Source organism: Pleurodeles waltl, unplaced genomic scaffold, assembly GCF_031143425.1.
Source record: "Pleurodeles waltl isolate 20211129_DDA unplaced genomic scaffold, aPleWal1.hap1.20221129 scaffold_39, whole genome shotgun sequence".
NCBI classification, from domain to species: domain Eukaryota; kingdom Metazoa; phylum Chordata; class Amphibia; order Caudata; family Salamandridae; genus Pleurodeles; species Pleurodeles waltl.
The window spans coordinates 8124546-8196405 of NW_027150097.1; the positions used below are offsets into that span (position 1 = coordinate 8124546).

Consider the following 71860-nt stretch of genomic DNA (forward strand, 5'->3'; position numbering starts at 1 on the left):
GAATTTTTTTTCCAAGCACCCGTATCAAAAACAATGTCAACAGTTTCTGTAAATTATCGATAAGATCTATTGTCCGTTGCTTGCACTAATTGCCTGAAGTTGGCTAAATCGCAGTAAATCGGTAAAGCGGGAAATCACAGCATCTTCAACAAATCGTGATAGAGGGGCCAAATTAAAGGTTTCGACCCTACATATCAAAAGCACAGCTGTCAATAGTTCAGCAGGTTCACAGTGCAGAAGGTTCAGTGGCACCAGGGTCCCCTGCATCCCAATCACAGCTGGTTTTTAACTTCTGTATTCAGGGCATGGGAGGGGTGTGTTGCATCGTGCACACAGTGCCTGTTTCGCAGATAAGTTTTAATAAATACACAGAGAATAATATAGAGTCATTGGCCACGAGGAACACCTTCCCTGACCTTTTATTCTCTCCGGTTCCACGTCACTGCGCCTACCATCCAACTCCAAAACTCGGGGGAGACTAACACTCCCTACCTCCCTTGGTGTGCATCATAGGCGTGCCCATGACGAACTCAACATTTCTCCTTAACCAATACAAAACAAACATAGCTGCTCAAAAAAAAGATACTATACTAATCCAGTATACAAGAATGGTACACAACAAGAAATGCCACATTCAGTCAATCCACCCCAAATCCTTGCAGCCGCGTTGAGCATGGCGGTCGAGGACTCAAACTGTACCGTTCAAGTCCTTGTCTCAGAGGCACTGAGTTGATTGGTATGGAGCCAGGCACCTCCTGATCTGAATCTTGAACTGGCTCCAAATTCTGCATGTCCACACCCCCTGTAGTAGATGATTGAGAATTAGTAGCAGTCATCACCGGCCATGTGCACTGGCTCAAAATTCAGCATGTCCACACCCCATGTAGTAGATGATTGAGAATTAGTAGCAGTCACCACCGGATCCACTGTCAGGATGATCCATCCTCTCTCCTTCATCAGCTTCAGTTCCCACTGTTTCCCTGAGCAGGAAGGTCTGGAATTGAAAATACAGAGGACATTAAACAACATTCACTCAGTACATGGCACTCATTTTCGTTTATACGCTCAAAATTGAGCCATGAGCTAGGTGTGAAGAGTGTCAGGATGGCTGAGTGGTCTAAGGCGCTGCGTTCCGGTTGCAGTCTTCCTTGGAGGCGTGGGTTTGAATCCCACTTCTGATAAGTGTCTTTTGCGAGGTGGATACAGTTTTGGAATTTTTTTTCCAAGCACCCGTATCAAAAACAATGTCAACAGTTTCTGTAAATTATCGATAAGATCTATTGTCCGTTGCTTGCACTAATTGCCTGAAGTTGGCTAAATCGCAGTAAACGGTAAAGCAGGAAATCACAGCATCTTCAACAAATCGTGATAGAGGGGCCAAATTAAAGGTTTCGACCCTACATATCAAAAGCACAGCTGTCAATAGTTCAGCAGGTTCACAGTGCAGAAGGTTCAGTGGCACCAGGGTCCCCTGCATCCCAATCACAGCTGGTTTTTAACTTCTGTATTCAGGGCATGGGAGGGGTGTGTTGCATCGTGCACACAGTGCCTGTTTCGCAGATAAGTTTTAATAAATACACAGAGAATAATATAGAGTCATTGGCCACGAGGAACACCTTCCCTGACCTTTTATTCTCTCCGGTTCCACGTCACCGCGCCTACCATCCAACTCCAAAACTCGGGGGAGACTAACACTCCCTACCTCCCTTGGTGTGCATCATAGGCGTGCCCATAACGAACACAACATTTCTCCTTAACCAATACAAAACAAACATAGCTGCTAAAAAAAAAGATACTATACTAATCCAGTATACAAGAATGGTACACAACAAGAAATGCCACATTCAGTCAATCCACCCCGAATCCTTGCAGCCGCGTTGAGCATGGCGGTCGAGGACTCAAACTGTACCGTTCAAGTCATTGTCTCAGAGGCACTGAGTTGATTGGTATGGAGCCAGGCACCTCCTGATCTGAATCTTGAACTGGCTCCAAATTCTGCATGTCCACACCCCCTGTAGTAGATGATTGAGAATTAGTAGCAGTCACCACCGGATCCACTGTCAGGATGATCCATCCTCTCTCCTTCATCAGCTTCAGATCCCACTGTTTCCCTGAGCAGGAAGGTCTGGAATTGAAAATACAGAGGACATTAAACAACATTCACTCAGTACATGGCACTCATTTTGGTTTATAAGCTGGAAATTGAGCCATCAGTGCAGTGTTAAGAGTGTCAGGATGGCTGAGTGGTCTAAGGCACTGCATTCAGATTGCAGTCTCCTTTGGAGGCATGGGTTCAAATCCCACTTCTGACAAGTGCCTTTTGCGAGGTGGATACATTTTTGGACTTTTTTTTCCAAGCACCCGTATCAAAAACAATGTCAACAGTTTCTGTAAATTATCAATAAGATCTATTGTCCGTTGCTTGCACTAATTTTCTGAAGTTGGTTAAATCGCAGTAAATCGGTAAAGCAGGAAATCACATCATCTTCAACAAATCGTGATAGAGGGGCAGAGATAAAGGTTTCGACCCTACATATCAAGAGCGCAGCTGTCAATAGTTCAGCAGGTTCATAGTGCAGAAGGTTCAGTGGCACCAGGGTCCCCTGCGTCCCAATCACAGCTGGTTTTTAACTTCTGTATTCAGGGCATGGGAGGGGTGTGTTGCATCGTGCACACACGGTGCCTGTTTCGCAGATAAGTTTTAATAAATACACAGAGAATAATATAGAGTCATTGGCCACGAGGAACACCTTCCCTGACCTTTTATTCTCTCCGGTTCCACGTCACCGCGCCTTCCATCCAACTCCAAAACTCTGGGGAGACTATCACTCCCTACATCCCTTGGTGTGCATCATAGGCGTGCCCATGACGAACACAACATTTCTCCTTAACCAATACAAAACAAACATAGCTGCTCAAAAAAAAGATACTATACTAATCCAGTATACAAGAATAGTACACAACAAGAACTGCCATATTCAGTCAATCCACCCCGAATCCTTGCAGCCGCGTTGAGCATGGCGGTCGAGGACTCAAACTGTACCGTTCAAGTCCTTGTCTCAGAGGCACTGAGTTGATTGGTATGGAGCCAGGCACCTCCTGATCTGAATCTTGAACTGGCTCCAAATTCTGCATGTCCACACCCCCTGTAGTAGATGATTGAGAATTAGTAGCAGTCACCACCGGCCATGTGCACTGGCTCAAAATTCAGCATGTCCACACCCCATGTAGTAGATGATTGAGAATTAGTAGCAGTCACCACCGGATCCACTGTCAGGATGATCCATCCTCTCTCCTTCATCAGCTTCAGATCCCACTGTTTCCCTGAGCAGGAAGGTCTGGAATTGAAAATACAGAGGACATTAAACAACATTCACTCAGTACATGGCACTCATTTTGGTTTATAAGCTGGAAATTGAGCCATCAGTGCAGTGTCAAGAGTGTCCGGATGGCTGAGTGGTCTAAGGCACTGCATTCAGATCGCAGTCTCCTTTGGAGGCATGGGTTCAAATCCCACTTCTGACAAGTGCCTTTTGCGAGGTGGATACATTTTTGGACTTTTTTTTTCCAAGCACCCGTATCAAAAACAATGTCAACAGTTTCTGTAAATTATCAATAAGATCTATTGTCCGTTGCTTGCACTAATTTCCTGAAGTTGGTTAAATCGCAGTAAATCGGTAAAGCAGGAAATCACATCATCTTCAACAAATCGTGATAGAGGGGCAGAGATAAAGGTTTCGACCCTACATATCAAGAGCGCAGCTGTCAATAGTTCAGCAGGTTCACAGTGCAGAAGGTTCAGTGGCACCAGGGTCCCCTGCGTCCCAATCACAGCTGGTTTTTAACTTCTGTATTCAGGGCATGGGAGGGGTGTATTGCATCGTGCACACACGTTGCCTGTTTCGCAGATAAGTTTTAATAAATACACAGAGAATAATTTAGAGTCATTGGCCACGAGGAACACCTTCCCTGACCTTTTATTCTCTCCGGTTCCACGTCACCGCGCCTACCATCCAACTCCAAAACTCGGGGGAGACTAACACTCCCTACCTCCCTTGGTGTGCATCATAGGCGTGCCCATGACGAACACAACATTTCTCCTTAACCAATACAAAACAAACATAGCTGCTCAAAAAAAAGATACTATACTAATCCAGTATACAAGAATAGTACACAACAAGAAATGCCACATTCAGTCAATCCACCCCGAATCCTTGCAGCCGCGTTGAGCATGGCGGTCGAGGACTCAAACTGTACCGTTCAAGTCCTTGTCTCAGAGGCACTGAGTTGATTGGTATGGAGCCAGGCACCTCCTGATCTGAATCTTGAACTGACTCCAAATTCTGCATGTCCACACCCCCTGTAGTAGATGATTGAGAATTAGTAGCAGTCACCACTGGCCATGTGCACTGGCTCAAACTTCTGCATGTCCACACCCCATGTAGTCGATGATTGAGAATTAGTAGCAGTCACCACCGGATTCACTGTCAGGATGATCCATCCTCTCTCCTTCATCAGCTTCAGATCCCACTGTTTCCCTGTGCAGGAAGGTCTGGAATTGAAAATACAGAGGACATTAAACAACATTCACTCAGTACATGGCACTCATTTTGGTTTATACGCTCGAAATTGATCCTTGAGCAAGGTGTGAAGAGTGTCAGGATGGCCGAGTGGTCTAAGGCGCTGCGTTCAGGTCGCAGCTTCCCTTGGAGGTGTGGGTTCAAATCCCACTTCTGACAAGTGTATTTTGCGAGGTGGATACATTTTTGGACTTTTTTTTCCCAAGCACCGTATCAAAAACAATGTCAACAGTTTCTGTAAATTATCGATAAGATCTATTTTCCGTTGCTTGCACTAATTGCCTGAAGTTGGCTAAATCGCAGTAAATCGGTAAAGCAGGAAATCACAGCATCTTCAACAATTCGTGATAGAGGGGCCGAGATAAAAGTTTCGACCCTACATATCAAAAGCGCAGCTGTCAATAGTTCAGCAGGTTCACAGTGCAGAAGGTTCAGTGGCACCACGGTCCCCTGCGTCCCAATCACAGCTGGTTTTTAACTTCTGTATTCAGGGGATGGGAGGGCTGTGGGTGTTGCGTCGTGCACACACAGTGCCTGTTTTGTAGATAAGTTTTAATAAATACACAAAGAATAATATGGAGTCTTTGGCCACGAGGAACACCTTCCCCTACCTTTTATTCTCTCCGATTCCACATCACCGCACCTACCATCCAACTCCAAAACTCGGGGAGACTAACACTCCCTACCTCCCTTGGTGTGCATCATGGGCGTGCCCATGACGAACACAACATTTCTCCTTAACCAATACAAAACAAACATAGCTGCTCAAAAAAAAGATACTATACTAATCCAGTATACAAGAATAGTACACAACAATAAATACCACATTCAGTCAATCCACCCCGAATCCTTGCAGCCACGTTGAGCATGGCGGTCGAGGACTCAAACTGTACCGTTCAAGTCCTTGTCTCAGAGGCACTGAGTTGATTGGTATAGAGCCAGGCACCTCCTGATCTGAATCTTGAACTGGCTCCAAATTCTGCATGTCAACACCCCCTGTAGTAGATGATTGAGAATTAGTAGCAGTCACCACCGGCCATATGCACTGGCTCAAAATTCTGCATGTCCACACCACATGTAGTAGATGATTGAGAATTAGTAGCAGTCACCACAGGGTCCACTGTCAGGATGATCCATCCTCTCTCCTTCATCAGCTTCAGATCCCACTGTTTCCCTGAGCAGGAAGGTCTGGAATTGAAAATACAGAGAACATTAAACAACATTCACTCAGTACATGGCACTCATTTTGGTTTATACGCTCGAAATTGAGCCATGAGCAAGGTGTGAAGAGTGTTAGGATGGCCGAGTGGTCTAAGGCGCTGCGTTCAGGTCACTGTCTCCCTTGGAGGTGTGGGTTCAAATCCCACTTCTGACAAGTGTATTTTGCGAGGTGGATACATTTTTGGACTTTTTTTTTCCAAGCACCCTTATCAAAAACAATGTCAACAGTTTCTGTAAATTATCGATAAGATCTATTGTCCGTTGCTTGCACTAATTGCCTGAAGTTGGCTAAATCGCATTAAATCGGTAAAGCAGGAAATCACAGCATCTTCAACAAATCGTGATAGAGGGGCCGAGATAAAGGTTTCCACCCTACATATCAAAAGCACAGCTGTCAATAGTTCAGCAGGTTCACAGTGCAGAAGGTTCAGTGGCTCCAGGGTCCCCTGCGTCCCAATCACAGCTGGTTTTTAACTTCTGTGTTCAGGGGTTGGGATGGGTGGGGGTGTTGCGTTGTGCACACACAGTGCCTGTTTTGCAGAGCAGTTTTAATAAATACACAAAGAATAATATGGAGTCTTTGGCCACGAGGAACACCTTCCCCTACCTTTTATTCTCTCTGATTCCACATCACCGCACCTACCATCCAACTCCAAAATTCGGGGGAGACTAACACTCCCTACCTCCCTTGGTGTGCATCATGGGCGTGCCCATGACGAACACAACATTTCTCCTTAACCAATACAAAACAAACATAGCTGCTCAAAAAAAAGATACTATACTAATCCAGTATACAAGAATAGTACACAACAATAAATACCACATTCAGTCAATCCACCCCGAATCCTTGCAGCCGCGTTGAGCATGGCGGTCGAGGACTCAAACTGTACCGTTCAAGTCCTTGAGTCAGAGGCACTGAGTTGATTGGTATGGAGCCAGGCACCTCCTGATCTGAATCTTGAACTGGCTCCAAATTCTGCATGTCCACACCCCCTGTAGTAGATGATTGAGAATTAGTAGCAGTCACCACCGGCCATGTGCACTAGCTCAAAATTCAGCATGTCCACACCCCATGTAGTAGATGATTGAGAATTGGTAGCAGTCACCACCGGATCCACTGTCAGGATGATCCATCCTCTCTCCTTCATCAGCTTCAGATCCCACTGTTTCCCTGAGCAGGAAGGTCTGGAATTGAAAATACAGGGGACATTAAACAACATTCACTCAGTACATGGCACTCATTTTGGTTTATACGCTCGAAATTGAGCCATGAGCGAGGTGTGCGGAGTGTCAGGATGGCCGAGTGGTCTAAGGCGCTGCGTTCAGGTCGCAGTCTCCCTTGGAGGCGTGGGTTCGAATCCCACTTCTGACAAGTGTCTTTCGCGAGGTGGATACATTTTTGGACTTTTTTTTTTCCAAGCACCCGTATTAAAAACAATGTCAACAGTTTCTGTAAATTATCGATAAGATCTATTGTCCGTTGCTTGCACTAATTTCCTGAAGTTGGCTAAATCGCAGTAAATCGGTAAAGCGGGAAATCACAGCATCTTCAACAAATCGTGATAGAGGTGCAGAGATAAAGGTTTTGACCCTACATATCAAGAGCGCAGCTGTCAATAGTTCAGCAGGTTCACAGTGCAGAAGGTTCAGTGGCACCAGGGTCCCCTGCGTCCCAATCACAGCTGGTTTTTAACTTCTGTATTCAGGGCATGGGAGGGGTGTGTTGCATCGTGCACACACGGTGCCTGTTTCGCAGATAAGTTTTAATAAATACACAGAGAATAATATAGAGTCATTGGCCACGAGGAACACCTTCCCTGACCTTTTATTCTCTCCGGTTCCACGTCACCGCGCCTACCATCCAACTCCAAAACTCGGGGGAGACTAACACTCCCTACCTCTCTTGGTGTGCATCATAGGCGTGCCCATGACGAACACAACATTTCTCCTTAACCAATAGAAAACAAACATAGCTGCTCAAAAAAAAGATACTATACTAATCCAGTATACAAGAATAGTACACAACAAGAAATGCCACATTCAGTCAATCCACCCCGAATCCTTGCAGCCGCGTTGAGCATGGCGGTCGAGGACTCAAACTGTACAGTTCAAGTCCTTGTCTCAGAGGCACTGAGTTGATTGGTATGGAGCCAGGCACCTCCTGATCTGAATCTTGAACTGGCTCCAAATTCTGCATGTCCACACCCCTTGTAGTAGATGATTGAGAATTAGTAGCAGTTACCACCGGCCATGTGTACTGGCTCAAACTTCTGCATGTCCACACCCCATGTAGTAGATGATAGAGAATTAGTAGCAGTCACCACCGGATTCACTGTCAGGATGATCCATCCTCTCTCCTTCATCAGCTTCAAATCCCACTGTTTCCCTGAGCAGGAAGGTCTGGAATTGAAAATACAGAGGACATTAAACAACATTCACTCAGTACATGGCACTCATTTTGGTTTATACGCTCGAAAGTGAGCCATGAGCAAAGTGTGAAGAGTGTTAGGATGGCTGAGTGGTCTAAGGCGCTGCGTTCAGGTCGCAGTCTTCCTTGGAGGTGTGGGTTCAAATCCCACTTCTGACAAGTGTATTTTGTGAGGTGGATACATTTTTGGACTATTTTTTCCCAAGCACCGTATCTAAACAATGTCAACAGTTTCTGTAAATTATGGATAAGATCTATTTTCCGTTGCTTGCACTAATTGCCTGAAGTTGGCTAAATCGCAGTAAATCGGTAAAGCAGGAAATCACAGCATCTTCAACAAATCGTGATAGAGGGGCCGAGATAAAGGTTTCGACCCTACATATCAAAAGCGCAGCTGTCAATAGTTCAGCAGGTTCACAGTGCAGAAGGTTCAGTGGCACCAGGCTCCCCTGCGTCCCAATCACAGCTGATTTTTAACTTCGGTATTCAGGGCTTTGGAGGGGTGTGTTGCATCGTGCACACACGGTGCCTGTTTCGCAGATAAGTTTTAATAAATACACAGAGAATAATATAGAGTCATTGGCCACAAGGAACACCTTCCCTGACCTTTTATTCTCTCCGGTTCCACGTCACCGCGCCTACCATCCAACTCCAAAACTCGGGGGAGACTAACACTCCCTACCTCCCTTGGTGTGCATCAGAGGCGTGCCCATGACGAACACAACATTTCTCCTTAACCAATACAAAACAAACATAGCTGCTAAAAAAAAAGATACTATACTAATCCATTATACAAGAATAGTACACAACAAGAAATGCCACATTCAGTCAATCCACTCCGAATCCTTGCAGCCGCGTTGATCATGGCGGTCGAGGACTCAAACTGTACCGTTCAAGTCCTTGTCTCAGAGGCACTGAGTTGATTGGTATGGAGCCAGGCACCTCCTGATCTGAATCTTGAACTGGCTCCAAATTCTGCATGTCCACACCCCTTGTAGTAGATGATTGAGAATTAGTAGCAGTCACTACCCGCCATGTGCACTGCCTCAAACTTCTGCATGTCCACACCCCATGTAGTAGATGATTGAGAATTAGTAGCAGTCACAACCGGATTCACTGTCAGGATGATCCATCGTCTCTCCTTCATCAGCTTCAGATCCCACTGTTTACTTGAGCAGGAAGGTCTGGAATTGAAAATACAGAGGACATTAAACAACATTCACTCAGTACATGGCACTCATTTTGGTTTATACGCTCGAAATTGAGCCATGAGCAAAGTGTGAAGAGTGTCAGGATGGCCGAGTGGTCTAAGGCACTGCGTTCAGGTCGCAGTCTCCCTTGAATGTGTGGGTTCAAATCCCACCTCTGACAAGTGTATTTTGCGAGGTGGATACATTTTTGGACTTTTTTTTCCCAAGCACCGTATCAAAAACAATGTCAACAGTTTCTGTAAATTATCGATAAGATCTATTTTCCGTTGCTTGCACTAATTGCCTGAAGTTGGCTAAATCGCAGTAAATCGGTAAAGCAGGAAATCACAGCATCTTCAACAAATCGTGATAGAGGGGCCGAGATAAAGGTTTCGACCCTACATATCAAAAGCGCAGCTGTCAATAGTTCAGCAGGTTCACAGTGCAGAAGGTTCAGTGGCACCAGGCTCCCCTGCGTCCCAATCACAGCTGATTTTTAACTTCGGTATTCAGGGCATTGGAGGGGTGTGTTGCATCGTGCACACACGGTGCCTGTTTCGCAGATAAGTTTTAATAAATACACAGAGAATAATATAGAGTCATTGGCCACAAGGAACACCTTCCCTGACCTTTTATTCTCTCCGGTTCCACGTCACCGCGCCTACCATCCAACTCCAAAACTCGGGGGAGACTAACACTCCCTACCTCCCTTGGTGTGCATCAGAGGCGTGCCCATGACGAACACAACATTTCTCCTTAACCAATACAAAACAAACATAGCTGCTAAAAAAAAAGATACTATACTAATCCATTATACAAGAATAGTACACAACAAGAAATGCCACATTCAGTCAATCCACTCCGAATCCTTGCAGCCGCGTTGATCATGGCGGTCGAGGACTCAAACTGTACCGTTCAAGTCCTTGTCTCAGAGGCACTGAGTTGATTGGTATGGAGCCAGGCACCTCCTGATCTGAATCTTGAACTGGCTCCAAATTCTGCATGTCCACACCCCTTGTAGTAGATGATTGAGAATTAGTAGCAGTCACTACCCGCCATGTGCACTGCCTCAAACTTCTGCATGTCCACACCCCATGTAGTAGATGATTGAGAATTAGTAGCAGTCACCACCGGATTCACTGTCAGGATGATCCATCGTCTCTCCTTCATCAGCTTCAGATCCCACTGTTTCCCTGAGCAGGAAGGTCTGGAATTGAAAATACAGAGGACATTAAACAACATTCACTCAGTACATGGCACTCATTTTGGTTTATACGCTCGAAATTGAGCCATGAGCGAAGTGTGAAGAGTGTCAGGATGGCCGAGTGGTCTAAGGCACTGCGTTCAGGTCGCAGTCTCCCTTGAAGGTGTGGGTTCAAATCCCACCTCTGACAAGTGTATTTTGCGAGGTGGATACATTTTTGGACTTTTTTTTCCCAAGCACCGTATCAAAAACAATGTCAACAGTTTCTGTAAATTATCGATAAGATCTATTTTCCGTTGCTTGCACTAATTGCCTGAAGTTGGCTAAATCGCAGTAAATCGGTAAAGCAGGAAATCACAGCATCTTCAACAAATCGTGATAGAGGGGCCGAGATAAAGGTTTCGACCCTACATATCAAAAGCGCAGCTGTCAATAGTTCAGCAGGTTCACAGTGCAGAAGGTTCAGTGGCACCAGGGTCCCCTGCGTCCCAATCACAGCTGGTTTTTAACTTCTGTATTCAGGGGATGGGAGGGGTGGGGGTGTTGCGTCGTGCACACACGGTGCCTGTTTTGCAGAGAAGTTTTAATAAATACACAAAGAATAATATGGAGTCTTTGGCCACGAGGGACACCTTCCCCTACCTTTTATTCTCTCCGATTTCACATCACCGCACCTACCATCCAACTCCAATACTCGGGGGAGACTAACACTCCCTACCTCCCTTGGTGTGCATCATGGGCGTGTCCATGACGAACACAACATTTCTCCTTAACCAATACAAAACAAACATAGCTGCTCAAAAAAAAGATACTATACTAATCCAGTATACAAGAATAGTACACAACAATAAATACCACATTCAGTCAATCCACCCCGAATCCTTGCAGCCGTGTTGAGCATGACGGTCGAGGACTCAAACTGTACCGTTCAAGTCCTTGTCTCAGAGGCACTGAGTTGATTGGTATGGAGCCAGGCACCTCCTGATCTTAATCTTGAACTGGCTCCAAATTCTGCATGTCCACACCCCCTGTAGTAGATGATTGAGAATTAGTAGCAGTCACCACCGGCCATATGCACTGGCTCAAAATTCTGCAAGTCCACACCCCATGTAGTAGATGATTGAGAATTAGTAGCAGTCACCACAGGGTCCACTTTCAGTATGATCCATCCTCTCTCCTTCATCAGCTTCAGATCCCACTGTTTCCCTGAGCAGGAAGGTCTGGAATTGAAAATACAGAGGACATTAAATAACATTCACTCAGTACATGGCACTCATTTTGGTTTATAAGCTGGAAATTGAGCCATCACTTTGGCGTCAAGAGTGTCAGGATGGCCGGGTGGTCTAAGGTGCTGCGTTCAGGCTGCAGTCTCCCTTGGAGACGTGGGTTCAAACCCCACTTCTGACAAGTGTCCTTTGCGAGGTGGATACATTTTTGGACTTTTTTTTACCAAGCACCCTTATCAAAAACAATGTGAACAGTTTCTGTAAATTATCGATAAGATAAATTGTCCGTTGCTTGCACTAATTGCCTGAAGTTGGCTAAATCGCAGTAAATCGGTAAAGCAGGAAATCACAGCATCTTCAACAAATCGTGATAGAGGGGCCAAGATAAAGGTTTCGACCCTACATATCAAGAGCGCAGCTGTCAATAGTTTAGCAGGTTCACAGTGCAGAAGGTTCAGTGGCACCAGGGTCCCCTGCATCCCAATCACAGCTGGTTTTTAAATTCTGTATTCAGGGCATGGGAGGAGTGTGTTGCATCGTGCACACACGGTGCCTGTTTCGCAGATAAGTTTTAATAAATACACAGAGAATAACATAGAGTCATTGGCCACGAGGAACACCTTCCCTGACCTTTTATTCTCTCCGGTTCCACGTCACCGCGCCTACCATCCAACTCCAAAACTCGGAGGAGACTAACACTCCCTACCTCCCTTGGTGTGCATCATAGGCGTGCCCATGACGAACACAACATTTCTCCTTAACCAATACAAAACAAACATAGCTGCTCAAAAAAAAGATACTATACTAATCCAGTATACAAGAATAGTACACAACAAGAAATGCCACATTCAGTCAATCCACCCCGAATCCTTGCAGCCGCGTTGAGCATGGCGGTCGAGGACTCAAACTGTACCGTTCAAGTCCTTGTCACAGAGGCACTGAGTTGATTGGTATGGAGCCAGGCACCTCCTGATCTGAATCTTGAACTGGTTCCAAGTTCTGCATGTCCACACCCCTTGTAGTAGATGATTGAGAATTAGTAGCAGTCACCACCGGCCATGTGCACTGGCTCAAACTTCTGCATGTCCACACCCCATGTAGTCGATGATTGAGAATTAGTAGCATTCACCACCGGATTCACTGTCAGGATGATCCATCCTCTCTCCTTCATCAGCTTCAGATCCCACTGTTTCCCTGAGCAGGAAGGTCTGGAATTGAAAATACAGAGGACATTAAACAACATTCACTCAGTACATGGCACTCATTTTGGTTTATACGCTCAAAATTGAGCCAGGAGCGAGGTGTGAAGAGTGTCAGGATGGCTGAGTGGTCTAAGGCGCTGCGTTCAGGTTGCAGTCTTACTTGGAGGCGTGGGTTCAAATCCCACTTCTGACGAGTGTAATTTGCGAGGTGGATACATTTTTGGACTTTTTTTCCCAAGCACCGTATCAAAAACAATGTCAACAGTTTCTGTAAATTATCGATAAGATCTATTTTCCGTTGCTTGCACTAATTGCCTGAAGTTGGCTAAATCGCAGTAAATCGGTAAAACAGGAAATCACAGCATTTTCAACAAATCGTGATAGAGGGGCCGAGATAAAGGTTTCGACCCTACATATCAAAAGCACAGCTGTCAATAGTTCAGCAGGTTCACAGTGCAGAAGGTTCAGTGGCACCAGGGTCCCCTGCGTCCCAATCACAGCTGGTTTTTAACTTCTGTATTCAGGGCATGGGAGGGGTGTGTTGCATCGTGCACACACAGTGCCTGTTTCGCAGATAAGTTTTAATAAATACACAGAGAATAATATAGAGTCATTGGCCACGAGGAACACCTTCCCTGACCTTTTATTCTCTCCGGTTCCACGTCACCGCGCCTACCATCCAACTCCAAAACTCGGGGGAGACTAACACTCCCTACCTCCCTTGGTGTGCATCATAGGTGTGACCATGACGAACACAACATTTCTCCTTAACCAATACAAAACAAACATAGCTGCTCAAAAAAAAGATACTATACTAATCCAGTATACAATAATAGTACACAACAAGAAATGCCACATTCAGTCAATCCACCCTGAATCCTTGCAGCCGCTTTGAGCATGGCGGTCGAGGACTCAAACTGTACCGTTCAAGTCCTTGTCTCAGAGTCACTGAGTTGATTGGTATGGAGTCAGGCACCTCCTGATCTGAATCTTGAACTAGCTCCAAATTCTGCATGTCCACACCCCCTGTAGTAGATGATTGAGAATTAATAGCAGTCACCACCGGCCATGTGCACTGGCTCAAAATTCAGCATGTCCACACCCCATGTAGTAGATGATTGAGAATTAGTAGCAGTCACCACCGGATCCACTGTCAGGATGATCCATCCTCTCTCCTTCATCAGCTTCAGATCCTACTGTGTCCCTGAGCAGGAAGGTCTGGAATTGAAAATACAGAGGACATTAAACAACATTTACTCAGTACATGGCACTCATTTTGGTATATAAGCTGGAAATTGAGCCATCAGTGCAGTGTCAAGAGTGTCAGGATGGCCGAGTGGTCTAAGGCGCTGAGTTCAGGTCGCAGTCTTCTTTGGAGGCGTTGGTTTGAATCCCACTTCTGATAAGTGTCTTTTGCGAGGTGGATACAGTTTTGGAATTTTTTTTCCAAGCACCCGTATCAAAAACAATGTCAACAGTTTCTGTAAATTATCGATAAGATCTATTGTCCGTTGCTTGCACTAATTGCCTGAAGTTGGCTAAATCGCAGTAAATCGGTAAAGCGGGAAATCACAGCATCTTCAACAAATCGTGATAGAGGGGCCAAATTAAAGGTTTCGACCCTACATATCAAAAGCACAGCTGTCAATAGTTCAGCAGGTTCACAGTGCAGAAGGTTCAGTGGCACCAGGGTCCCCTGCATCCCAATCACAGCTGGTTTTTAACTTCTGTATTCAGGGCGTGGGAGGGGTGTGTTGCATCGTGCACACAGTGCCTGTTTCGCAGATAAGTTTTAATAAATACACAGAGAATAATATAGAGTCATTGGCCACGAGGAACACCTTCCCTGACCTTTTATTCTCTCCGGTTCCACGTCACTGCGCCTACCATCCAACTCCAAAACTCGGGGGAGACTAACACTCCCTACCTCCCTTGGTGTGCATCATAGGCGTGCCCATGACGAACTCAACATTTCTCCTTAACCAATACAAAACAAACATAGCTGCTCAAAAAAAAGATACTATACTAATCCAGTATACAAGAATGGTACACAACAAGAAATGCCACATTCAGTCAATCCACCCCAAATCCTTGCAGCCGCGTTGAGCATGGCGGTCGAGGACTCAAACTGTACCGTTCAAGTCATTGTCTCAGAGGCACTGAGTTGATTGGTATGGAGCCAGGCACCTCCTGATCTGAATCTTGAACTGGCTCCAAATTCTGCATGTCCACACCCCCTGTAGTAGATGATTGAGAATTAGTAGCAGTCATCACCGGCCATGTGCACTGGCTCAAAATTCAGCATGTCCACACCCCATGTAGTAGATGATTGAGAATTAGTAGCAGTCACCACCGGATCCACTGTCAGGATGATCCATCCTCTCTCCTTCATCAGCTTCAGTTCCCACTGTTTCCCTGAGCAGGAAGGTCTGGAATTGAAAATACAAAGGATATTAAACAACATTCACTCAGTACATGGCACTCATTTTGGTTTATAAGCTGGAAATCGAGCCATCAGTGGAGTGTCAGGATGGCCGAGTGGTCTAAGGCGCTGCGTTAAGGTCGCAGTCTCCTTTGGAGGCGTGGGTTCGAATCCCACTTCGGACAAGTGTCTTTGGCGAGGTGGATACATTTTTGGACTTTTTTTTTCCAAGCACCTGTATCAAAAACAATGTCAACAGTTTCTGTAAATTATCGATAAGATCTATTTTCCGTTGCTTGCACTAATTGCCTGAAGTTGGCTAAATCGCAATAAATCGGTAAAGCAGGAAATCACAGCATCTTCAACAAATCGTGATAGAGGGGCCGAGATAAAGGTTTCGACCCTACATATCAAAAGCACAGCTGTCAATAGTTCAGCAGGTTCACAGTGCCGAAGGTTCAGTGGCACCAGGGTCCCCTGCGTCCCAATCACAGCTGGTTTTTAACTTCTGTATTCAGGGGATGGGAGGGGTGGGGGTGTTGCGTCGTGCACACACAGTGTCTGTTTTGCAGAGAAGTTTTAATAAATACACAAAGAATAATATGGAGTCTTTGGCCACGAGGAACACCTTCCCCTACCTTTTATTCACTCCGGTTCCACGTCACCGCGCCTACCATCCAACTCCAAAACTCGGGGGAGGCTAACACTCCCTACCTCCCTTGGTGTGCATCATAGGGGTGCCCATGACGAACACAACATTTCTCCTTAACCAATACAAAACAAACATAGCTGCTCAAAAAAAAGATACTATACTAAACCAGTATACAAGAATAGTACACAACAAGAAATGCCACATTCAGTCAATCCACCCCGAATCCTTGCAGCCGCGTTGAGCATGGCGGTCGAGGACTCAAACTGTACCGTTCAAGTCCTTGCCTCAGAGGCACTGAGTTCATTGGTATGGAGCCAGGCACCTCCTGATCTGAATCTTGAACTGGCTCCAAATTCTTCATGTCCACACTCCCTGTAGTAGATGATTGAGAATTAGTAGCAGTCACCACCGGCCATGTGCACTGGCTCAAAATTCTGCATGTCCACACCACATGTAGTAGATGATTGAGAATTAGTAGCAGTCACCACAGGGTCCACTGTCAGGATGATCCATCCTCTCTCCTTCATCAGCTTCAGATCCCACTGTTTCCCTGAGCAGGAAGGTCTGGAATTGAAAATACAGAGGACATTAAATAACATTCACTCAGTACATGGCACTCATTTTGGTTTATAAGCTGGAAATTGAGCCATCAGTCTGGTGTCAAGAGTGTCAGGATGGCCGAGTGGTCTAAGGCGCTGTGTTCAGGTCGCAGTTTACTTTGGAGGCGTGGGTTAGAATCCCACTTCTGACAAGTGTCTTTTGTGAGGTGGATACATTTTTGGACTTTTTTTTTCCAAGCACCCGTATCAAAAACAATGTCAACAGTTTCTGTAAATTATCAATAAGATCTATTGTCCGTTGCCTGCACTAATTTCCTGAAGTTGGCTAAATCGCGGTAAATTGGTAAAGCAGGAAATCACAGCATCTTCAACAAATCGTGATAGAGGGGCAGAGATAAAGGTTTCGACCCTACATATCAAGAGCGCAGCTGTCAATAGTTCAGCAGGTTCACAGTGCAGAAGGTTCAGTGGCACCAGGGTCCCCTGAGTCCCAATCACAGCTGGTTTTTAACTTCTGTATTCAGGGCATGGGAGGGGTGTGTTGCATCGTGCACACACGGTGCCTGTTTCGCAGATAAGTTTTAATAAATACACAGAGAATAATATAGAGTCATTAGCCACGAGGAACACCTTCCCCTACCTTTTATTCTCTCCGGTTCCACGTCACCGCGCCTACCATCCAACTCCAAAACTCGGGGGAGGCTAACACTCCCTACCTCCCTTGGTGTGCATCATAGGCGTGCCCATGACAAACACAACATTTCTCCTTAACCAATACAAAACAAACATAGCTGCTCAAACAAAAGATACTATACTAATCCAGTATACAAGAATAGTACACAACAAGAAATGCCACATTCAGTCAATCCACCCCGAATCCTTGCAGCCACGTTGAGCATGGCGGTCGATGACTCAAACTGTACCGTTCAAGTCCTTGTCTCAGAGGCACTGAGTTGATTGGTATGGAGCCAGGCACCTCCTGATCTGAATCTTGAACTGGCTCCAAATTCTGCATGTCCACACCCCTTGTAGTAGATGATTGAGAATTAGTAGCAGTCACCACCGGCCATGTGCACTGGCTCTAACTTCTGCATGTCCACACCCCATGTAGTCGATGATTGAAAATTAGTAGCAGTAACCACCGGATTCACTGTCAGGATGATCCATCCTCTCTCCTTCATCAGCCTCAGATCCCACTGTTTCCCTGAGCAGGAAGGTCTGGAATTGAAAATACAGAGGACATTAAACAACATTCACTCAGTACATGGCACTCATTTTGGTTTATAAGCTGGAAATTGAGCCATCAGTCTGGTGTCAAAAGTGTCAGGATGGCCGGGTGGTCTAAGGTGTTGCATTCTGGTTGCAGTCTCTCTTGGAGACGTGGGTTCAACCCCCACATCTGACAAGAGTCTTTTGTGAGGTGGATACATTTTTTGACTTTTTTTTTCCAAGCACCCTTATCAAAAACAATGTCAACAGTTTCTGTAAATTATCGATAAGATCTATTGTCCGTTGCTTGCACTAATTGCCTGAAGTTGGCTAAATCGCAGTAAATCGGTAAAGCAGGAAATCACAGCATCTTCAACAAATCGTGATAGAGGGGCCGATATAAAGGTTTCGACCCTACATATCAAAAGCACAGCTGTCAATAGTTCAGCAGGTTCACAGTGCAGAAGGTTCTGTGGCACCAGGGTCCCCTGCGTCCCAATCACAGCTGGTTTTTAACTTCTGTATTCAGGGCATGGGAGGGGTGTGTTGCATCGTGCACACACAGTGCCTGTTTCGCAGATAAGTTTTAATAAATACACAGAGAATAATATAGAGTCATTGGCCACGAGGAACACCTTCCCTGACCTTTTATTCTCTCCGGTTCCACGTCACCGCGCCTACCATCCAACTCCAAAACTCGGGGGACACTAATACTCCCTACCTCCCTTGGTGTGCATCATAGGCGTGCCCATGATGAACACAACATTTCTCCTTAACCAATACAAAACAAACATAGCTGCTCAAAAAAAAGATACTATACTAATCCAGTATACAAGAATAGTACACAACAAGAAATGCCCCATTCAGTCAATCCACCCCGAATCCTTGCAGCCGCGTTGAGCATGGCGGTCGAGGACTCAAACTGTACCGTTCAAGTCCTTGTCTCAGAGGCACTGAGTTGATTGGTATGGAGCCAGGCACCTCCTGATCTGAATCTTGAACTGGCTCCAAATTCTGCATGTCCACACCTCCTGTAGTGGATGATTGAGAATTAGTAGCAGTCACCACCGGCCATGTGCACTGGCTCAAAATTCAGCATGTCCACACCCCATGTAGTAGATGATTGAGAATTAGTAGCAGTCACCACCGGATCCACTGTCAGGATGATCCATCCTCTCTCCTTCATCAGCTTCAGATCCCACTGTTTCCCTGAGCAGGAAGGTCTGGAATTGAAAATACGGAGGATATTAAATAACATTCACTCAGTACATGGCACTCATTTTGGTTTATAAGCTGGAAATTGAGCCATCAGTCTGGTGTCAAGAATGTCAGGATGTCCAGGTGGTCTAAGGTGCTGCGTTCAGGTCACAGTCTCCCATGATGATGTGGGTTAAAACCCCACTTCTGACAAGTGTCTTTTGCGAGGTGAATACATTTTTGGACTTTTTTTTTCCAAGCACCCTTATCAAAAACAATGTCAACAGTTTCTGTAAATTATCGATAAGATCTATTGTCCGTTGCTTGCACTAATTGCCTGAAGTTGGCTAAATCGCATTAAATCGGTAAAGCAGGAAATCACAGCATCTTCAACAAATCGTGATAGGGTGGCCGAGATAAAGGTTTCGACCCTACATATCAAAAGCACAGCTGTCAATAGTTCAGCAGGTTCACAGTGCCGAAGGTTCAGTGGCACCAGGGTCCCCTGCGTCCCAATCACAGCTGTTTTTTAACTTCTGTATTCAGGGGATGGGAGGGGTGGGGGTGTTGCGTCGTGCACACACAGTGCCTGTTTTGCAGAGAAGTTTTAATAAATACACAAAGAATAATATGGAGTCTTTGGCCACGAGGAACACCTTCCCCTACCTTTTATTCACTCCGGTTCCACGTCACCGCGCCTACCATCCAACTCCAAAACTCGGGGGAGACTAACACTCCCTACCTCCCTTGGTGTGCATCATAGGGGTGCCCATGAAGAACACAACATTTCTCCTTAACCAAGACAAAATAAACATAGCTGCTCAAAAAAAAGATACTATACTAAACCATTATACAAGAATAGTACACAACAAGAAATGCCACATTCAGTTAATCCTCCCCGAATCCTTGCAGCCCGTTGAGCATGGCGGTCGAGGACTCAAACTGTACCGTTCAAGTCCTTGTCTCAGAGGCACTGAGTTCATTGGTATGGAGCCAGACACCTCCTGATCTGAATCTTGAACTGGCTCCAAATTCTGCATGTCCACACTCCCTGTAGTAGATGATTGAGAATTAGTAGCAGTCACCACCGGCCATGTGCACTGGCTCAAAATTAAGCATGTCCAACCCCATGTAGTAGATGATTGAGAATTAGTAGCAGTCACCACCGGATCCACTGTCAGGATGATCCATCCTCCCTCCTTCATCAGCTTCAGATCCCACTGTTTCCCTGAGCAGTAAGGTCTGGAATTGAAAATACAGAGATCAATAAACAACATTCACTCAGTACATGGCACTCATTTTGGTTTATAAGCTGGAAATTGAGCCATCAGTGCAGTGTCAAGAGTGTCAGGATGGCCGAGTGGTCTAAGGCGTTGCGTTCAGGTCGCAGTCTCCTTTGGAGGCATGGGTTCGAATCCCACTTCTGACAAGTGTCTTTTGCGAGGTGGATACATTTTTGGACTTTTTTTTTCCAAGCACCCGTATCAAAAACAATGTCAACAGTTTCTGTAAATTATCGATAAGATCTATTGTCCGTTGCTTGCACTAATTTCCTGAAGTTGGCTAAATCGCAGTAAATTGGAAAAGCGGGAAATCACAGCATCTTCAACAAATCGTGATAGAGGAGCAGAGATAAAGGTTTCGACCCTACATATCAAGAGCGCAGCTGTCAATAGTTCAGCAGGTTCACAGTGCAGAAGGTTCAGTGGCACCAGGGTCCCCTGCGTCCCAATCACAGCTGGTTTTTAACTTCTGTATTCAGGGCATGGGAGGGGTGTGTTGCGTCGTGCACACACAGTGCCTGTTTTGCAGATAAGTTTTAATAAATACACAAAGAATAATATGGAGTCTTTGGCCACGAGGAATACCTTCCCCTACCTTTTATTCACTCCGGTTCCACGTCACTGCGCCTACCATTCAACTCCAAAACTCGGTGGAGACTAACACTCCCTACCTCCCTTGGTGTGCATCATAGGCGTGCCCATGACGAACACAACATTTCTCCTAAACCAATACAAAACAAACATAGCTGCTAAAAAAAAAGATACTATACTAAACCAGTATACAAGAATAGTACACAACAAGAAATGCCACATTCAGTCAATCCACCCCGAATCCTTGCAGCCGCGTTGAGCATGGCGGTCGAGGACTCAAACTGTACCGTTCAAGTCCTTGTCTCAGAGGCACTGAGTTGATTGGTATGGAGCCAGGCACCTCCTGATCTGAATCTTGAACTGGCTCCAAATTCTGCATGTCCACACCCCCTGTAGTAGATGATTGAGAATTAGTAGCAGTCACCACCGGCCATGTGCACTGGCTCAAAACTCAGCATGGCCACACCCCATGTAGTAGATGATTGAGAATTGGTAGCAGTCACCACCGGATCCACTGGCAGGATGATCCATCCTCTCTCCTTCATCAGCTTCAGATCCCACTGTTTCCCTGAGCAGGAAGGTCTGGAATTGAAAATACAGAGGATATTAAACAACATTCACTCAGTACATGTCACTCATTTTGGTTTATAAGCTGGAAATTGAGCCATCAGTGCAGTGTCAAGAGTGTCAGGATGGCCGAGTGGTCTAAGGCGCTGCGTTCAGGTCGCAGTCCCCTTTGGAGGCGTGGGTTCGAATCCCACTTCTGACAAGTGACTTTTGCGAGGTGGATACATTTTTGGACTTTTTTTTTCCAAGCACCTGTATCAAAAACAATGTCAACAGTTTCTGTAAATTATCGATAAGATCTATTGTCCGTTGCTTGCACTAATTGCCTGAAGTTGGCTAAATCGCAGTAAATCGGTAAAGCAGGAAATCACAGCATCTCCAACAAATCGTGATAGAGGGGCCGAGATAAAGGTTTCGACCCTACATATCAAAAGCACAGCTGTCAATAGTTCAGCAGGTTCACAGTGCCGAAGGTTCAGTGGCACCAGGGTCCCCTGCGTCCCAATCACAGCTGGTTTTTAACTTCTGTATTCAGGGGATGGGAGGGGTGGGGGTGTTGCGTCGTGCACACACAGTGCCTGTTTTGCAGAGAAGTTTTAATAAATACACAAAGAATAATATGGAGTCTTTGGCCACGAGGAACACCTTCCCCTACCTTTTATTCTCTCCGATTCCACATCACCGCACCTAGCATCCAACTCCAAAACTCGGGGGAGACTAACACTCCCTACCTCCCTTGGTGTGCATCATTTGCGTGCCCATGACGAACACAACATTTCTCCTTAACCAATACAAAACAAACATAGCTGCTCAAAAAAAAGATACTATACTAATCCAGTATACAAGAATAGTACACAACAATAAATACCACATTCAGTCAATCCACCCCTAATCCTTGCAGCCGCGTTGAGCATGGCGGTGGAGGACTCAAACTGTACCGTTCAAGTCCTTGTCTCAGAGGCACTGAGTTGATTGGTATGGAGCCAGGCACCTCCTGATCTGAATCTTGAACTGGCTCCAAATTCTGCATCTCCACACCCCCTGTAGTAGATGATTGAGAATTAGTAGCAGTCACCACCGGCCATATGCACTGGCTCAAAATTCTGCAAGTCCACACCCCATGTAGTAGGTGATTGAGAATTAGTAGCAGTCACCACAGGGTCCACTGTCAGGATGATCCATCCTCTCTCCTTCATCAGCTTCAGATCCCACTGTTTCCCTGAGCAGGAAGGTCTGGAATTGAAAATACAGAGGACATTAAATAACATTCACTCAGTACATGGTACTCATTTTGGTTTATAAGCTGGAAATTGAGCCATCAGTGCAGTGTCAAGAGTGTCAGGATGGCTGAGTGGTCTAAGGTGTTGCGTTCAGGTCACAGTCTCCTTTGGAGGCATGGGTTAGAATCCCACTTCTGACAAGTGTCTTTTGCGAGGTGGATACATTTTTGGACTTTTTTTTTCCAAGCACCTGTATCAAAAACAGTGTCAACAGTTTCTGTAAATTATCGATAAGATCTATTGTCCGTTGCTTGCACTAATTTCCTGAAGTTGGCTAAATCGCAGTAAATCGGTAAAGCGGGAAATCACAGCATCTTCAACAAATCGTGATAGAGAGGCAGAGATAAAGGTTTCGACCCTACATATCAAGAGCGCAGCTGTCAATAGTTCAGCAGGTTCACAGTGCAGAAGGTTCAGTGGCACCAGGGTCCCCTGCGTCCCAATCACAGCTGGTTTTTAACTTCTGTATTCAGGGCATGGGAGGGGTGTGTTGCATCGTGCACACACGGTGCCTGTTTCGCAGATAAGTTTTAATAAATACACAGAGAATAATATAGAGTCATTGGCCACGAGGAACACCTTCCCTGACCTTTTATTCTCTCCGGTTCCACGTCACCGCGCCTACCATCCAACTCCAAAACTCGGGGGAGACTAACACTCCCTACCTCCCTTGGTGTGCATCATAGGCGCGCCCATGACGAACACAACATTTCTCCTTAACCAATACAAAACAAACATAGCTGCTCAAAAAAAAGATACTATACTAATCCAGTATACAAGAATAGTACACAACAAGAAATGCCACATTCAGTCAATCCACCCCGAATCCTTGCAGCCGCGTTGAGCATGGCGGTCGAGGACTCAAACTCTACCGTTCAAGTCCTTGTCTCAGAGGCACTGAGTTGATTGGTATGGAGCCAGGCACCTCCTGATCTGAATCTTGAACTGGCTCCAAATTCTGCATGTCCACACTCCCTGTAGTAGATGATTGAGAATTAGTAGCAGTCACCACCGGCCATGTGCACTGGCTCAAAATTCAGCATGTCCATACCCCATGTAGTAGATGATTGAGAATTGGTAGCAGTCACCACCGGATCCACTGTCAGGATGATCCATCCTCTCTCCTTCATCAGCTTCAGATCCCACTGTTTCCCTGAGCAGGAAGGTCTGGAATTGAAAATACAGAGGATATTAAACAACATTCACTCAGTACATGGCACTCATTTTGGTTTATAAGCTGGAAATTGAGCCATCAGTGCAGTGTCAAGAGTGTCAGGATGGCCGAGTGGTCTAAGGTGCTGTGTTCAGGTCGCAGTCTCCTTTGGAGGCGTGGGTTCAAATCCCACTTCTGACAAGTGTCTTTTGCGAGGTGGATACATTTTTGGACTTTTTTTTTCCAAGCACCTGTATCAAAAACAATGTCAACAGTTTCTGTAAATTATCGATAAGATCTATTTTCCGTTGCTTGCACTAATTTCCTGAAGTTGGCTAAATCGCAGTAAATCGGTAAAGCGGGAAATCACAGCATCTTCAACAAATCGTGATAGAGGGGCAGAGATAAAGGTTTCGACCCTACATATCAAGAGCGCAGCTGTCAATAGTTCAGCAGGTTCACAGTGCAGAAGGTTCAGTGGCACCAGGGTCCCCTGCGTCCCAATCACAGCTGGTTTTTAACCTCTGTATTCAGGGCATGGGAGGGGTGTGTTGCATCGTGCACACACGGTGCCTGTTTCGCAGATAAGTTTTAATAAATACACAGAGAATAATATAGAGTCATTGGCCACGAGGAACACCTTCCCTGACCTTTTATTCTCTTCGGTTCCACGTCACCGCGCCTACCATCCAACTCCAAAACTCGGGGGAGACTAACAGTCCCTACCTACCTTGGTGTGTATCATAGGCGTGCCCATGACGAACACAGCATTTCTCCTTAACCAATACAAAACAAACATAGCTGCTCAAAAAAAAGATACTATACTAATCCAGTATACAAGAATAGTACACAACAAGAAATGCCACATTTAGTCAATCCACCCCGAATCCTTGCAGCCGCGTTGAGCATGGCGGTTGAGGACTCAAACTGTACCGTTCAAGTCCTTGTCTCAGAGGCACTGAGTTGATTGGTATGGAGCCAGGCACCTCCTGATCTGAATCTTGAACTGGCTCCAAATTCTGCATGTCCACACCCCTTGTAGTAGATGATTGAGAACTAGTAGCAGTCACCACCGGCCATTTGCAGTGGCTCAAACTTCTGCATGTCCACACCCCATGTAGTCGATGATTGAGAATTAGTAGCAGTCACCACCGGATTCACTGTCAGGATGATCCATCCTCTCTTCTTCATCAGCTTCAGATCCCACTGTTTCCCTGAGCAGGAAGGTCTGGAATTGAAAATACAGAGGACATTAAATAAAATTCACTCAGTACATGGCACTCATTTTGGTTTATAAGCTGGAAATTGAGCCATCCGTCTGGTGTCAAGAGTGTCAGCATGGCCAGGTGGTCTAAGGTTCTGGGTTCAGGTCGCAGTCTCCCTTGGAAACGTGGGTTCAAACCCTACTCCTAACAAGTGTCTTTTGCGAGGTGGATACATTTTTTGACTTTTTTTTTCCAAGCACCCGTATCAAAAACAATGTCAACAGTTTCTGTAAATTATCGATAAGATCTATTGTCCGTTGCTTGCACTAATTTCCTGAAGTTGGCTAAATCGCAGTAAATCGGTAAAGCGGGAAATCACAGCATCTTCAACAAATCGTGATAGAGGGGCAGAGATAAAGGTTTCGACCCTACATATCAAGAGCGCAGCTGTCAATAGTTCAGCAGGTTCACAGTGCAGAAGGTTCAGTGGCACCAGGGTCCCCTGCGTCCCAATCACAGCTGGTTTTTAACTTCTGTATTCAGGCCATGGGAGGGGTGTGTTGCATCGTGCACACATGGTGCCTGTTTCGCAGATAAGTTTTAATAAATACACAGAGAATAATATAGAGTCATTGGCCACGAGGAACACCTTCCCTGACCTTTTATTCTCTCCGGTTCCACGTCACCACGCCTACCATCCAACTCCAAAACTCGGGGGAGACTAACACTCCCTACCTCCCTTGGTGTGCATCATCGGCGTGCCCATGACGAACACCACATTTCTCCTTAACCAATACAAAACAAACTTAGCTGCTCAAAAAAAAGATACTATACTGATCCAGTATACAAGATTAGTACACAACAAGAAATGCCACATTCAGCCAATATACCCCGAATCCTTGCAGCCGCGTTGAGCATGGCGGTCGAGGACTCAAACTGTACCGTTCAAGTCCTTGTCTCAGAGGCACTGAGTTGATTGGTATGGAGCCAGGCACCTCCTGATCTGAATCTTGAACTGGCTCCAAATTCTGCATGTCCACACCCCTTGTAGTAGATGATTGAGAATTAGTAGCAGTCACCACCGGCCATGTGCACTGGCTCAAACTTCTGCATGTCCACACCCCATGTAGTCGATGATTGAGAATTAGTAGCAGTCACCACCGGATTCACTGTCAGGATGATCCATCCTCTCTCCTTCATCAGCTTCAGATCCCACTGTTTCCCTGAGCAGGAAGGTCTGGAATTGAAAATACAGAGGACATTAAACAACATTCACTCAGTACATGGCACTCATTTTGGTTTATACGCTCGAAATTGATCCTTGAGCAAGGTGTAAAGAGTGTCAGGATGGCCGAGTGGTCAAAGGAGCTGCGTTCAGGTCGCAGCCTCCCTTGGAGGTGTGGGTTCAAATCCCACTTCTGACAAGTGTATTTTGCGAGGTGGATACATTTTTGGACTTTTTTTTCCCAAGCACCGTATCAAAAACAATGTCAACAGTTTCTGTAAATTATCGATAAGATCTATTTTCCGTTGCTTGCACTAATTGCCTGAAGTTGGCTAAATCGCAGTAAATCGGTAAAGCAGGAAATCACAGCATCTTCAACAAATCGTGATAGAGGGGCCGAGATAAAGGTTTCGACCCTACATATCAAAAGCGCAGCTGTCAATAGTTCAGCAGGTTCACAGTGCAGAAGGTTCAGTGGCACCAGGGTCCCCTGCGTCCCAATCACAGCTGGTTTTTAACTTCTGTATTCAGGGGATGGGAGGGCTGGGGGTGTTGCGTCGTGCACATACAGTGCCTGTTTTGCAGATAAGTTTTAATAAATACACAAAGAATAATATGGAGTCTTTGGCCACGAGGAACACCTTCCCTGACCTTTTATTCTCTCCGATTCCACATCACCGCACCTACCATCCAACTCCAAAACTCGGGGGAGACTAACACTCCCTACCTCCCTTGGTGTGCATCATGGGCGTGCCCATGACGAACACAACATTTCTCCTTAACCAATACAAAACAAACATAGCTGCTCAAAAAAAAGATACTATACTAATCCAGTATACAAGAATAGTACACAACAATAAATACCACATTCAGTCAATCCACCCCGAATCCTTGCAGCCGCGTTGAGCATGGCGGTTGAGGACTCAAACTGTACCGTTCAAGTCCTTTCTCAGAGGCACTGAGTTGATTGGTATGGAGCCAGGCACCTCCTGATCTGAATCTTGAACTGGTTCCAAATTCTGCATGTCCACACCCCCTGTAGTAGATGATTGAGAATTAGTAGCAGTCACCACCGGCCATATGCACTGGCTCAAAATTCTGCATGACCACACCCCATGTAGTAGATGATTGAGAATTAGTAGCAGTCACCACAGGGTCCACTGTCAGGATGATCCATCCTCTCTCCTTCTTCAGCTTTAGATCCCACTGTTTCCCTGAGCAGGAAGGTCTGGATTTGAAAATACAGAGAACATTAAATAACATTCACTCAGTACATGGCACTCATTTTGGTTTATAAGCTGGAAATTGAGCTGTCAGTCTGGTGTCAAGAGTGTCAGGATGGCCAGGTGGTCTAAGGTGCTGCTTTAAGGTTGCAGTCTCCCATGGAGACGTGGGTTCAAACCCGACTTCTGACAAGTGTCTTTTGCGAGGTGGATACATTTTTGGACTTTTTTTTTACAAGCACCCATATCAAAAACAATGTCAACAGTTTCTCTAAATTATCGATAAGATCTATTGTCCGTTGCTTGCACTAATTGCCTGAAGTTGGCTAAATCGCATTAAATCGGTAAAGCAGGAAATCACAGCATCTTCAACAAATCGTGATAGAGGGGCCGAGATAAAAGTTTCGACCCTACATATCAAAAGCACAGCTGTCAATAGTTCAGCAGGTTCACAGTGCCGAAGGTTCAGTGGCACCAGGGTCCCCTGCGTCCCAATCACAGCTGGTTTTTAACTTCTGTATTCAGGGGATGGGAGGGGTGGGGGTGTTGCGTCGTGCACACACAGTGCCTGTTTTGCAGAGAAGTTTTAATAAATACACAAAGAATAATATGGAGTCGTTGGCCACGAGGAACACCTTCCCCTACCTTTTATTCTCTCCGATTCCACATCACCGCACCTACCATCCAACTCCAAAACTCGGGGGAGACTAACACTCCCTACCTCCCTTGGTGTGCATCATGAGAATTAGTAGCAGTCACCACCGGCCATATGTACTGGCTCAAATTTCTGCATGTCCACACTCCATGTAGTAGATGATTGAGAATTAGTAGCAGTCACCACAGGGTCCACTGTCAGGATGATCCATCCTCTCTCCTTCATCAGCTTTACATCCCACTGTTTCCCTGAGCAGGAAGGTCTGGAATTGAAAATACAGAGAACATTAAATAACATTCACTCAGTACATGGCACTCATTTTGGTTTATAAGCTGGAAATTGAGCTGTCATTCTAGTGTCAAGAGTGTCAGGATGGCCGAGTGCTCTAAGGCGCTGCGTTCAGGTCGCAGTCTGCTTTGGAAGCGTGGGTTCGAATCCCACTTCTGACAAGTGTCTTTTGCGAGGTGGATACATTTTTGGACTTTTTTTTTCCAAGCACCTGTATCAAAAACAATGTCAACAGTTTCCGTAAATTATCGATAAGATCTATTGTCCGTTGCTTGCACTAATTTCCTGAAGTTGGCTAAATCGCAGTAAATCGGTAAAGCGGGAAATCACAGCATCTTCAACAAATCGTGATAGAGGGGCAGAGATAAAGGTTTCGACCCTACATATCAAGAGCGCAGCTGTCAATAGTTCAGCAGATTCACAGTGCAGAAGGTTCAGTGGCACCAGGGTCCCCTGCGTCCCAATCACAGCTTGTTTTTAACTTCTGTATTCAGGGCATGGGAGGGGTGTGTTGCATCGTGCACACACGGTGCCTGTTTCGCAGATAAGTTTTGATAAATACACAGGAAATAATATAGAGTCATTGGCCACGAGGAACACCTTCCCTGACCTTTTATTCTCTCCGGTTCCACGTCACCGCGCCTACCATCCAACTCCAAAACTCGGGGGAGACTCCCTACCTCTCTTGGTGTGCATCAGAGGCGTGCCCATGACGAACACAACATTTCTTCTTAACCAATACAAAACAAACATAGCTGCTCAAAAAAAAGATACTATACTAATCCAGTATACAAGAATAGTACACAACAATAAATACCACATTCAGTCAATCCACCCCGAATCCTTGCAGCCGCGTTGAGCATGGCGGTCGAGGACTCAAACTGTACCGTTCAAGTCCTTGTCTCAGAGGCACTGAGTTGATTGGTATGGAGCCAGGCACCTCCTGATCTGAATCTTGAACTGGCTCCAAATTCTGCATGTCCACACCCCCTGTAGTAGATGATTGAGAATTAGTAGCAGTCACCACCGGCCATATGCACTGGCTCAAAATTCTGCAAGTCCACACCCCATGTAGTAGATGATTGAGAATTAGTAGCAGTCACCACAGGGTCCACTGTCAGGATGATCCATCCTCTCTCCTTCATCAGCTTCATATCCCACTGTTTCCCTGAGCAGGAAGGTCTGGAATTGAAAATACAGAGGACATTAAATAACATTCACTCAGTACATGGCACTCATTTTGGTTTATAAGGTGAAAATTGAGCCATCAGTCTGGTGTCAAGAGTGTCAGGATGGCCGGGTGGTCTAAGGTGCTGCGTTCAGGTCACTGTCTCCCTTGGAGACGTGGGTTCAAACCCCACTTCTGACAAGTGTCTTTTGCGAGGTGGATACATTTTTGGACTTTTTTTTTCCAAGCACCCTTATCAAAAACAATGTCAACAGTTTCTGTAAATTATCGATAAGATCTATTGTCCGTTGCGTGCACTAATTGCCTGAAGTTGGCTAAATCGCAGTAAATCGGTAAAGCAGGAAATCACAGCATCTTCAACAAATCGTGATAGAGGGGCCGAGATAAAGGTTTCGACCCTACATATCAAAAGCACAGCTGTCAATAGTTCAGCAGGTTCACAGTGCAGAAGGTTCAGTGGCACCAGGGTCCCCTGCGTCCCAATCACAGCTGGTTTTTAACTTCTGTATTCAGGGCATGGGAGGGGTGTGTTGCATCGTGCACACACAGTGCCTGTTTCGCAGATAAGTTTTAATAAATACACAGAGAATAATATAGAGTCATTGGCCACGAGGAACACCTTCCCTGACCTTTTATTCTCTCAGGTTCCACGTCACCGCGCCTACCATCCAACTCCAAAACTCGGGGGAGACTAACACTCCCTACCTCTCTTGGTGTGCATCATAGGCGTGCCCATGACGAACACAACATTTCTCCTTAACCAATACAAAACAAACATAGCTGCTCAAAAAAAGATACTATACTAATCCAGTATACAAGAATAGTACACAACAAGAAATGCCACATTCAGTCAATCCACCCCGAATCCTTGCAGCCGCGTTGAGCATGGCGGTCAAGGACTCAAACTGTACCGTTCAAGTCCTTGTCTCAGAGGCACTGAGTTGATTGGTATGGAGCCAGGGACCTCCTGATCTGAATCTTGAACTGGCTCCAAATTCTGCATGTCCACACCCCTTGTAGTAGATGATTGAGAATTAGTAGCAGTCACCACCGGCCATGTGCACTGGCTCAAACTTCTGCATGTCCACACCCCATGTAGTCGATGATTGAGAATTAGTAGCAGTCACCACCGGATTCACTGTCAGGATGATCCATCCTCTCTCCTTCATCAGCTTCAGATCCCACTGTTTCCCTGAGCAGGAAGGTCTGGAATTGAAAATACAGAGGACATTAAATAACATTCACTCAGTACATGGCACTCATTTTGGTTTATAAGCTGGAAATTGAGCCATCCGTCTGGTGTCAAGAGTGTCAGGATGGCCAGGTGGTCTAAGGTGCTGCGTTCAGGTCGCAGTCTCCCTTGGAAACGTGGGTACAAACCCCACTCCTGACAAGTGTCTTTTGCGAGGTGGATACATTTTTGGACTTTTTTTTTCCAAGCACCCTTATCAAAAACAATGTCAACCGTTTCTGTAAATTATCGATAAGATCTATTGTCCGTTGCTTGCACTAATTGCCTGAAGATGGCTAAATCGCATTAAATCAGTAAAGCAGGAAATCACAGCATCTTCAACAAATCGTGATAGAGGGGCCGAGATAAAGGTTTCGAACCTACATATCAAAAGCACAGCTGTCAATAGTTCAGCAGGTTCACAGTGCAGAAGGTTCAGTGGCACCAGGGTCCCCTGCATTCCAATCACAGCTGGTTTTTAACTTCTGTATTCAGGGCATGGGAGGGGTGTGTTGCATCGTGCACACACAGTGCCTGTTTCGCAGATAAGTTTTAATAAATACACAGAGAATAATATAGAGTCATTGGCCACGAGGAACACCTTCCCAGACCTTTTATTCTCTCCGGTTCCACGTCACCGCGCCTACCATCCAACTCCAAAACTCGGGGGAGACTAACACTCCCTACCTCCCTTGGTGTGCATCATAGGCGTGCCCATGACAAACACAACATTTCTCCTTAACCAATACAAAACAAACATAGCTGCTCAAAAAAAAGATACTATACTAAACCAGTATACAAGAATAGTACACAACAAGAAATGCCACATTCAGTCAATCCACCCCGAATTCTTGCAGCCGCGTTGAGCATGGCGGTGGAGGACTCAAACTGTACAGTTCAAGTCCTTGTCTCAGAGGCACTGAGTTGATTGGTATGGAGCCAGGCACCTCCTGATCTGAATCTTGAACTGGCTCCAAATTCTGCATGTCCACACCCCCTGTACTAGATGATTGAGAATTAGTAGCAGTCACCACCGGCCATGTGCACTGGCTCAAAATTCAGCATGTCCACACCCCATGTAGTAGATGATTGAGAATTAGTAGCAGTCACCACCGGATCCACTGTCAGGATTATCCATCCTCTCTCCTTCATCAGCTTCAGATCCCACTGTTTCCCTGAGCAGGAAGGTCTGGAATTGAAAATACAGAGGACATTAAACAACATTCACTCAGTACATGGCACTCATTTTGGTTTATAAGTTGGAAATTGAGCCATCAGTGCATTGTCAAGTGTGTCAGGATGGCCGAGTGGTCTAAGGCGCTGCGTTCAGATCGCAGTCTCCTTTGGAGGCGTGGGTTCGAATCCCACTTCTGACAAGTGTCTTTTGCGAGGTGGATACATTTTTGGAATTTTTTTTCCCAAGCACCCGTATCAAAAACAATGTCAACAGTTTCTGAAAATTATCGATAAGATCTATTGTCCGTTGCTTGCACTAATTTCCTGAAGTTGGCTAAATCGCAGTAAATCGGTAAAGCGGGAAATCACAGCATCTTCAACAAATCGTGATAGAGGGGCAGAGATAAAGGTTTCGACCCTACATATCAAGAGTGCAGCTGTCAATAGTTCAGCAGGTTCACAGTGCAGAAGGTTCAGTGGCACCAGGGTCCCCTGCGTCCCAATCACAGCTGGTTTTTAACTTCTGTATTCAGGGCATGGGAGTGGTGTGTTGTATTGTGCACACACGGTGCGTGTTTCGCAGATAAGTTTTAATAAATTCACAAAGAATAATATGGAGTCTTTGGCCACGAGGAACACCTTCCCCTACCTTTTATTCTCTTCGGTTGCACGTCACCGCGCCTACCATCCAACTCCAAAACTCGGGGGAGACTAACACTCCATACCTCTCTTGGTGTGCATCATAGGCGTGCCCATGACGAACACAACATTTCTCCTTAACCAATACAAAATAAACATAGCTGCTCAAAAAAAAGATACTATACTAATCCAGTATACAAGAATAGTACACAACAAGAAATGCCACATTCAGTCAATCCACCCCAAATCCTTGCAGCCGCGTTGAGCATGGCGGTCGAGGACTCAAACTGTACCGTTCAAGTCCTTGGCTCAGAGGCACTGAGTTGATTGGTATGGAGCCAGGCACCTCCTGATCTGAATCTTGAACTGGCTCCAAATTCTGCATGTCCACACCCCTTGTAATAGATGATTGAGAATTAGTAGCAGTCACCACCGGCCATGTGCACTGGCTCAAACTTCTGCATGTCCACACCCCATGTAGTCGATGATTGAGAATTAGTAGCAGTCACCACCGGATTCACTGTCAGGATGATCCATCCTCTCTCCTTCATCAGCTTCAGATCCCACTGTTTCCCTGAGCAGGAAGGTCTGGAATTGAAAATACAGAGGACATTAAATAACATTCACTCAGTACATGGAACTCATTTTGGTTTATAAGCTGGAAATTGAGCCATCCGTCTTGTGTCAAGAGTGTCAGGATGGCTAGGTGGTCTAAGGTGCTGGGTTCAGGTCGCAGTCTCCCTTGGAAACGTGGGTTCAAACCCCACTCCTGACAAGTGTCTTTTGCGAGGTGGATACATTTTTGGACTTTTTTTTTCCAAGCACCCTTATCAAAAACAATGTCAACCGTTTCTGTAAATTATCGATAAGATCTATTGTCCGTTGCTTGCACTAATTGCCTGAAGTTGGCTAAATCGCATTAAATCGGTAAAGCAGGAAATCACAGCATCTTCAACAAATCGTGATAGAGGGGCCGAGATAAAGGTTTCGACCCTACATATCAAAAGCACAGCTGTCAATAGTTCAGCAGGTTCACAGTGCAGAAGGTTCAGTGGCACCAGGGTCCCCTGCATTCCAATCACAGCTGGTTTTTAACTTCTGTATTCAGGGCATGGGAGGGGTGTGTTGCATCGTGCACACACAGTGCCTGTTTCGCAGATAAGTTTTAATAAATACACAGACAATAATATAGAGTCATTGGCCACGAGGAACACCTTCCCTGACCTTTTATTCTCTCCGGTTCCACGTCACCGCGCCTACCATCCAACTCCAAAACTCGGGGGAGACTAACACTCCCTACCTCCCTTGGTGTGCATCATAGGCGTGCCCATGACGAACACAACATTTCTCCTTAACCAATACAAAACAAACATAGCTGCTCAAAAAAAAGATACTATACTAATCCAGTATACAAGAATGGTACACAACAAGAAATGCCACATTCAGTCAATCCACCCCGAATCCTTGCAGCCGCGTTGAGCATGGCGGTCGAGGACTCAAACTGTACCGTTCAAGTCCTTGTCTCAGAGGTACTGAGTTGATTGGTATGGAGCCAGGCACCTCCTGATCTGAATCTTGAACTGGCTCCAAATTCTGCATGTCCACACCCCCTGTAGTAGATGATTGAGAATTAGTTGCAGTCACCACCGGCCATGTGCACTGGCTCAAAATTCAGCATGTCCACACCCCATGTAGTAGATGATTGAGAATTAGTAGCAGTCACCACCGGATCCACTGTCAGGATTATCCATCCTCTCTCCTTCATCAGCTTCAGATCCCACTGTTTCCCTGAGCAGGAAGTTCTGGAATTGAAAATACAGAGGACATTAAACAACATTCACTCAGTACATGGCACTCATTTTGGTTTATAATCTGGAAATTGAGCCATCAGTGCATTGTCAAGAGTGTCAGGATGGCCGAGTGGTCTAAGGTGCTGCGTTCAGGTCACAGTCTCCTTTGGAGGCGTGGGTTCGAATCCCACTTCTGACAAGTGTCTTTTGCGAGGTGGATAAATTTTTGGACTTTTTTTTTCCAAGCACCCGTATCAAAAACATTGTCAACAGTTTCTGTAAATTATCGATAAGATCTATTGTCCGTTGCTTGCACTAATTTCCTGAAGTTGGCTAAATCGCAGTAAATCGGTAAAGCGGGAAATCACAGCATCTTCAACAAATCGTGATAGAGGGGCAGAGATAAAGGTTTCGACCCTACATATCAAGAGCGCAGCTGTCAATAGTTCAGCAGGTTCACAGTGCAGAAGGTTCAGTGGCACCAGGGTCCCCTGCGTCCCAATCACAGCTGGTTTTTAACTTCTGTATTCAGGGCATGGGAGGGGTGAGTTGCATCGTGCACACACGGTGCCTGTTTCGCAGATAAGTTTTAATAAAAACACAGAGAATAATATAGAGTCATTGGCCACGAGGAACACCTTCCCTGACCTTTTATTCTCTCCGGTTCTACGTCTTCGCGCCTACCATCCAACTCCAAAACTCGGGGGAGACTAACATTCCCTACCTCCCTTGGTGTACATCAGAGGCGTGCCCATGACGAACACAACATTTCTCCTTAACCAATACAAAACAAACATAGCTGCTCAAAAAAAAAGATACTATACTAATCCAGTATAGAAGAATAGTACACAACAAGAAATGCCACATTCAGTCAATCCACCCCGAATCCTTGCAGCCGCGTTGAGCATGGCGGTCGAGGACTCAAACTGTACCGTTCAAGTCCTTGTCTCAGAGGCACTGAGTTGATTGGTATGGAGCCAGGCACCTCCTGATCTGAATCTTGAACTGGCTCCAAATTCTGCATGTCCACACCCCCTGTAGTAGATGATTGAGAATTAGTAGCAGTCACCACCGGCCATGTGCACTAGCTCAAAATTCAGCATGTCCACACCCCATGTAGTAGATGATTGAGAATTAGTAGCAGTCACCACCGGATTCACTGTCAGGATGATCCATCCTCTCTCCTTCATCAGCTTCAGATCCCACTGTTTCCCTGAGCAGTAAGATCTGGAATTGAAAATACAGAGGACATTAAACAACATTCACTCAGTACATGGCACTCATTTTGGTCTATAAGCTGGAAATTGAGCCATCAGAGCAGTGTCAAGAGTGTCAGGATGGCCGAGTGGTCTAAGGTGCTGCGTTCAGGGTGCAGTCTCCTTTGGAGGCAAGGGTTCGAATCCCACTTCTGACAAGTGTATTTTGCGAGGTGGATACATTTTTGGACTTTTTTTTTCTCCAAGCACCCGTATCAAAAACAATGTCAACAGTTTCTGTAAATTATCGATAAGATCTATTGTCCGTTGCTTGCACTAATTTCCTGAAGTTGGCTAAATCGCAGTAAATCGGTAAAGCGGGAAATCACAGCATCTTCAACAAATCGTGATAGAGGGGCAGAGATAAAGGTTTCGACCCTACATATCAAGAGCGCAGCTGTCAATAGTTCAGCAGGTTCACAGTGCAGAAGGTTCAGTGGCACCAGGGTCCCCTGCGTCCCAATCACAGCTGGTTTTTAACTTCTGTATTTAGGGGATGGGAGGGGTGAGGGTGTTGCGTTGTGCACACACAGTGCCTGTTTTCCAGAGAAGTTTTAATAAATACGCAAAGAATATTATGGAGTCTTCGGCCACGAGGAACACCTTCCCCTACCTATTATTCTCTCCGATTCCACATCACCGCACCTACCATCCAACTCCAAAACTCGGGGGAGACTAACACTCCCTACCTCCCTTTGTGTGCATCATGGGCATGCCCATGACGAACACAACATTTCTACTTAACCAATACAAAACAAACATAGCTGCTCAAAAAAAAGATACTATACTAATTCAGTATACAAGAATAGTACACAACAATAAATACCACATTCAGTCAATCCACCCTGAATCCTTGCAGCCGCGTTGAGCATGGCGGTCGAGGACTCAAACTGTACCGTTCAAGTCTCTTGTCTCAGAGGCACTGAGTTGATTGGTATGGAGCCAGGCACCTCCTGATCTGAATCTTGAACTGGCTCCAAATTCTGCATGTCCACACCCCCTGTAGTAGATGATTGAGAATTAGTAGCAGTCACCACCGGCCATATGCACTGACTCAAAATTCTGCAAGTCCACACCCCATGTAGTAGATGATTGAGAATTAGTAGCATTCACCACAGGGTCCACTGTCAGGACGATCCATCCTCTCTCCTTCATCAGCTTCAGATCCCACTGTTTCCCTGAGCAGGAAGGTCTGGAATTGAAAATACAGAGGACATTAAATAACATTCACTCAGTACATGGCACTCATTTTGGTTTATAAGCTGGAAATTGAGACATCAGTCTGGTGTCAAGAGTGTCAGGATGGCCGGGTGGTCTAAGGTGCTGCATTCAGGTCACAGTTTCCCTTGGAGAAGTGGGTTCAAACCCCACTTCTGACAAGTGTCTTTTGCGAGGTGGATACATTTTTTGACTTTTTTTTCCCAAGCACCCTTATCAAAAACAATGTCAACAGTTTCTGTAAATTATCGATAAGATCTATTGTCCGTTGCTTGCACTAATTGCCTGAAATTGGCTAAATCGCAGTAAATCGGTAAAGCAGGAAATCACAGCATCTTCAACAAATCCTGATAGAGGGGCCGAGATAAAGGTTTCGACCCTACATATCAAAAGCACAGCTGTCTATAGTTCAGCAGGTTCACAGTGCAGAAGGTTCAGTGGCACCAGGGTCCCCTGCGTCCCAATCACAGCTGGTTTTTAACTTCTGTATTCAGGGCATGGGCGGGGTGTGTTGCATCGTGCACACACAGTGCCTGTTTCGCAGATAAGTTTTAATAAATACACAGAGAATAATATAGAGTCATTGGCCACGAGGAACACCTTCCCTGACCTTTTATTCTCTCCGGTTCCACGTCACCGCGCCTACCATCCAACTCCAAAACTCGGGGGAGAATAACACTCCCTACCTCCCTTGGTGTGCATCATAGGTGTGCCCATGACGAACACAACATTTCTCCTTAACCAATACAAAACAAACATAGCAGCTCAAAAAAAAGATACTATACTAAACCAGTATACAAGAATAGTACGAAACAAGAAATGCCACATTCAGTCAATCCACCCCAAATCCTTGCAGCCGCGTTGAGCATGGCGGTCGAGGACTCAAACTGTACCGTTCAAGTCCTTGTCTCAGAGGCACTGAGTTGATTGGTATGGAGCCAGGCACCTCCTGATCTGAATCTTGAACTGGCTCCAAATTCTGCATGTCCACACCCCCTGTAGTAGATGATTGAGAATTAGTAGCAGTCACCACCGGCCATGTGCACTGGCTCAAAATTCAGCATGTCCACACCCCATGTAGTAGATGATTGAGAATTAGTAGCAGTCACCACCGGATCCACTGTCAGGATTATCCATATTCTCTCCTTCATCAGCTTCAGATCCCACTGTTTCCCTGAGCAGTAAGGTCTGGAATTGAAAATACAGAGGACATTAAACGACATTCACTCAGTACATGGCACTCATTTTGGTTTATAAGCTGGAAATTGAGCCATCAGTGCAATGTCAAGAGTGTCAGGATGGCGAGTGGTCTAAGGCGCTACGTTCAGGTCGCAGTCTCCTTTGGAGGCGTGGGTTTGAATCCCACTTCTGACAAGTGTCTTTTGCGAGGTGGATACATTTTTGGACTTTTTTTTTCCAAGCACCCGTATCAAAAACAATGTCAACAGTTTCTGTAAATTATCGATAAGATCTATTGTCCGTTGCTTGCACTAATTGCCTGAAGTTGGCTAAATCACAGTAAATCGGTAAAGCAGGAAATCACAGCATCTTCAACAAATCGTGATAGAGGGGCCGAGATAAAGTTTCGACCCTACATATCAAAAGCACAGCTGTCAATAGTTCAGCAGGTTCACAGTGCAGAAGGTTCAGTGGCACCAGGGTCCCCTGCGTCCCAATCACAGCTGGTTTTTAACTTCTGTATTCAGGGCATGGGAGGGGTGTGTTGCATCGTGCACACACAGTTCCTGTTTCGCAGATAAGTTTTAATAAATACACAGAGAATAATATAGAGTCATTGGCCACGAGGAACACCTTCCCTGACCTTTTATTCTCTCCGGTTCCACGTCACCGCGCCTACCATCCAACTCCAAAACTCGGGGGAGAATAACACTCCCTACCTCCCTTGGTGTGCTTCATAGGCGTGCCCATGACGAACACAACATTTCTCCTTAACCAATACAAAACAAACATAGCTGCTCAAAAAAAAGATACTATACTAAACCAGTATAGTAGAATAGTACACCACAAGAAATGCCACATTCAGTCAATCCACCCCGAATCCTTGCTGCCGCGTTGAGCATGGCGGTCGAGGACTCAAACTGTACCGTTCAAGTCCTTGTCTCAGAGGCACTGAGTTGATTGTATGGAGCCAGGCACCTCTTGATCTGAATCTTGAACTGGCTCCAAATTCTGCATGTCCACACCCCCTGTAGTAGATGATTGAGAATTAGTAGCAGTCACCACCGGCCATGTGCACTAGCTCAAAATTCAGCATGTCCACACCCCATGTAGTAGATGATTGAGAATTAGTAGCAGTCACCACCGGATCCACTGTCAGGATGATCCATCCTCTCTCCTTCATCAGCTTCAGGTCCCACTGTTTCCCTGAGCAGTAAGGTCTGGAATTGAAAATACAGAGGACATTAAACAACATTCACTCAGTACATGGCACTCATTTTGGTTTATAAGCTGGAAATTGAGCCATCAGTGCAGTGTCAAGAGTGTCAGGATGGCCGAGTGGTCTAAGGTGCTGCGTTCAGGTTGCAGTCTCCTTTGGAGGTGCGGGTTCGAATCCCACTTCTGACAAGTGTCTTTTGCGAGGTGGATACATTTTTGGACTTTTTTTTCTCCAAGCACCCGTATCAAAAACAATGTCAACAGTTTCTGTAAATTATCGATAAGATCTATTGTCCGTTGCTTGCACTAATTTCCTGAAGTTGGCTAAATCGCAGTAAATCGGTAAAGCGGGAAATCACAGCATCTTCAACAAATCGTGATAGAGGGGCAGAGATAAAGGTTTCGACCCTACATATCAAGAGCGCAGCTGTCAATAGTTCAGCAGGTTCACAGTGCAGAAGGTTCAGTGGCACCAGGGTCCCCTGAGTCCCAATCACAGCTGGTTTTTAACTTCTGTATTCAGGGCATGGGAGGGGTGTGTTGCATCGTGCACACACGGTGCCTGTTTCGCAGATAAGTTTTAATAAATACACAGAGAATAATATAGAGTCATTAGCCACGAGGAACACCTTCCCTGACCTTTTATTCTCTCCGGTTCCACGTCACCGCACCTACCATCCAACTCCAAAACTCGGGGCAGACTAACACTCCCTACCTCCCTTGGTGTGCATCATAGGCGTGCCCATGACGAACACAACATTTCTCCTTATCCAATACAAAACAAACATAGCTGCTCAAAAAAAAGATACTATACTAATCCAGTATACAAGAATAGTACACAACAAGAAATGCCACATTCAGTCTATCCACCCCGAATCCTTGCAGCCGCGTTGAGCATGGCGGTCGAGGACTCAAACTGTACCGTTCAAGTCCTTGTCTCAGAGACACTGAGTTGATTGGTATGGAGCCAGGCACCTCCTGATCTGAATCTTGAACTGGCTCCAAATTCTGCATGTCCACACCCCTTGTAGTAGATGATTGAGAATTAGTAGCAGTCACCACCGGCCATGTGCACTGGCTCAAACTTCTGCATGTCCACACCCCATGTAGTCGATGATTGAGAATTAGTAGCAGTCACCACCGGATTCACTGTCAGGATGATCCATCCTCTCTCCTTCATCAACTTCAGATCCCACTGTTTCCCTGAGCAGGAAGGTCTGGAATTGAAAATATAGAGGACATTAAACAACATTCACTCAGTACATGGCACTCATTTTGGTTTATACGCTCGAAATTGAGCCATCAGTGCAGTGTCAAGTGTGTCAGGATGGCCGAGTGGTCTAATGCGCTGCGTTAAGGTTATAGTCTCCTTTGGAGGCGTGGGTTCGAATCTCTCTTCTGACAAGTGTCTTTTGCGAGGTGGATACATTTTTGGACTTTTTTTTTCCAAGCACCCGTATCAAAAACAATGTCAACAGTTTCTGTAAATTATCGATAAGATCTATTGTCCGTTGCTTCCACTAATTTCCTGAAGTTGGCTAAATCGCAATAAATCGGTAAAGCGGGAAATCACAGCATCTTCAACAAATCGTGATAGAGGGGCAGAGATAAAGGTTTCGACCCTACATATCAAGAGCGCAGCTGTCAATAGTTCAGCAGGTTCACAGTGCAGAAGTTTCAGTGGCACCAGGGTCCCCTCCGTCCCAATCACAGCTGGTTTTTAACTTCTGTATTCAGGGCATGGGAGGGTTGTGTTGCATCGTGCACACATGGTGCCTGTTTCGCAGATAAGTTTTAATAAATACACAGAGAATAATATAGAGTCATTGGCCACGAGGAACACCTTCCCTGACCTTTTATTCTCTCCAGTTCCACGTCACCGCGCCTACCATCCAACTCCAAAACTCGGGGGAGACTAACACTCCCTACCTCCCTTGGTGTACATCATAGGCGTGCGCATGACAAACACAACATTTCTCCTTGACCAATACAAAACAAACATAGCTGCTCAAAATAACGATACTATACTAATCCAGTATACAAGAATAGTACACAACAAGAAATGCCGCATTCAGTCAATCCACCCCGAATCCTTGCAGCCGCGTTGAGCATGGCGGTCGAGGACTCAAACTGTACCGTTCAAGTCCTTGTCTCAGAGGCACTGAGTTGATTGGTATGGAGCCAGGCACCTCCTGATCTGAATCTTGAATTGGCTCCAAATTCTGCATGTCCACACCCCCTGTAGTAGATGATTGAGAATTAGTAGCAGTCACCACCGGCCATATGCACTGACTCAAAATTCTGCAAGTCCACACCCCATGTAGTAGATGATTGAGAATTAGTAGCAGTCACCACAGGGTCCCCTGTCAGGATGATCCATCCTCTCTCCTTCATCAGCTTCAGATCCCACTGTTTCCCTGAGCAGGAAGGTCTGGAATTGAAAATACAGAGGACATTAAATAACATTCACTCAGTACATGGCACTCATTTTGGTTTATAAGCTGGAAATCGAGACATCAGTGTGGTGTCAAGAGTGTCAGGATGGCCGGGTGGTCTAAGGTGCTGCATTCAGGTCACAGTCTCCCTTGGAGAAGTGGGTTCAAACCCCACTTCTGACAAGTGTCTTTTGCGAGGTGGATACATTTTTGGACTTTTTTTTTCCAAGCACCCTTATCAAAAACAATGTCAACAGTTTCTGTAAATTATCGATAAGATCTATTGTCCGTTGCTTGCACTAATTGCCTGAAATTGGCTAAATCGCATTAAATCGGTAAAGCGGGAAATCACAGCATCTTCAACAAATCGTGATAGAGGGGCCGAGATAAAGGTTTCGACCCTACATATCAAAAGCACAGCTGTCAATAGTTCAGCAGGTTCACAGTGCAGAAGGTTCAGTGGCACCAGGGTCCCCTGCGTCCCAATCACAGCTGGTTTTTAACTTCTGTATTCAGGGCATGGGAGGGGTGTGTTGCATCGTGCACACACAGTGCCTGTTTCGCAGATAAGTTTTAATAAATACACAGAGAATAATATAGAGTCATTGGCCACGAGGAACACCTTCCCTGACCTTTTATTCTCTCCGGTTCCACGTCACCGCGCCTACCATCCAACTCCAAAACTCGGGGGAGACTAACACTCCCTACCTCCCTTGGTGTGCATCATAGGCGTGCCCATGACGAACACAACATTTCTCCTTAACCAATACAAAACAAACATAGCTGCTCAAAAAAAAGATACTATACTAATCCAGTATACAAGAATGGTACACAACAAGAAATGCCACATTCAGTCAATCCACCCCGAATCCATGCAGCCGCGTTGAGCATGGCGTTCGAGGACTCAAACTGTTCCGTTCAAGTCCTTGTCTCAGAGGCACTGAGTTGATTGGTATGGAGCCAGGCACCTCCTGATCTGAATCGTGAACTGGCTCCAAATTCTGCAAGTCCACACCCCTTATAGTAGATGATTGAGAATTAGTAGCACTCACCACCCGCCATGTGCACTGGCTCAAACTTCTGCATGTCCACACCCCATGTAGTCGATGATTGAGAATTAGTAGCAGTCACCACGGGATTCACTGTCAGGATGATCCATCCTCTCTCCTTCATCAGCTTCAGATCCCACTGTTTCCCTGAGCAGGAAGGTCTGGAATTGAAAATACAGAGGACATTAAACAACATTCACTCAGTACATGGCACTCATTTTGGTTTATACGCTCGAAATTGAGCCATGAGCGAGGTGTGAAGAGTGTCAGGATGGCCGAGTGGTCTAAGGCGCTGCGTTCAGGTCGCAGTTTCCCTGGGAGGGGTGGGTTCAAATCCCACTTCTGACAAGTGTATATTGCGAGGTGGATACATTTTTGTACTTTTTTTTCCCAAGCACCGTATCAAAAACAATGTCAACAGTTTCTGTAAATTATCGATAAGATCTATTTTCCGTTGCTTGCACTAATTGGCTGAAGTTGGCTAAATCGCAGAAAATCGGTAAAGCGGGAAATCACAGCATCTTCAACAAATCGTGATAGAGGGGCCGAGATAAGGGTTTCGACCCTACATATCAAAAGCACAGCTGTCAATAGTTCAGCAGGGTCACAGTGCAGAAGGTTCAGTGGCACCAGGGTCCCCTGCGTCCCAATCACAGCTGGTTTTTAACTTCTGTATTCAGGGCATGGGAGGGGTGTGTTGCATCGTGCACACAGTGCCTGTTTCGCAGATAAGTTTTAATAAATACACAGAGAATAATATAGAGTCATTGGCCACGAGGAACACCTTCCCTGACCTTTTATTCTCTCCGGTTCCACGTCACCGCGCCTACCATCCAACTCCAAAACTCGGGGGAGACTAACACTCCCTACCTCCCTTGGTGTGCATCATAGGCGTGCCCATGACGAACACAACATTTCTCCTTAACCAATACAAAACAAACATAGCTGCTCAAAAAAAAGATACTATACTAAACCAGTATATAAGAATAGTACACAACAAGAAATGCCACATTCAGTCAATCCACCCCGAATCCTTGCAGCCGCGTTGAGCATGGCGGTCGAGGACTCAAACTGTACCGTTCAAGTCCTTGTCTCAGAGGCACTGAGTTGATTGGTATGGAGCCAGGCACCTCCTGATCTGAATCTTGAACTGGCTCCAAATTCTGCATGTCCACACCCCCTGTAGTAGATGATTGAGAATTAGTAGCAGTCACCACCGGCCATGTGCACTGGCTCAAAATTCAGCATGTCCACACCCCATGTAGTAGATGATTGACAATTAGTAGCAGTCACCACCGGATCCACTGTCAGGATGATCCATCCTCTCTCCTTCATCAGCTTCAGATCCCACTGTTTCCCTGAGCAGTAATGTCTGGAATTAAAAATACAGAGGACATTAAACGACATTCACTCAGTACATGGCATTCATTTTGGTTTATAAGCTGGAAATTGAGCCATCAGTGCAGTGTCAAGAGTGTCAGGATGGCGAGTGGTCTAAGGCGCTACGTTCAGGTCGCAGTCTCCTTTGGAGGCGTGGGTTCGAATCCAACTTCTGACAAGTGTCTTTTGCGAGGTGGATACATTTTTGGACTTTTTTTTTCCAAGCACCCCTATCAAAAACAATGTCAACAGTTACTGTAGATTATCGATATGATCTATTGTCCATTGCTTGCACTAATTTCCTGAAGTTGGCTAAATCGCAGTAAATCGGTAAAGCGGGAAATCACAGCATCTTCAACAAATCGTGATAGAGGGGCAGAGATAAAGGTTTCGACCCTACATATCAAGAGCGCAGCTGTCTATAGTTCAGCAGGTTCACAGTGCAGAAGGTTCAGTGGCACCAGGGTCCCCTGCGTCCCAATCACAGCTGTTTTTTAACTTCTGTAGTCAGGGCATGGGAGGGGTGGGTTGCATCGTGCACACACAGTGCCTGTTTCGCAGATAAGTTTTAATAAATACACAGAAAATAATATAGAGTCATTGGCCACGAGGAACACCTTCCCTGACCTTTTATTCTCTCCGGTTCCACGTCACCGCGCCTACCATCCAACTCCAAAACTCGGGGGAGACTAACACTCCCTACCTCCCTTGGTGTGCATCATAGGCGTGCCCATGACGAACACAACATTTCTCCTTAACCAATACAAAACAAACATAGCTGCTCAAAAAAAAGATACTATACTAATCCAGTATACAAGAATAGTACACAACAAGAAATGCCACATTCAGTCAATCCACCCCGAATCTTTGCAGCCGCGTTGAGCATGGCGGTCGAGGACTCAAACTGTACCGTTCAAGTCCTTGTCTCAGAGGCACTGAGTTGATTGGTATGGAGACAGGCACCTCCTGATCTGAATCGTAAACTGGCTCCAAATTCTGCAAGTCCACACCCCTTATAGTAGATGATTGAGAATTAGTAGCAGTCACCACCCGCCATGTGCACTGGCTCAAACTTCTGTATGTCCACACCCCATGTAGTCGATGATTGAGAATTAGTAGCAGTCACCACCGGATTCACTGTCAGGATGATCCATCCTCTCTCCTTCATCAGCTTCAGATCCCACTGTTTCCCTGAGCAGGAAGGTCTGGACTTAAAAATACAGAGAACATTAAACGACATTCACTCAGTACATGGCACTCATTTTGGTTTATACGCTCGAAATTGGGCCATGAGCGAGGTGTGAAGAGTGTCAGGATGGCCGACTGGTCTAAGGCGCTGCATTCAGGTCACAGTCTCCCTTGGAGGTGTGGGTGCAAATCCCACTTCTGACAAGTGTCTTTTGCGAGGTGGATACATTTTTGGACTTTTTTTTTCCAAGCACCCGTATCAAAAACAATGTCAACAGTTTCTGTAAATTATCGGTAAGATCTATTGTCCGTTGCTTGCACTAATTGCCTGAAGTTGGCTAAATCGCAGTAAATCGGTAAAGCAGGAAATCACAGCATCTTCAACAAATCGTGATAGAGGGGCCGAGATAAAGGTTTCGACCCTACATATCAAAAGCACAGCTGTCAATAGTTCAGCAGGTTCACAGTGCAGAAGGTTCAGTGGCACCAGGGTCCCCTGCGTCCCAATCACAGCTGGTTTTTAACTTCTGTATTCAGGGCATGGGAGGGGTGTGTTGCATCGTGCACACACAGTTCCTGTTTTGCAGATAAGTTTTAATAAATACACAGAGAATAATATAGAGTCATTGGCCACGAGGAACACCTTCCCTGACCTTTTATTCTCTCCGGTTCCACGTCACCGCGCCTACCATCCAACTCCAAAACTCGGGGGAGAATAACACTCCCTACCTCCCTTGGTGTGCTTCAAAGGCGTGCCCATGACGAACACAACAATTCTCCTTAACCAATACAAAACAAACATAGCTGCTCAAAAAAAAGATACTATACTAAACCAGGATACTAGAATAGTACACAACAAGAAATGCAACATTCAGTCAATCCACCCCGAATCCTTGCAGCCGCGTTGAGCATGGCGGTCGAGGACTCAAACTGTACCGTTCAAGTCTTTGTCTCAGAGGCACTGAGTTGATTGGTATGGAGCCAGGCACCTCTTGATCTGAATCTTGAACTGGCTCCAAATTCTGCATCTCCACACCCCCTGTAGTAGATGATTGAGAATTAGTAGCAGTCACCACCGGCCATGTGCACTGGCTCAAAATTCAGCATGTCCACACCCATTGTAGTAGATGATTGAGAATTAGTAGCAGTCACCACCGGATCCACTGTCAGGATGATCCATCCTCTCTCCATCATCAGCTTCAGATCCCACTGTTTCCCTGAGCAGTAAGGTCTGGAATTGAAAATACAGAGGACATTAAACAACATTCACTCAGTACATGGCACTCATTTTGGTTTATAAGCTGGAAATTGAGCCATCAGTGCAGTGTCAAGAGTGTCAGGATGGCCGAGTGGTCTAAGGTGCTGCGTTCAGGTTGCAGTCTCCTTTGGAGGCGTGGGTTCGAATCCCACTTCTGACAAGTGTCTTTTGCGAGGTGGATACATTTTTGGACTTTTTTTTTCCAAGCACCCGTATCAAAAACAATGTCAACAGTTTCTGTAAATTATCGATAAGATCTATTGTCCGTTGCTTGCACTAATTTCCTGAAGTTGGCTAAATCGCAGTAAATCGGTAAAGCGGGAAATCACAGCATCTTCAACAAATCGTGATAGAGGGGCAGAGATAAAGGTTTCAAACCTACATATCAAGAGCGCAGCTGTCAATAGTTCAGCAGGTTCACAGTGCAGAAGGTTCAGTGGCACCAGGGTCCCCTGAGTCCCAATCACAGCTGGTTTTTAACTTCTGTATTCAGGGCATGGGAGGGGTGTGTTGCATCGTGCACACACAGTGCCTGTTTCGCAGATAAGTTTTAATAAATACACAGAGAATAATATAGAGTCATTAGCCACGAGGAACACCTTCCCTGACATTTTATTCTCTCCGGTTCCACGTCACCGCACCTACCATCCAACTCCAAAACTCGGCGCAGACTAACACTCCCTACCTCCCTTGGTGTGCATCATAGGCGTGCCCATGACGAACACAATATTTCTCCTTAACCAATACAAAACAAACATAGCTGCTCAGAAAAAAGATACTATACTAATCCAGTATACAAGAATAGTACACAACAAGAAATGCCACATTCAGTCAATCCACCCCGAATCCTTGCAGCCGCGTTGAGCATGGCGGTTGAGGACTCAAACTGTACCGTTCAAGTCCTTGTCTCAGAGGCACTGAGTTGATTGGTATGGAGCCAGGCACCTCCTGATCTGAATCTTGAACTGGCTCCAAATTCTGAATGTCCACACCCCTTGTAGTAGATGATTGAGAATTAGTAGCAGTCACCACCGGCCATGTGCACTGGCTCAAACTTCTGCATGTCCACACCCCATGTAGTCGATGATTGAGAATTAGTAGCAGTCACCACCGGATTCACTGTCAGGATGATCCATCCTCTCTCCTTCATCAGCTTCAGATCCCACTGTTTCCCTGAGCAGGAAGGTCTGGAATTGAAAATATAGAGGACATTAAACAACATTCACTCAGTACATGGCACTCATTTTGGTTTATACGCTCAAAATTGAGCCATCAGTGCAGTGTCAAGAGTGTCAGGATGGCCGAGTGGTCTAATGCGCTGCGTTAATGTCGTAGTCTCCTTTGGAGGCGTGGGTTCGAATCCCACTTCGGACAAGTGTCTTTTGCGAGGTGGATACATTTTTTGACTTTTTTTTTCCAAGCACCCGTATCAAAAACAATGTCAACAGTTTCTGTTAATTATCGATAAGATCTATTGTCCGTTGCTTGCACTAATTTCCTGAAGTTGGCTAAATCGCAATAAATCGGTAAAGCGGGAAATCACAGCATCTTCAACAAATCGTGATAGAGGGGCAGAGATAAAGATTTCGACCCTACATATCAAGAGCGCAGCTGTCAATAGTTCAGCAGGTTCACAGTGCAGAAGGTTCAGTGGCACCAGGGTCCCCTGCGTCCCAATCACAGCTGGTTTTTAACTTCTGTATTCAGGGCATGGGAGGGGTGTGTTGCATCGTGCACACATGGTGCCTGTTTCGCAGATAAGTTTTAATAAATACACAGAGAATAATATAGAGTCATTGGCCACGAGGAACACCTTCCCTGACCTTTTATTCTCTCCAGTTCCACGTCACCGCGCCTACCATCCAACTCCAAAACTCGGGGGAGACTAACACTCCCTACCTCCCTTGGTGTGCATCATATGCGTGCGCATGACGAACACAACATTTCTCCTTGACCAATACAAAACAAACATAGCTGCTCAAAATAACGATACTATACTAATCCAGTATACAAGAATAGTACACAACAAGAAATGCCGCATTCAGTCAATCCACCCCGAATCCTTGCAGCCGCGTTGAGCATGGCGGTCGAGGACTCAAACTGTACCGTTCAAGTCCTTGTCTCAGAGGCACTGAGTTGATTGGTATGGAGCCAGGCACCTCCTGATCTGAATCTTGAACTGGCTCCAAATTCTGCATGTCCACACCCCTTGTAGTTGATGATTGAGAATTAGTAGCAGTCACCACCCGCCATGTGCACTGGCTCAAACTTCTGCATGTCCACACCCCATGTAGTCGATGATTGAGAATTAGTAGCAGTCACCACCGGATTCACTGTCAGGATGATCCATCCTCTCTCCTTCATCAGCTTCAGATCCCACTGTTTCCCTGAGCAGGAAGGTCTGGAATTGAAAATACAGAGGACATTAAACAACATTCACTCAGTACATGGCACTCATTTTGGTTTATACGCTCGAAATTGAGCCATGAGCAAGGTGTGAAGAGTGTCAGGATGGCCGAGTGGTCTAAGGCGCTGTGTTCAGGTCGCAGTCTCCCTTGGAGGCGTGGGTACAAATCCCACTTCTGACAAGTGTATTTTGTGAGGTGGATACATTTTTGGACTTTTTTTTTCCAAGCACCGTATCAAAAACAATGTCAACAGTTTCTGTAAATTATTGATAAGAACTATTTTCCGTTGCTTGCACTAATTGCCTGAAGTTGGCTAAATCGCAGTAAATCGGTAAAGCAGGAAATCACAGCATCTTCAACAAATCGTGATAGAGGGGACGAGATAAAGGTTTCGACCCTACATATCAAAAGCACAGCTGTCAATAGTTCAGCAGGTTCACAGTGCAGAAGGTTCAGTGGCACCAGGGTCCCCTGCGTCCCAATCACAGCTGGTTTTTAACTTCTGTATTCAGGGCATGAGAGGGGTGTGTTGCATCGTGCACACACACTGCCTGTTTCGCTGATAAGTTTTAATAAATACACAGAGAATAATATTGAGTCATTGGCCACGAGGAACACCTTCCCTGACCTTTTATTCTCTCCGGTTCCACGTCACCGCGCCTACCATCCAACTCCAAAACTCGGGGGAGACTAACACTCCCTACCTCCCTTGGTGTGCATCATAGGCGTGCCCATGACGAACACAACATTTCTCTTTAACCAATACAAAACAAACATAGCTGCTCAAAAAAAAGATACTATACTAATCCAGTATACAAGAATGGTACACAACAAGAAATGCCACATTCAGTCAATCCACCCCGAATCCTTGCAGCCGCGTTGAGTATGGCGGTCGAGGACTCAAACTGTACTGTTCAAGTCCTTGTCTCAGAGGCACTGAGTTGATAGGTATGGAGCCAGGCACCTCCTGATCTGAATCGTGAACTGGCTCCAAATTCTGCAAGTCCACACCCCTTATAGTAGATGATTGAGAATTAGTAGCAGTCACCACCCGCCATGTGCACTGGCTCAAACTTCTGCATGTCCACACCCCATGTAGTCGATGATTGAGAATTAGTAGCAGTCCCCACCGGATTCACTGTCAGGATGATCCATCCTCTCTCCTTCATCAGCTTCAGATCCCACTGTTTCCCTGAGCAGGAAGGTCTGGAATTGAAAATACAGAGGAAATTAAACAACATTCACTCAGTACATGGCACTCATTTTGGTTTATACGCTCGAAATTGAGCCATGGGCGAGGTGTGAAGAGTGTCAGGATGGCCGATTGGTCTAAGGCGCTGCGTTCAGGTCGCAGTCTCCCTTGGAGGGGTGGGTTCAAATCCCACTTCTGACAAGTGTATATTGCGAGGTGTATACATTTTTGTACTTTTTTTTCCCAACCACCGTATCAAAAACAATGTCAACAGTTTCTGTAAATTATCGATAAGATCTATTTTCCGTTGCTTGCACTAATTACCTGAAGTTGGCTAAATCGCAGTAAATCGGTAAAGCGGGAAATCACAGCATCTTCAACAAATCGTGATAGAGGGGCCGAGATAAGGGTTTCGACCCTACATAGCAAAAGCACAGCTGTCAATAGTTCAGCAGGGTCACAGTGCAGAAGGTTCAGTGGCACCAGGGTACCCTGCGTCCCAATCACAGCTGGTTTTTAACTTCTGTATTCAGAGCATGGGAGGGGTGTGTTGCATCGTGCACACACAGTGCCTGTTTCACAGATAAGTTTTAATAAATACACAGAGAATAATATAGAGTCATTGGCCACGAGGAACACCTTCCCTGACCTTTTATTCTCTCCGGTTCCACGTCACCGCGCCTACCATCCAACTCCAAAACTCGGGGGAGACTAACACTCCCTACCTCCCTTGGTGTGCATCATAGGCGTACCCATGACGAACACAACATTTCTCCTTAACCAATACAAAACAAACATAGCTGCTCAAAAAAAAGATACTATACTAAACCAGTATACAAGAATAGTACACAACAAGAAATGCCACATTCAGTCAATCCACCCCGAATCCTTGCAGCCGCGTTGAGCATGGCGGTCGAGGACTCAAACTGTACCGTTCAAGTCCTTGTCTCAGAGGCACTGAGTTGATTGGTATGGAGCCAGGCACCTCCTGATCTGAATCTTGAACTGGCTCCAAATTCTGCATGTCCACACCCCCTGTAGTAGATGATTGAGAATTAGTAGCAGTCACCACCGGCCATGTGCACTGGCTCAAAATTCAGCATGTCCACACCCCATGTAGTAGATGATTGAGAATTAGTAGCAGTCACCACCGGATCCACTGTCAGGATGATCCATCCTCTCTCCTTCATCAGCTTCAGATCCCACTGTTTCCCTGAGCAGTAAGGTCTGGAATTAAAAATACAGAGAACATTAAACGACATTCACTCAGTACATGGCACTCATTTTGGTTTATAAGCTGAAAATTGAGCCATCAGTGCAGTGTCAAGAGTGTCAGGATGGCGAGTGGTCTAAGGTGCTACGTTCAGGTCGCAGTCTCCTTTGGAGGCGTGGGTTCGAATCGCACTTCTGACAAGTGTCTTTTGCGAGGTGGATACATTTTTGGACTTTTTTTTTCCAAGCAGCCGTATCAAAAACAATGTCAACAGTTTCTGTAAATTATCGATAAGATCTATTGTCCATTGCTTGCACTAATTTCCTGAAGTTGGCTAAATCGCAGTAAATCGGTAAAGCAGGAAATCACAGCATCTTCAACAAATCGTGATAGAGGGGCCGAGATAAAGGTTTCGACCCTACATATTAAAAGCGCAGCTGTCAATAGTTCAGCAGGTTCACAGTGCAGAAGGTTCAGTGGCACCAGGGTCCCCTGCGTCCCAATCACAGCTGGTTTTTAACTTCTGTATTCAGGGGATGGGAGGGGTGGGGGTGTTGCGTCGTGCACACACAGTGCCTGTTTTCCAGAGAAGTTTTAATAAATACACAAAGAATAATATGGAGTCTTCGGCCACAAGGAACACCTTCCCCTACCTTTTATTCTCTCCGATTCCACATCACCGCACCTACCATCCAACTCCAAAACTCGGGGGAGACTAACACTCCCTACCTCCCTTGGTGTGCATCATGGGCATGCCCATGACGAACACAACATTTCTCCTTAACCAATACAAAACAAACATAGCTGCTCAAAAAAAAGATACTATACTAATCCAGTATACAAGAATAGTACACAACAATAAATACCACATTCAGTCAATCCACCCCGAATCCTTGCAGCCGCGTTGAGCATGGCGGTCGAGGACTCAAACTGTACTGTTCAAGTCTCTTGTCTCAGAGGCACTGAGTTGATTGATATGGAGCCAGGCACCTTCTGATCTGAATCTTGAACTGGCTCCAAATTCTGCATGTCCACACCCCCTGTAGTAGATGATTGAGAATTAGTAGCAGTCACCACCGGCCATATGCACTGACTCAAAATTCTGCAAGTCCACACCCCATGTAGTAGATGATTGAGAATTAGTAGCAGTCACCACAGGGTCCACTGTCAGGATGATCCATCCTCTCTCCTTCATCAGCTTCAGATCCCACTGTTTCCCTGAGCAGGAAGGTCTGGAATTGAAAATACAGAGGACATTAAATAACATTCACTCAGTACATGGCACTCATTTTGGTTTATAAGCTGGAAATTGAGACATCAGTGTGGTGTCAAGAGTGTCAGGATGGCCGGGTGGTCTAAGATGCTGCATTCAGGTCACAGTCTCCCTTGGAGAAGTGGGTTCAAACCCCACTTCTGACAAGTGTCTTTTGCGAGGTGGATACATTTTTGGACTTTTTTTTTCCAAGCACCCTTATCAAAAACAATGTCAACAGTTTCTGTAAATTATCGATAAGATCTATTGTCCGTTGCTTGCACTAATTGCCTGAAATTGGCTAAATCGCAGTAAATCGGTAAAGCAGGAAATCACAGCATCTTCAACAAATCGTGATAGAGGGGCCGAGATAAAGGTTTCGACCCTACATATCAAAAGCACAGCTGTCAATAGTTCAGCAGGTTCACAGTGCAGAAGGTTCAGTGGCACCAGGGTCCCCTGCGTCCCAATCACAGCTGGTTTTTAACTTCTGTATTCAGGGCATGGGAGGGGTGTGTTGCATTGTGCACACACAGTGCCTGTTTCGCAGATAAGTGTTAATAAATACTCAGAGAATAATATAGAGTCATTGGCCACGAGGAACACCTTCCCTGACCTTTTAATATCTCCGGTTCCACGTCACCGCGCCTACCATCCAACTCCAAAACTCGGGGGAGACTAACACTCCCTACCTCCCTTGGTGTGCATCATAGGCGTGCCCATGACGAACACAACATTTCTCCTTAACGAATACAAAACAAACATAGCTGCTCAAAAAAAAGATACTATACTAATCCAGTATACAAGAATGGTACACAACAAGAAATGCCACATTCAGTGAATCCACCCGAATCCTTGCAGCCGCGTTGAGCATGGCGGTCGAGGACTCAAACTGTACCGTTCAAGTCCTTGTCTCAGAGGCACTGAGTTGATTGGTATGGAGCCAGGCACCTCCTGATCTGAATCTTGAACTGGCTCCAAATTCTGCATGTCCACACCCCCTGTAGTAGATGATTGAGAATTAGTAGCAGTCACCACCGGCCATGTGCACTGGCTCAAAATTCAGCATGTCCACACCCCATGTAGTAGATGATTGAGAATTAGTAGCAGTCACCACCGGATCCACTGTCAGGATGATCGATCCTCTCTCCTTCATGAGCTTCAGATCCCACTGTTTCCCTGAGCAGTAAGGTCTGGAATTGAAAATACAGAGGACATTAAACAACATTCACTCAGTACATGGCACTCATTTTGGTTTATAAGCTGGAAATTGAGCCATCAGTGCAGTGTCAAGAGTGTCAGGATGGTCGAGTGGTCTAAGGCGTTGCGTTGAGGTTGCAGTCTCTTTTGGAGGCGTGGGTTCGCATCCCACTTCTGACAAGTGTCTTTTGCGAGGTGGATACATTTTTGGACTTTTTTTTCCAAGCACCTGTATCAAAAAAATGTCAACAGTTTCTGTAAATTATCGATAAGATCTATTGTCCGTTGCTTGCACTAATTTCCTGAAGTTGGCTAAATCGCAGTAAATCGGTAAAGCGGGAAATCACAGCATCTTCAACAAATCGTGATAGAGGGGCAGAGATAAAGGTTTCGACCCTACATATCAAGAGCGCAGCTGCCAATAGTTCAGCAGCTTCACAGTGCAGAAGGTTCAGTGGCACCAGGGTCCCCTGCGTCCCAATCACAGCTGGTTTTTAACTTCTGTATTCAGGGCATGGGAGGGGTGTGTTGCATCGTGCACACACGGTGCCTGTTTCGCAGATAAGTTTTAATAAATACACAGAGAATAATATAGAGTCATTGGCCACGAGGACCACCTTCCCTGACCTTTTATTCTCTCCGGTTCCACGTCACCGCGCCTACCATCCAACTCCAAAACTCGGGGGAGACTAACACTCCCTACCTCCCTTGGTGTGCATCATAGGCGTGCCCATGACGAACACAACATTTCTCCTTAACCAATACAAAACAAACATAGCTGCTCAAAAAAAAGATACTATACTAATCCAGTATACAAGAATAGTACACAACAAGAAATGCCACATTCAGTCAATCCACCCCGAATCCTTGCAGCCGCGTTGAGCATGGCGGTCGAGGACTCAAACTGTACCGTTCAAGTCCTTGTCTCAGAGGCACTGAGTTGATTGGTATGGAGCCAGGCACCTCCTGATCTGAATCTTGAACTGGCTCCAAATTCTGCATGTCCACACCCCTTGTAGTAGATGATTGAGAATTAGTAGCAGTCACCACCGGCCATGTGCACTGGCTCAAACTTCTGCATGTCCACACCCCATGTAGTCGATGATTGAGAATTAGTAGCAGTCACCACCGGATTCACTGTCAGGATGATCCATCCTCTCTCCTTCATCAGCTTCAGATCCCACTGTTTCCCTGAGTAGGAAGGTCTGTAATTGAAAATACAGAGGACATTAAACAACATTCACTCAGTACATGGCACTCATTTTGGTTTATACGCTCGAAATTGAGCCATGAGGGAGGTGTGAAGAGTGTCAGGATGGCGGAGTGGTCTAAGGCGCTGCGTTCAGGTCACAGCCTCCCTTGGAGGTGTGGGTTCAAATCCCACTTCTGACAAGTGTATTTTGCGAGGTGGATACATTCTTGGACTTTTTTTTCCCAAGCACTGTATCAAAAACAATGTCAACAGTTTCTGTAAATTATCGATAAGATCTATTTTCCGTTGCTTGCACTAATTGCCTGAAGTTGGCTAAATCGCAGTAAATCGGTAAAGCAGGAAATCACAGCATCTTCAACAAATCGTGATAGAGGGGCCGAGATAAAGGTTTCGACCCTACATATCAAAAGCGCAGCTGTCAATAGTTCAGCAGGTTCACAGTGCAGAAGGTTCAGTGGCACCAGGGTCCCCTGCGTCCCAATCACAGCTGTTTTTTAACTTCTGTAGTCAGGGCATGGGAGGGGTGGGTTGCATCGTGCACACACAGTGCCTGTTTCGCAGATAAGTTTTAATAAATACACAGAAAATAATATAGAGTCATTGGCCACGAGGAACACCTTCCCTGACCTTTTATTCTCTCCGGTTCCACGTCACCGCGCCTACCATCCAACTCCAAAACTCGGGGGAGACTAACACTCCCTACCTCCCTTGGTGTGCATCATAGGCGTGCCCATGACGAACACAACATTTCTCCTTAACCAATACAAAACAAACATAACTGCTCAAAAAAAAGATACTATACTAATCCAGTATACAAGAATGGTACACAACAAGAAATGCCACATTCAGTCATTCCACCCCGAATCCTTGCAGCCGCGTTGAGCATGGCGGTCGAGGACTCAAACTGTACCGTTCAAGTCCTTGTCTCAGAGGCACTGAGTTGATTGGTATGGAGACAGGCACCTCCTGATCTGAATCGTAAACTGGCTCCAAATTCTGCAAGTCCACACCCCTTATAGTAGATGATTGAGAATTAGTAGCAGTCACCACCCGCCATGTGCACTGGCTCAAACTTCTGCATGTCCACACCCCATGTAGTCGATGATTGAGAATTAGTAGCAGTCACCACCGGATTCACTGTCAGGATGATCCATCCTCTCTCCTTCATCAGCTTCAGATCCCACTGTTTCCCTGAGCAGGAAGGTCTGGAATTGAAAATACAGAGGACATTAAACAACATTCACTCAGTACATGGCACTCATTTTGGTTTATACGCTCGAAATTGAGCCATGAGCGAGGTGTGAAGAGTGTCAGGATGGCCGACTGGTCTAAGGCGCTGCATTCAGGTCACAGTCTCCCTTGGAGGTGTGGGTGCAAATCCCACTTCTGACAAGTGTCTTTTGCGAGGTGGATACATTTTTGGACTTTTTTTTCCAAGCACCCGTATCAAAAACAATGTCAACAGTTTCTGTAAATTATCGGTAAGATCTATTGTCCGTTGCTTGCACTAATTGCCTGAAGTTGGCTAAATCGCAGTAAATCGGTAAAGCAGGAAATCACAGCATCTTCAACAAATCGTGATAGAGGGGCCGAGATAAAGGTTTCGACCCTACATATCAAAAGCACAGCTGTCAATAGTTCAGCAGGTTCACAGTGCAGAAGGTTCAGTGGCACCAGGGTCCCCTGCGTCCCAATCACAGCTGGTTTTTAACTTCTGTATTCAGGGCATGGGAGGGGTGTGTTGCATCGTGCACACACAGTTCCTGTTTCGCAGATAAGTTTTAATAAATACACAGAGAATAATATAGAGTCATTGGCCACGAGGAACACCTTCCCTGACCTTTTATTCTCTCCGGTTCCACGTCACCGCGCCTACCATCCAACTCCAAAACTCGGGGGAGAATAACACTCCCTACCTCCCTTGGTGTGCTTCATAGGCGTGCCCATGACGAACACAACAATTCTCCTTAACCAATACAAAACAAACATAGCTGCTCAAAAAAAAGATACTATACTAAACCAGGATACTAGAATAGTACACAACAAGAAATGCAACATTCAGTCAATCCACCCCGAATCCTTGCAGCCGCGTTGAGCATGGCGGTCGAGTACTCAAACTGTACCGTTCAAGTCTTTGTCTCAGAGGCACTGAGTTGATTGGTATGGAGCCAGGCACCTCTTGATCTGAATCTTGAACTGGCTCCAAATTCTGCATGTCCACACCCCCTGTAGTAGATGATTGAGAATTAGTAGCAGTCACCACCGGCCATGTGCACTGGCTCAAAATTCAGCATGTCAACACCCATTGTAGTAGATGATTGAGAATTAGTAGCAGTCACCACCGGATCCACTGTCAGGATGATCCATCCTCTCTCCATCATCAGCTTCAGATCCCACTGTTTCCCTGAGCAGTAAGGTCTGGAATTGAAAATACAGAGGACATTAAACAACATTCACTCAGTACATGGCACTCATTTTGGTTTATAAGCTGGAAATTGAGCCATCAGTGCAGTGTCAAGAGTGTCAGGATGGCCGAGTGGTCTAAGGTGCTGCGTTCAGGTTGCAGTCTCCTTTGGAGGCGTGGGTTCGAATCCCACTTCTGACAAGTGTCTTTTGCGAGGTGGATACATTTTTGGACTTTTTTTTTCCAAGCACCCGTATCAAAAACAATGTCAACAGTTTCTGTAAATTATCGATATGATCTATTGTCCGTTGCTTGCACTAATTTCCTGAAGTTGGCTAAATCGCAGTAAATCGGTAAAGCGGGAAATCACAGCATCTTCAACAAATCGTGATAGAGGGGCAGAGATAAAGGTTTCGAACCTACATATCAAGAGCGCAGCTGTCAATAGTTCAGCAGGTTCACAGTGCAGAAGGTTCAGTGGCACCAGGGTCCCCTGAGTCCCAATCACAGCTGGTTTTTAACTTCTGTATTCAGGGCATGGGAGGGGTGTGTTGCATCGTGCACACACAGTGCCTGTTTCGCTGATAAGTTTTAATAAATACACAGAGAATAATATAGAGTCATTAGCCACGAGGAACACCTTCCCTGACATTTTATTCTCTCCGGTTCCACGTCACCGCACCTACCATCCAACTCCAAAACTCGGCGCAGACTAACACTCCCTACCTCCCTTGGTGTGCATCATAGGCGTGCCCATGACGAACACAACATTTCTCCTTAACCAATACAAAACAAACATAGCTGCTCAGAAAAAAGATACTATACTAATCCAGTATACAAGAATAGTACACAACAAGAAATGCCACATTCAGTCAATCCACCCCGAATCCTTGCAGCCGCGTTGAGCATGGCGGTCGAGGACTCAAACTGTACCGTTCAAGTCCTTGTCTCAGAGGCACTGAGTTGATTGGTATGGAGCCAGGCACCTCCTGATCTGAATCTTGAACTGGCTCCAAATTCTGAATGTCCACACCCCTTGTAGTAGATGATTGAGAATTAGTAGCAGTCACCACCGGCCATGTGCACTGGCTCAAACTTCTGCATGTCCACACCCCATGTAGTCGATGATTGAGAATTAGTAGCAGTCACCACCGGATTCACTGTCAGGATGATCCATCCTCTCTCCTTCATCAGCTTCAGATCCCACTGTTTCCCTGAGCAGGAAGGTCTGGAATTGAAAATATAGAGGACATTAAACAACATTCACTCAGTACATGGCACTCATTTTGGTTTATACGCTCAAAATTGAGCCATCAGTGCAGTGTCAAGAGTGTCAGGATGGCCGAGTGGTCTAATGAGCTGCGTTAATGTCGTAGTCTCCTTTGGAGGCGTGGGTTCGAATCCCACTTCGGACAAGTGTCTTTTGCGAGGTGGATACATTTTTTGACTTTTTTTTTCCAAGCACCCGTATCAAAAACAATGTCAACAGTTTCTGTAAATTATCGATAAGATCTATTGTCCGTTGCTTGCACTAATTTCCTGAAGTTGGCTAAATCGCAATAAATCGGTAAAGTGGGAAATCACAGCATCTTCAACAAATCGTGATAGAGGGGCAGAGATAAAGATTTCGACCCTACATATCAAGAGCGCAGCTGTCAATAGTTCAGCAGGTTCACAGTGCAGAAGGTTCAGTGGCACCAGGGTCCCCTGCGTCCCAATCACAGCTGGTTTTTAACTTCTGTATTCAGGGCATGGGAGGGGTGTGTTGCATCGTGCACACATGGTGCCTGTTTCGCAGATAAGTTTTAATAAATACACAGAGAATAATATAGAGTCATTGGCCACGAGGAACACCTTCCCTGACCTTTTATTCTCTCCAGTTCCACGTCACCGCGCCTACCATCCAACTCCAAAACTCGGGGGAGACTAACACTCCCTACCTCCCTTGGTGTGCATCATAGGCGTGCGCATGACGAACACAACATTTCTCCTTGACCAATACAAAACAAACATAGCTGCTCAAAATAACAATACTATACTAATCCAGTATTCAAGAATAGTACACAACAAGAAATGCCGCATTCAGTCAATCCACCCCGAATCCTTGCAGCCGCGTTGAGCATGGCGGTCGAGGACTCAAACTGTACCGTTCAAGTCCTTGTCTCAGAGGCACTGAGTTGATTGGTATGGAGCCAGGCACCTCCTGATCTGAATCTTGAACTGGCTCCAAATTCTGCATGTCCACACCCCTTGTAGTTGATGATTGAGAATTAGTAGCAGTCACCACCCGCCATGTGCACTGGCTCAAACTTCTGCATGTCCACACCCCATGTAGTCGATGATTGAGAATTAGTAGCAGTCACCACCGGATTCACTGTCAGGATGATCCATCCTCTCTCCTTCATCAGCTTCAGATCCCACTGTTTCCCTGAGCAGGAAGGTCTGGAATTGAAAATACAGAGGACATTAAACAACATTCACTCAGTACATGGCACTCATTTTGGTTTATACACTCGAAATTGAGCCATGAGCAAGGTGTGAAGAGTGTCAGGATGGCCGAGTGGTCTAAGGCGCTGTGTTCAGGTCGCAGTCTTCCTTGGAGGCGTGGGTACAAATCCCACTTCTGACAAGTGTATTTTGCGAGGTGGATACATTTTTGGACTTTTTTTTCCCAAGCACCGTATCAAAAACAATGTCAACAGTTTCTGTAAATTATCGATAAGAACTATTTTCCGTTGCTTGCACTAATTGCCTGAAGTTGGCTAAATCGCAGTAAATCGGTAAAGCAGGAAATCACAGCATCTTCAACAAATCGTGATAGAGGGGACGAGATAAAGGTTTCGACCCTACATATTAAAAGCGCAGCTGTCAATAGTTCAGCAGGTTCACAGTGCAGAAGGTTCAGTGGCACCAGGGTCCCCTGCCTCCCAATCACAGCTGGTTTTTAACTTCTGTATTCAGGGGATGGGAGGGGTGGGGGTGTTGCGTCGTGCTCACACAGTGCCTGTTTTCCAGAGAAGTTTTAATAAATACAAAAAGAATAATATGGAGTCTTCGGCCACGAGGAACACCTTCCCCTACCTTTTATTCTCTCCGATTCCACATCACCGCACCTACCATCCAACTCCAAAACTCGGGGGAGACTAACACTCCCTACCTCCCTTGGTGTGCATCATGGGCATGCCCATGACGAAAACAACATTTCTCCTTAAACAATACAAAACAAACATAGCTGCTCAAAAAAAAGATACTATACTAATCCAGAATACAAGAATAGTACACAACAATAAATACCACATTCAGTCAATCCAGCCCGAATCCTTGCAGCCGCGTTGAGCATGGCGGTCGAGGACTCAAACTGTACCGTTCAAGTCTCTTGTCTCAGAGGCACTGAGTTGATTGGTATGGAGCCAGGCACCTCTTGATCTGAATATTGAACTGGCTCCAAATTCTGCATGTCCACACCCCCTGTAGTAGATGATTGAGAATTAGTAGCAGTCTCCACCGGACATATGCACTGACTCAAAATTCTGCAAGTCCACACCCCATGTAGTCGATGATTGAGAATTAGTAGCAGTCACCACAGGGTCCACTGTCAGGATGATCCATCCTCTCGCCTCCATCAGCTTCAGATCCCACTGTTTCCCTGAGCAGGAAGGTCTGGAATTGAAAATACAGAGGACATTAAATAACATTCACTCAGTACATGGCACTCATTTTGGTTTATAAGCTGGAAATTGAGACATCAGTGTGGTGTCAAGAGTGTCAGGATGGCCGGGTGGTCTAAGGTACTGTATTCAGGTCACAGTCTCCCTTGGAGAAGTGGGTTCAAACCCCACTTCTGACAAGTGTCTTTTGCGAGGTGGATACATTTTTGGACTTTTTTTTTCCAAGCACCCTTATCAAAAACAATGTCAACAGTTACTGTAAATTATCGATAAGATCTATTGTCCGTTGCTTGCACTAATTGCCTGAAATTGGCTAAATCGCAGTAAATCGGTAAAGCAGGAAATCACAGCATCTTCAACAAATCGTGATAGAGGGGCCGAGATAAAGGTTTCGACCCTACATATCAAAAGCACAGCTGTCAATAGTTCAGCAGGTTCACAGTGCAGAAGGTTCAGTGGCACCAGGGTCCCCTGCGTCCCAATCACAGCTGGTTTTTAACTTCTGTATTCAGGGCATGAGAGGGGTGTGTTGCATCGTGCACACACACTGCCTGTTTCGCTGATAAGTTTTAATAAATACACAGAGAATAATATAGATTCATTGGCCACGAGGAACACCTTCCCTGACCTTTTATTCTCTCCGGTTCCACGTCACCGCGCCTACCATCCAACTCCAAAACTCGGGGGAGACTAACACTCCCTACCTCCCTTGGTGTGCATCATAGGCGTGCCCATGACGAACACAACATTTCTCTTTAACCAATACAAAACAAACATAGCTGCTCAAAAAAAAGATACTATACTAATCCAGTATACAAGAATGGTACACAACAAGAAATGCCACATTCAGTCAATCCACCCCGAATCCTTGCAGCCGCGTTGAGTATGGCGGTCGAGGACTCAAACTGTACCGTTCAAGTCCTTGTCTCAGAGGCACTGAGTTGATAGGTATGGAGCCAGGCACCTCCTGATCTGAATCGTGAACTGGCTCCAAATTCTGCAACTCCACACCCCTTATAGTAGATGATTGAGAATTAGTAGCAGTCACCACCCGCCATGTGCACTGGCTCAAACTTCTGCATGTCCACACCCCATGTAGTCGATGATTGAGAATTAGTAGCAGTCCCCACCGGATTCACTGTCAGGATGATCCATCCTCTCTCCTTCATCAGCTTCAGATCCCACTGTTTCCCTGAGCAGGAAGGTCTGGAATTGAAAATACAGAGGAAATTAAACAACATTCACTCAGTACATGGCACTCATTTTGGTTTATACGCTCGAAATTGAGCCATGAGCGAGGTGTGAAGAGTGTCAGGATGGCCGATTGGTCTAAGGCGCTGCGTTCAGATCGCAGTCTCCCTTGGAGGGGTGGGTTCAAATCCCACTTCTGACAAGTGTATATTGCGAGGTGGATACATTTTTGTACTTTTTTTTCCCAACCACCGTATCAAAAACAATGTCAACAGGTTCTGTAAATTATCGATAAGATCTATTTTCCGTTGCTTGCACTAATTACCTGAAGTTGGCTAAATCGCAGTAAATCGGTAAAGCGGGAAATCACAGCATCTTCAACAAATCGTGATAGAGGGGCAGAGATAAAGGTTTCGACCCTACATATCAAGAGCGCAGCTGTCAATAGTTCAGCAGCTTCACAGTGCAGAAGGTTCAGTGGCACCAGGGTCCCCTGCGTCCCAATCACAGCTGGTTTTTAACTTCTGTATTCAGGGCATGGGAGGGGTGTGTTGCATCGTGCACACACGGTGCCTGTTTCACAAATAAGTTTTAATAAATACACAGAGAATAATATAGAGTCATTGGCCACGAGGAACACCTTCCCTGACCTTTTATTCTCTCCGGTTCCACGTCACCGCGCCTACCATCCAACTCCAAAACTCGGGGGAGACTAACACTCCCTACCTCCCTTGGTGTGCATCATAGGCGTGCCCATGACGAACACAACATTTCTCCTTAACCAATACAAAACAAACATAGCTGCTCAAAAAAAAGATACTATACTAATCCAGTATACAAGAATAGTACACAACAAGAAATGCCACATTCAGTCAATCCACCCCGAATCCTTGCAGCCGCGTTGAGCATGGCGGTCGAGGACTCAAACTGTACCGTTCAAGTCCTTGTCTCAGAGGCACTGAGTTGATTGGTATGGAGCCAGGCACCTCCTGATCTGAATCTTGAACTGGCTCCAAATTCTGCATGTCCACACCCCTTGTAGTAGATGATTGAGAATTAGTAGCAGTCACCACCGGCCATGTGCACTGGCTCAAACTTCTGCATGTCCACACCCCATGTAGTCGATGATTGAGAATTAGTAGCAGTCACCACCGGATTCACTGTCAGGATGATCCATCCTCTCTCCTTCATCAGCTTCAGATCCCACTGTTTCCCTGAGTAGGAAGGTCTGTAATTGAAAATACAGAGGACATTAAACAACATTCACTCAGTACATGGCACTCATTTTGGTTTATACGCTCGAAATTGAGCCATGAGGGAGGTGTGAAGAGTGTCAGGATGGCGGAGTGGTCTAAGGCGCTGCGTTCAGGTCGCAGCCTCCTTTGGAGGTGTGGGTTCAAATCCCACTTCTGACAAGTGTATTTTGCGAGGTGGATACATTTTTGGACTTTTTTTTCCCAAGCACCGTATCAAAAACAATGTCAACAGTTTCTGTAAATTATCGATAAGATCTATTTTCCGTTGCTTGCACTAATTGCCTGAAGTTGGCTAAATCGCAGTAAATCGGTAAAGCAGGAAATCACAGCATCTTCAACAAATAGTGATAGAGGGGCTGAGATAAAGGTTTCGACCCTACATATCAAAAGCGCAGCTGTCAATAGTTTAGCAGGTTCACAGTGCAGAAGGTTCAGTGGCACCAGGGTCCCCTGCGTCCCAATCACAGCTGGTTTTTAACTTCTGTATTCAGGGGATGGGAGGGGTGGGGGTGTTGCGTCGTGCACACACAGTGCCTGTTTTGCAGAGAAGTTTTAATAAATACACAAAGAATAATATGGAGTCTTTAGCCACGAGGAACACCTTCCCCTACCTTTTATTCTCTCCGATTCCACATCACTGCACCTACCATCCAACTCCAAAACTCGGGGGAGACTAACACTCTCTACCTCCCTTGGTGTGCATCATGGGCGTGCCCATGACAAACATATTTCTCCTTAACCAATACAAAACAAACATAGCTGCTCAAAAAAAAGATACTATACTAATCCAGTATACAAGAATAGTACACAAGAAGAAATGCCACATTCAGTCAATCCACCCCGAATCCTTGCAGCCGCGTTGAGCATGGCGGTCGAGGACTCAAACTGTACCGTTCAATTCCTTGTCTCAGAGGCACTGAGTTGATTGGTATGGAGCCAGGCACCTCCTGATCTGAATCTTGAACTGGCTCCAAATTCTGCATGTCCACACCCCTTGTAGTAGATGATTGAGAATTAGTAGCAGTCACCACCGGCCATGTGCACTGGCTCAAACTTCTGCAAGTCCACACCCCATGTAGTCGATGATTGAGAATTAGTAGCAGTCACCACCGGATTCACTGTCAGGATGATCCATCCTCTCTCCTTCATCAGCTTCAGATCTGTAGGAGGCTGGACTGGCTTGTAGTGAGTACCAAGGGGTACTTGCACCTTGCACCAGGCCCAGTTATCCCTTATTAGTGTATAGGGTGTCTAGCAGCTTAGGCTGATAGATAATGGTAGCTTAGCAGAGCAGCTTAGGCTGAACTAGGAGACGTGTGAAGCTACTACAGTACCACTTAGTGTCATATGCACAATATCATAAGAAAACACAATACACAGTTATACTAAAAATAAAGGTACTTTATTTTTATGACAATATGCCAAAGTATCTTAGAGTGTACCCTCAGTGAGAGGATAGGAAATATACACAAGATATATATACACAATAGCAAAAATATGCAGTATAGTCTTAGAAAACAGTGCAAACAATGTATAGTTACAATAGGATGCAATGGGGAAACATAGGGATAGGGGCAACACAAACCATATACTCCAGAAGTGGAATGCGAACCACGAATGGACCCCAAACCTATGTGACCTTGTAGAGGGTCGCTGGGACTATTAGAAAATAGTGAGAGTTAGAAAAATAACCCTCCCCAAGACCATGAAAAGTGAGTGCAAAGTGCACTAAAGTTCCCCTAAGGACAAAATAGTCGTGTTAGAGGAATAATGCAGGAAAGACACAAACCAGCAATGCAACAACTGTGGATTTCCAATCTAGGGTACCTGTGGAACAAGGGGACCAAGTCCAAAAGTCACAAGCAAGTCGGAGATGGGCAGATGCCCAGGAAATGCCAGCTGCGGGTGCAAAGAAGCTTTGACTGGACAGAAGAAGCTGAGGTTTCTGCAGGAACGAAAAGGGCTAGAGACTTCCCTCTTGGTGGACGGATCCCGCTCCCATTGGAGAGTCGTGCAGAAGTGTTTTCCCGCCGGAAGAACGCCAACAAGTCTTGCCACACGCAAATCGTGTGTTTGGTGTTTTTGGACGCTGCTGGGGCCCAGGAGGGACCAGGAGGTCGCAAATTGGACCTGAAGAGAGAGGGGATGTCGAGCAAGACAAAGAGCCCTCACTGAAGCAGGTAGCACCCGGAGAAGTGCCAGAAACAGGCACTACGAGGATGTGTGAAACGGTGCTCGCCGAAGTTGCACAAAGGAGTCCCACGTCGCCGGAGACCAACTTAGAAAGTCGTGCAATGCAGGTTAGAGTGCCGTGGACCCAGGCTTGGCTGTGCACAAAGGATTTCCGCCGGAAGTGCACAGGGGCCGGAGTAGCTTGCAAAGTCACGGTTCCCAGCAATGCAGCCCAGCGAGGTGAGGCAAGGACTTACCTCCACCAAACTTGGGCTGAAGAGTCACTGGACTGTGGGGGTCACTTGGACAGCGTCGCTGGATTCGAGGGACCTCGCTCGTCGTGCTGAGAGGAGACCCAAGGGACCGGTAATGCAGCTTTTTGGTGCCTGCGGTTGCAGGGGGAAGATTCCGTCGACCCACGGTAGATTTCTTCGGAGCTTCTGGTGCAGAGAGGAGGCAGGCTACCCCCACAGCATGCACAAGCAGGAAAACAGTCGAGAAGGCGGCAGGATCAGCGTTACAGAGTTGCAGTAGTCGTCTTTGCTACTATGTTGCAGGTTTGCAGGCTTCCAGCGCGGTCAGCGGTCGTTTCCTTATCAGAAGGTGAAGAGAGAGATGCAGAGGAACTCGGCTGAGCTCATGCATTCGTTATCTAAAGTTTCCCCAGAGACAGAGACCCTAAATAGCCAGAAAAGAGGGTTTGGCTACCTAGGAGAGAGGAAAGGCTACTAACACCTGAAGGAGCCTATCAGCAGGAGTCTCTGACGTCACCTGGTGGCACTGGCCACTCAGAGCAGTCCAGTGTGCCAGCAGCACCTCTGTTTCCAAGATGGCAGAGGTCTGGAGCACACTGGAGGAGCTCTGGACACCTCCCAGGGGAGGTGCAGGTCAGGGGAGTGGTCACTCCCCTTTCCTTTGTCCAGTTTCGCGCCAGAGCAGGGGCTAAGGGGTCCCTGAACCGGTGTAGACTGGCTTATGCAGAATTGGGCACATCTGTGCCCAACAAAGCATTTCCAGAGGCTGGGGGAGGCTACTCCTCCCCTGCCTTCACACCATTTTCCAAAGGGAGAGGGTGTCACACCCTCTCTCAGAGGAAGTTCTTTGTTCTGCCATCCTGGGCCAGGCCTGGCTGGACCCCAGGAGGGCAGCTGCCTGTCTGAGGGGTTGGCAGCAGCAGCAGCTGCAGTGAAACCCCAGGAAGGGCAGTTTGGCAGTACCAGGGTCTGTGCTACAGACCACTGGGATCATGGGATTGTGCCAACTATGCCAGGATGGTATAGAGGGGGCAATTCCATGATCATAGACATGTTACATGGCCATATTCGGAGTTACCATGGTGAAGCTACATATAGGTAGTGACCTATATGTAGTGCACGCGTGTAATGGTGTCCCCGCACTCACAAAGTTCAGGGAATTGGCTCTGAACAATGTGGGGGCACCTTGGCTAGTGCCAGGGTGCCCTCACACTAAGTAACTTTGCACCTAACCTTTACCAGGTAAAGGTTAGACATATAGGTGACTTATAAGTTACTTAAGTGCAGTGTAAAATGGCTGTGAAATAACGTGGACGTTATTTCACTCAGGCTGCAGTGGCAGGCCTGTGTAATAATTGTCAGAGCTCCCTATGGGTGGCAAAAGAAATGCTGCAGCCCATAGGGATCTCCTGGAACCCCAATACCCTGGGTACCTCAGTACCATATACTAGGGAATTATAAGGGTGTTCCAGTAAGCCAATGTAAATTGGTAAAAATGGTCACTAGCCTGTCAGTGACAATTTGGAAAGAAATGAGAGAGCATAACCACTGAGGTTCTGATTAGCAGAGCCTCAGTGAGACAGTTAGTCACTACACAGGTAACACATTCAGGCACACTTATGAGCACTGGGGCCCTGGGTTACCAGGGTCCCAGTGACACATACAACTAAAACAACATATATACAGTGAAAAATGGGGGTAACATGCCAGGCAAGATGGTACTTTCCTACACAACCCCCCCCCAAACGAAGGACAATAAGACTAGCCATGACCTGATGAGTCTTCATTGTCTAAGTGGAAATATCTGGAGAGTCCATCTGCATTGGAGTGGCTACTCCCAGGTCTATGTTCCACTGTATAGTCCATTCCCTGTAGGGATATGGACCACCTCAACAATTTAGGATTTTCACCTTTCATTTGTTTTAGTCAAAGTAGAGGTTTTTGGTCTGTCTGAACAATGAAGTGAGTGCCAAACAGGTATGGCCTCAACTTCTTCAGAGCCCAGACCACAGCAAAGGCCTCCCTCTCAATGGCAGACCAACGCTTTTCTCTAGGGGTCAACCTCCTACTAATAAAAGCAACAGGTTGATCCTGGCCCTCAGAATTAAGTTGTGATAGGACTGCCCCTACTCCTAATTCAGATGCATCAGTCTGGACATAGAATTTTTTAGAGTAACAAGGGCTTTTCAGGACAGGTGCAGAGCACATGGCCTGCTTGAGCTCCTCAAAAGCTTTCTGACAGCTTGCTGTCCACAATACCTTTTTAGGCATTTTCTTGGATGTGAGGTCATTAAGAGGGGCTGCAATGGATCCATAGTTCTTAATGAACCTCCTGTAATACCCAGTGAGGCCTAGGAAGGCTCTCACCTGAGTCTGAGTGGTAGGGGGAACCCAATCAATAATTGTTTGGATTTTCCCCTGAAGTGGTGCAATCTGTTCCCCACCAACAAGGTGTCCCAGATAAACCACCTTACCCTGCCCTATCTGGCACTTTGAAGCCTTGATAGTGAGGCCTGCCTTTTGCAGGGCCTCCAAAACTTTCCATAGTTGGACCAGGTGATCATCCCAGCTGGAGCTAAAGACAGCTATATCGTCTAAATATGCTGCACTGAAAGCTTCCAGCCCTTGCAGGACTGTGTTCACCAACCTCTGAAAAGTGGCAGGTGCATTTTTCAAACCAAAAGGCATTACAGTAAACTGGTAATGTCCTCCAATGGTAGAAAATGCAGTCTTAGATTTAGCATCTTCTGATAATTTGATCTGCCAATACCCTGCAGTCAAATCAATAGTGCTTAGATACTTGGCAGATGCCAGTGTATCTATAAGCTCATCTGCCCTGGGTATAGGGTGAGCATCAGTTTTGGTTACCAAGTTGAGACCTCTATAGTCTACACAAAACCGCATTTCTTTCTTTCCATCTTTAGAATTGGGTTTTGGTACCAGTACCACAGGAGAAGCCCATGGACTGTCAGAGTGCTCAACCACTCCTAGTTCCAACATTTTCTGAACTTCTTGCTTTATGCAGTCCCTGACATGGTCAGGCTGCCTATAGATCTTACTTTTGACAGGTAAACTGGCTCCAGTATCTATAGTGTGCTCACACCAAGAAGTGGTGCCTGGCACAGTAGAGAAGAGTTCTGAAAATTGTCCTAGGAGATTTATGCAATGGTCTTTCTGCTCAGCAGTAAGACAATCTGCCAAAACTACACCTTCCACAAGAGCATCTTGTTCTGTGGAAGAGAAGAGATCAGGTAGAGGATCACTGTCTTCTTCCTGTCCCTCATCTGTTGCCATGAGCAGGGTGAGATCAGCCCTGTCATAGTAGGGTTTCAGGCGGTTGACATGGAGCACCCTAAGGGGACTCCTGGCAGTGCCTAAGTCAACTAAATAGGTGACTTCTCCCTTCTTTTCAACAATTGTGTGGGGACCACTCCATTTATCTTGGAGTGCTCTTGGGGCCACAGGCTCCAAGACCCACACTTTCTGCCCTGGTTGGTACTGAACCAAAACAGCCTTCGGATCATGCCATTGCTTCTGGAGCTCTTGGCTGGCCTGAAGGTTTTTACTGGCCTTTTTCATGTACTCAGCCATCCTTGATCTGAGGCCAAGTACATAATCCACAATATCCTGCTTAGGAGCTTTTAAAGGTTGTTCCCAACCCTCCTTTACAAGTGTGAGTGGACCCCTAACAGGGTGTCCAAAAAGAGGTTCAAAGGGGCTGAAGCCCACTCCTTTCTGGGGTACCTCCCTGTAGGCAAAAAGGAGGCATGGTAGAAGGATATCCCATCTCCTGCGGAGTTTTTCAGGGAGACCCATAATCATGCCTTTGAGAGTTTTATTAAATCTCTCCACCAGTCCATTTGTTTGTGGATGATAGGGTGTTGTGAACTTGTACGTTACACCACACTCCTTCCACATGGCCTTTAAGTATGCAGACATGAAATTGCTTCCTCTGTCTGATACTACTTCCTTTGGGAAGCCCACCCTGGAAAATATTCCCAGGAGGGCCTTTGCCACTGCAGGAGCTGTAGTGGTCCTTAAAGGAATAGATTCAGGATATCTTGTGGCATGGTCCACTACCACCAAGTTAAACCTATTGCCTGAAGCAGTAGGAGGGTCAAGGGGGCCAACTATGTCAACCCCTACCCTTTCAAAGGGAACCCCAACCACAGGCAGTGGGATAAGGGGTGCCTTTGGGGTGCCACCTGTCTTGCCACTGGCTTGACAGGTTTCACAGGACTTACAAAATTCCTTTGTGTCCTCAGACATCCTAGGCCAATGAAACAGGGGAACAAGCCTGTCCCAAGTTTTCATTTGACCCAGGTGTCTAGCTAAGGGAATGTCATGTGCCAGTGTTAGGAGGAACTTTCTGTACTCCTGAGGAATCACTAATCTCCTGGCAGCTCCAGGTTTAGGATCCCTATGCTCAGTGTACAAGAGGTTGTCCTCCCAGTAAACTCTGTGAGAGTCACTGACATCCCCATTAGCCTGTTTGACAGCTTGCTGTCTGAGACCCTCTAATGTGGGACAGGTTTGCTGTGCCACACTCAGCTCCTCCCTGGCAGGCCCCCCTTCACCCAAAAGCTCAGCAGTGTCTGCTTCCAGCTCCTCTGGTGTAGGTTCTGCACAGGGAGGGAATTCTTCTTCCTCAGAAGTTGAATCCACTGTAGAGGGAGGGATAGTAGGAAGTGGTTTGCTTCTACTAGCCCTAGCTTTAGGGAGCACTTGGTCCATTGTTCCAGGATCCAAGCTTCCCTGTCCTTTTTGCTTTTTGGCCTGAGCCCTTGTCAAAGCAAAAAGATGCCCTGGGATGCCCAGCATTGCTGCATGGGCCTCCAACTCCACATCTGACCAAGCTGATGTCTCCAAATCATTCCCTAATAGACAGTCTACAGGTAAATCTGAAGCTACCACAACTTTCTTTGGACCAGTTACCCCCCCCCAGTTGAGATTTACAACAGCCATGGGGTGGCTTTGTGTTATGTTGTGAGCATCGGTTACTTGGTACTGGTGTCCAAGTATGTGTTGTTCAGGGTGCACCAGTTTCTCAATCACCATTGTGACACTGGCACCTGTGTCCCTGTAGGCCTGGACCTCAACACCATTTATTAGGGTTAGTTGCTTGTACTTCTCCAAGTTATGGGGGCAAGCAACCAAAGTGGCTAAATCAATAGCCCCTTCAGAGACTAAAGTAGCCTCTGTGGTCTCCCTAATCAGACCAACCCCAACTAAATTACCAAAAGTGAGCCCAGCTACTCCCTTGGATTGGCTATTAGTAGGTTTGCTCCCCCCACCACTGCTATTAGTAGAGACACTAGGTGTAGCAGTAGGGGTTGTAGTGGTAGGAGCTGTGGTGCCTTTCTTTGGACAACTGGGATCTGTTGTCCAATGGCCTTTTATTTTACATAAATAGCACCATGGTTTCTTTTCCTTGTTCTGATTAAAGGAGGATTTGGACCCACCACCCCCACCAGAGTGTTTTTGTGGGCCTGATGAAGACTCATTTTTAGATTTGTCCCCACCCTTGTCAGAAGACTTACCATCCTTCTTTTTGTTGCCATCTTTGTCACCCCCTGTATGAACTTTTCTGTTCACTCTTGTTCTGACCCATTTGTCTGCCTTCTTTCCCAATTCTTGGGGAGAGGTCAGATCAGAGTCCACCAAGTACTG

At 46.0% G+C, this 71860-nt stretch overlaps 12 non-coding genes across 12 annotated transcripts; all 12 read left to right on the top strand.

Annotated features, from left to right (window-relative positions):
* Nucleotides 1-1098: 1098 nt before the first annotated feature.
* On the top strand, nt 1099-1181 carry TRNAR-CCG (transfer RNA arginine (anticodon CCG)). Its single transcript has one exon. It is a non-coding gene; the product is annotated as a tRNA-Arg (tRNA).
* A 1048-nt stretch (nt 1182-2229) lies between these two features.
* TRNAL-CAG (transfer RNA leucine (anticodon CAG)) lies at nt 2230-2312 on the top strand. The gene has a single exon. It is a non-coding gene; the product is annotated as a tRNA-Leu (tRNA).
* A 4778-nt stretch (nt 2313-7090) lies between these two features.
* Nucleotides 7091-7173, top strand: TRNAL-CAG (transfer RNA leucine (anticodon CAG)). The gene has a single exon. It is a non-coding gene; the product is annotated as a tRNA-Leu (tRNA).
* An 8402-nt stretch (nt 7174-15575) lies between these two features.
* Nucleotides 15576-15658, top strand: TRNAL-AAG (transfer RNA leucine (anticodon AAG)). The gene has a single exon. It is a non-coding gene; the product is annotated as a tRNA-Leu (tRNA).
* A 4779-nt stretch (nt 15659-20437) lies between these two features.
* Nucleotides 20438-20520, top strand: TRNAL-CAG (transfer RNA leucine (anticodon CAG)). Its single transcript has one exon. It is a non-coding gene; the product is annotated as a tRNA-Leu (tRNA).
* A 1131-nt stretch (nt 20521-21651) lies between these two features.
* Nucleotides 21652-21734, top strand: TRNAL-CAG (transfer RNA leucine (anticodon CAG)). Its single transcript has one exon. It is a non-coding gene; the product is annotated as a tRNA-Leu (tRNA).
* A 2349-nt stretch (nt 21735-24083) lies between these two features.
* On the top strand, nt 24084-24166 carry TRNAL-CAG (transfer RNA leucine (anticodon CAG)). Its single transcript has one exon. It is a non-coding gene; the product is annotated as a tRNA-Leu (tRNA).
* An 8108-nt stretch (nt 24167-32274) lies between these two features.
* Nucleotides 32275-32357, top strand: TRNAL-CAG (transfer RNA leucine (anticodon CAG)). The gene has a single exon. It is a non-coding gene; the product is annotated as a tRNA-Leu (tRNA).
* A 2345-nt stretch (nt 32358-34702) lies between these two features.
* On the top strand, nt 34703-34785 carry TRNAL-CAG (transfer RNA leucine (anticodon CAG)). Its single transcript has one exon. It is a non-coding gene; the product is annotated as a tRNA-Leu (tRNA).
* Nucleotides 34786-46844: 12059 nt separating this feature from the next.
* TRNAL-CAG (transfer RNA leucine (anticodon CAG)) lies at nt 46845-46927 on the top strand. Its single transcript has one exon. It is a non-coding gene; the product is annotated as a tRNA-Leu (tRNA).
* A 7202-nt stretch (nt 46928-54129) lies between these two features.
* On the top strand, nt 54130-54212 carry TRNAL-GAG (transfer RNA leucine (anticodon GAG)). The gene has a single exon. It is a non-coding gene; the product is annotated as a tRNA-Leu (tRNA).
* A 3555-nt stretch (nt 54213-57767) lies between these two features.
* Nucleotides 57768-57850, top strand: TRNAL-CAG (transfer RNA leucine (anticodon CAG)). The gene has a single exon. It is a non-coding gene; the product is annotated as a tRNA-Leu (tRNA).
* The last annotated feature ends 14010 nt before the right edge of the window (nt 57851-71860 follow it).